This window comes from Camellia sinensis, chromosome 7 (genome assembly GCF_055761805.1).
Source record: "Camellia sinensis isolate YWXY chromosome 7, ASM5576180v1, whole genome shotgun sequence".
Taxonomy (NCBI): Eukaryota; Viridiplantae; Streptophyta; class Magnoliopsida; order Ericales; family Theaceae; genus Camellia; species Camellia sinensis.
In genome coordinates, this window is record NC_138967.1 from 110,022,937 (window position 1) to 110,073,551 (window position 50,615).

The 50,615-nt window shown below is 34.3% G+C and overlaps 2 protein-coding genes and 1 long non-coding RNA gene across 3 annotated transcripts; all 3 read right to left on the reverse strand.

Annotated features, from left to right (window-relative positions):
• Positions 1-26,727: 26,727 nt before the first annotated feature.
• LOC114310110 (uncharacterized) lies at positions 26,728-27,531 on the reverse strand. Its single transcript, XM_028256019.2, has one exon. The coding sequence runs from the start codon at positions 27,529-27,531 to the stop codon at positions 26,728-26,730; it is 804 nt and encodes a 267-aa protein (XP_028111820.2).
• A 3,546-nt stretch (positions 27,532-31,077) lies between these two features.
• LOC145795253 (uncharacterized) lies at positions 31,078-32,926 on the reverse strand. The gene is made up of 3 exons (XR_014335858.1): positions 32,637-32,926; positions 32,193-32,496; positions 31,078-32,051 (listed from the first exon to the last, which is right to left on the reverse strand). It is a non-coding gene; the product is annotated as an uncharacterized LOC145795253 (long non-coding RNA).
• A 4,531-nt stretch (positions 32,927-37,457) lies between these two features.
• Positions 37,458-42,569, reverse strand: LOC114310146 (lipoyl synthase, mitochondrial). The gene is made up of 2 exons (XM_028256045.2): positions 42,218-42,569; positions 37,458-38,281 (listed from the first exon to the last, which is right to left on the reverse strand). The coding sequence occupies exons 1-2, from the start codon at positions 42,403-42,405 to the stop codon at positions 38,011-38,013; spliced, it is 459 nt and encodes a 152-aa protein (XP_028111846.2). The 5' UTR covers positions 42,406-42,569; the 3' UTR covers positions 37,458-38,010.
• Between the last annotated feature and the right edge of the window lie 8,046 nt (positions 42,570-50,615).

The following is a 50,615-nucleotide window of genomic DNA, read 5'->3' on the forward strand; positions in this document are numbered from 1 at the left end:
CGCCATATAACTTCTCAAATTTGTCGATTTTTTTTTTAAATGTGTAACATGTATGGTGTGATACTCCAATGTGACATGTATTAATGTGACACTCCAACGATGGGACACTCCAAAAAAATTAAAAATTCATGTGACACTCCAACGATGGGACACTCCAAAAAAATTAAAAATTCTTTAGTGTATTTTTCCAAATATGACAACGTGGTAAGTATGATGTGACACTCCAAAATTTTTACACATCCTTAATGTATTTTTTTTCCAGTATGATATGACACTTCAAAAAAAAATTCCTTAGTATACTTTTTTCAGATATGACAATGTGGCGGGTATGTTATAATACTCTAAAAAAAATTAAAAACTCCTTAGTGTACTTTTCCTAAACATGACATGTGACACTCCAACGTGGCGGATCCAATTGGAATAAATTACTGCGTATCTTCACGTAACGTGCGAAAAAATAATTAGTAAGAAATTCACATCTCACACTGCGTGTGTTAAAAACAACCAAAATTTAATTAGTTATTAGTGCACTTTTCGAACAACGTGACACACAAACACCCCACCACCCAATATGTTTTTGTGTGAATCGGGTTGGAACGACCTACTTTACAAATGGGTACAACTGCATGTGTTGGGTCTAAAGGGATAAGGGTAAACGGGTTAACGTGGGTCCCATTAAATGACTTCATACTTTACACAACAACCAATCACACACCCACTTCATGACCACACACATACAACTACTTCGCACACACTGCAAATTACTAAAAGACTATTAGTACGCTTTTTCCAAAAACGTGAAACACACACACCGTTATTCCCATAATTAAATTAATAACTACAAATAATGCTTTGCCCAATGGCAAATTGGTAAACAATCAGCCAGAAGGACTATCCGGTTGACAAGAAAACATTTGGGACCATACGGATTAGAAGACCAAAATATGGGATTTATTGGTCAATTCCCCTAAAAACAATATATTGTTTTAGGTCTTTATATAATAAAATTGGACCCATTTCTTTTATATCCATAACAATTTTCCATACACAGGGCAATATAAACAAGTAAGTCCATTTATAAGCCCATTACATAGAGTAATGATTAGCCCAAGTCCAAAAATAAATTTGTGAAAAGATGTCAACGATTCCATTATACACTGTTCGATATACGTTGATAGCATGCCAACAATACTATATAAAACAGTTTATGCATCTACAATGCATTGAGTTATAAGGAACACACATAACGGCATGATCAATTTTTACAATATTGATTAACAGAAACATATTATAAATTTAAATAATCAATGAACCTATGAGAAAAATAAATAAATAAACTCAAAGAAGATATGATTGGCCAAAGCACCAATACAGAAAAATCAAACTTGTCATGCATTATACACCGACAATTCGAAGGTTCTTCCTTAGAAAAGGATGCAGACAAAAACCGACATGACTAAATAATGCTCAAAACGAGTCTTTTAAGCAAGAAAATTTTACAGCCTGGTTAAAATTTTGTTTTCAATTATTCAAAGTGTTTTTGACTTTATACAATAAGACACCATTTTCTCTTTAAACTTTGTGTGATGATCTACCTACGAATTACACAAAAAATACTGAATATTAAACAAACAACCGGAGTTACTTCATGCAAATGATCTAGTTTTTCAAAAGAAAAGTTAATTTTAAGCTTTACCTTTTCGACTTGCAAAGTATGGCCTTGGTCATTATGTTCTACTAATGATCAATGATGCATTATATCAAATGAAATTTTCATTATAAAACAGTGATATTATCAATTAATACGAACACATAGAAGGTGGACATTATTAATTTTGTTTTCTTCACACAACCTAAGCACACGAAAAATCTACATCGGAAGAAAGACCAGAAAGAATCTATAATAATTTTCACAAGGCAAAGAAATTTATAACCACCTCCAAAAGTTTCTTTCATTGAATAAACTGAAGATATCAGTGTCATAACATGAAAAGAAAAAGAGAGCAATTTTCAGTAACAATAAAACTTCTGATTTATTGGAACAAAAGAAATTGAATATTACACCATGCAAATGACTACTACATATGACTAATATCACATACATTTTGATTTGTAATAAAATAAAGAATATAAATAATTCATTTGAAAATGTATACCTTTTTACACGCATATATTTTATGCATGGCAAACTAAATCAAAAATTTTTGACATACCCAAAACAAAGTAAACTTCTATAGCAATCATTTTTTGACATACCCAAAACAAAGTAAACTTCTACAGCAATCATTATATAAGGACTTCCATTGTTCGTTGAATCTTTCAATAAATATTTAATTATTTTCGTCTTCTTCGAGTATCTTAAGATTGTTAGTGCAAATTTGATTAATGAGATGGAAAGAGATAAAACAGAAAATAATTAGTATTGTTTTAAGGCGCATTATAACGTCGCTTTCCTTAAGACGATATTCGTCCCCACCAATCTTGTCGAATATAGTGTGCATCGGGTTACCCACGAATCCACCTCCAGAATACAATGAAGTTCAATCTAAAGACTAATGTTTGATTGCATTATGCACGGACCAAATTAGATCCCGAATACCTTTGGATTTTTCTAATCCACAAAGTAAAAAGGAAAATATCAATATGAATCATTGAGATAAATTCTATGGATTTCATATGGATTTCTTCTTGTCCAATTACCAATCCATTCCGCTTTTATATATGCATGGATCTGTGTCCTTTAGACCAAGAGTCGTGTCCTTTAAATTCAAAAGTAACACCCTTTAAATCCAAGAGTCATGCCTTTTTGTTTAAACACAATTATTACACCATTTGGTTTAAACCTAAAAGTGAATTTTTTTTAATAATTCATATAACTATATTATATATTTAAATATATAAAAATATATTATGAAAATGCTCCAACAAAATCTAGAGTCAACGTTGAAGATTGGTGTTGGAAATGGCTAGATCTAGATCTGAAGCCATTGGAGATGACAACAAAGGAGGAAGACGGTGATGTGAGGTGAGTGGCCGCAATGAGGAGGATGGTGTGAGGTGCGTAGCGTTGAGGCCGGTGATGTGTAGATTAACAACATGGAGTATAAATCTGTGATGGCAGAGATTATTGGTGAATGGTGGCGGTGGTCAAACGACGACGGTGGTGGAGACGAGTGGATGGTGACGACAACGATGACAATAAATGGCAATAATAACGGTGTCAAAGGTAGTGAACGATGGTGATATGAAACTCTTGGAGATATACTTATTACTGCTTTCAAAATGTGTAAGATTTATATGTATTTAAGTTTACTCAATGAGAGTCACTGGTAATTTTTCTAAAAAAGAAAGGGGATTAACCCAATACTCATACTTACAACTTTCACTATAAAAGTCAAAGGCCATTCTATTCCTATGATACAAAGTCATAAATGATAGAATGCCATGATAGAAGCCTATTTTGGGAAGCGGGTTATAATCTACTTCTCATATTACAACTCACTTCATTTCTCACAAAAAAGCTATTTATAAGCTGCTTTTCACCAAAAAACTAATTATAACCATCTTCCCAAAATAGCCCAGAATAAGTTGATGATGTAAACAAAATTAAGAGTACATATATGTAGGTACATTACAGTCCACATTTCCACAGTCCACACCAACCAACCAACAACGATGAGAGGTAAAAGGACTGATCTGTCTCTCAAACACTTCATTCTTCACCACACAAAGGAAACATGACATTTGCATGGACCTTGGCCATACTACACATCCCTATAAAGAAATATACAAAACTATTAGACCTTAAAAAATATATATATAAATAAATAATTATCAATTTAAAAAAAAGGACAATGGAAGTGAAATATGGGTTCTAGGGAGGAAGGAATGCACAGAGAGACACTAGAAGGCTTACAATATAAAATTCTAAAAATAAAGGTTGCGTATGGTAGAATCTTAAAATTATGATTTAATAATAGAGTTGTATTTTGAGTTTGTGAGTTTTGGAATTATGATTTGAGTGTGAAAATTTTGTTTGGTTATATGGGTTTTGAATTGACTTTGAATTGATGGATATGTGATATTTGATTAAAAAATTTACAATTTATAACCAAACACACAATCCAAAATTCTATTCAAATCTCATAAAAAAATTCCCAAAATATTTTTTATTTAAAATATATAAATAACAGGTGCAAAAAAAAAAAAACACAAACACAAACACTTTTTCGGTCAACCGACCGGATGTCCGGGGGGACGTCCAAGAGGATGACTGAGTAGACGTGTTTTGAAAAGTGGGTGTGGAATCAATTTTGAAAATTGTAACCAAACGAAGTACTCAAATCATGTTGTGGAATCATATTTGAAAAGCTCCACCAAACACAATAAAAAATCTTCTTTTAAGCTTTGTAGTTCCCATAAATAAACTTTTTCCTTTTTGATATATGCATTGGGTATGATGTGAAGCAAAATCCTATATCGTCTGGTACTAAAGTAATGTGAAGTATAAGCACGAGGGTACCTTTACCTCAAGAATTAATTTTTGTGATTAAATTTTACTCAAGACCGTATAACATGATATTGGTATGTGGTCCCATTTAACTCGCACTTATATACTTCATATTATTTTAGTACTCAATATGAGACTTAACTTTACATGGTATGCTCCAAAATTGTGAAATTGGTTGAAATTATTTTGTTGATCTATGGTCCAAGCTTCCCTTTTCACTCTAAATAGAAAAGTTTGGGCCTGTTTGTATGGAAAAATTGCAAATAAATGCTAGGAACATAAAGCATTTGCAAATCAGTAGGATGTAACTCAAAATTGTAAAATAATGACACGTTCAAAAGTGGCTGTAGTAAGGTGGAATCTTTTGACACGAAAAAAAGTATCTTGACAAAATTACTCCTCATTACTCTTCATTCCTCACTCTTTTTGCCCTTACACTCCGTCAACCACCACTACCACACCCTTCATTGACATGTACAACCCATTCACCACCCTTCGTTAGAATCCAACAATCTTCTGTGTAATGTGTATATATTTTAAATATATAAATAAAATAAATAAGTAAATAATTTTGAAAATAATTATGAAAATTAAATTTTAAATTTAATGCTTACAGCGTTTTAAAATTGTAGAATTTTAAGTCGAGACTTGTGTTGGACACACAAAAGTAGATTTTGCCCTCATTTCTGTGCTTCAATTTACCGACGTCTACTTTTCAAGATGCAATGACTATATCTTGAATTTGTAGCACTACAAAATCAAGCTTGACAAACCAAACCAATGTTGAACTCTCTCTTTCTCACAAACTCTTCCTAAAATCTAACTTGCAGAATACATGCAGAATGAAAGAGAACGAAAACACAAAAAGATAGAAACGAAAATGAGAGAAAATAGATATGAATTGAAAGAGTTATTGAGGAAATGGTGAAGGCTATTTATAGCCAAACTCGCACCTGTTCAGGAAGCCTTCATGGCTGTTCAGAAATGGCCAGAGAGGTATGACCGGTCGGAAGGAAGGCGACTGGAAAATTCAAATTTGAATTCGAATTTTGGCGCAAAACTGAAAAGAAAACAAATCTGAAATTCGAATTTTGTCCAAAAAAATATAGTATGGATCGACCCACATCCCGGTTAGATGGACAGTGGAGCGCGCGTGTGGTGAATTTGGGTCAAACCCACTTTGTCCATAACTCCCCTCCTTACAAAACTTGGGATGCCCTTTGGGGCTTATCCCAAGTGTGCTAACTAAGAGTTTATATATTCATAAAAAACCTCAAGCCTTTTTTATGTGGGATAAATACATTTCACAAATGTATAGGAAACCCTTTTTCTATTTTCACGAAGCTCAAATGTGCGTTGAATTCTTATTTATCCGAAAATGGTTTTGAGCAACTAAATACACGATGTTATTCACTATGTGACATTAAACATGAACCCACTTGGACTCGTTAAAATTAACGCTTGGGTCCTACCTTAATTAATGCTCAAAATTAGCAAAAAAATAAGGTTTATAAAACAAATTTTCAACAATCCCCCACATGAATGGAATTCACGATAAACGGGCATGCAACAAAATACAGACAAAGAAAGAGTACACTAAAAAAATACACTGCATCGAGATAGGTAACTTTTGGCGTTGAATCTCCTCTAGTGAAAACCTATTGGACTTACTGGATAACTAGTGGACTAAATGCCTTTGTGTAAGCCAAGACAATAGGCTATACACAGTATATTCCCAGACACAGATTAGTTCTCACAGTCGTGTTCATTTTGGCCTTGAACAATTTAGCTTTCTCAATTCTAACAGAACCGGCCCAATTCACACTCATATAGGTGACATCTTATTAAAAGTATTGCCATACTCCACTTGGATGTCCAAGGCATAAGAATCATTAAAAGAAAAACTTATCCTATTAACGCTGCAGGTATTACTCATTTTATCATAGAAATGGGTATGAGTAAATCTTCTTAGTGATACATGAAGTCATCTATAATTTGGTTGTCCTTTTGAACCTAGATCTTGGAATCTTTAGTTAGCTAGGTTGGGTTGTCATTATGACAACTTTTAAGTAATCGACTTTAATCTCATTCCCTTCGATAAATGGTACACTTGCTCTTTGGCTAGCCCTTTGGTCAACGAATCCTCAATGTTCTCTCTTGTCCTTACATACTCTATAAAAAGTATTCCATATGAGAGCACATGTTGAATAGTATTATGTCTTCGACGGATGTGTCAAGATTTACCGTTATACATATGACTCTGTACCCATCTTATTGCTGCTTCACTGTCACAGTGATTACATATAGTTGGCATAGGTTTAGGCCACATTGGAATGTCTTTGTAGGAAATTACAAAGCCATTCTGCTTCTTCTCCTGTTTTATCTAACGCTATAAACTCAGATCTATTATAGACCTTGCTACGCATGTTTGCTTGGAAGATTTCCAAGAGACTACATCACCTCCCAAGGTAAAGACATATCCATCCGTGAATTTTGAGTCTTTATCATCTGATATCCAGTTAGCGTTGTTGTACCTTTCTAGTATTGCTGGATATATGATATAATGTAAGCCATAATTGTGGGTATACCTTAGATACCTAAGTACCCTAATTATTGCTTTCTAGTGATCTATCCCTGGATTACTTGTGTACCTACTCAACTTGCTCACATCATAGGCTATATTTGGCCTAGTGCAATTCATTAAGTACATTAAACTTCCGATTATCCAATAGTACTCTAATTGTGATATGCCTACACCTGTATTCTTTAGCAAATGAACACTGATGTCAAGAGGTGTTTTTGCAGGATGTTCATCATGCTTCCCAAATTTCTCCAGAATCTTCTCAACATAATGAGACTGGGATAAAACATATCCTTCAAATGTTCTTATGATTTTCATCCCTAAAATTATTTATGCTACTCCCAGATTTTTCATGTCAAATCTCTTGTTTAACATTTTCTTTGTGGGTTTAACCATGTCATTATTGCTTCCAATAATAAGCATGTCATCCACATAAAGACAAACTATGACATATCCTCTATCTGTGTTTTTAACATAGACACACTCGTCACATTCGTTTATCTTAAAACCATCCGAAATCATAGATGATCAACTTTTCATGCCATTGTTTCAGAGCTTATTTTAATCCATAAAAGGGATTTGTTTACAAACCTTTTTTCTTTTGGCCTGGAACTTTAAACTTTTTTGGTTATTCTACATAGATTTCCTCATCTAACTCACCATTCAAAAAGATTGTTTTAATATCCATTTGATGTATCTCTAAATTTTACAATGCTACAATCGCTATTAGTATGCGAATGGATGTTATTTTTATCACTGGTGAACAAGTGTCAAAATAATCAAGGCCTTCTTTTTGCTTGTATCTGTTAACAACAACCCTTGCCTTGTATTTGTCTATTGAATCATTTTCTTTCATCTTTCTCTTGAATATCCCCTTATATCCAAGAAGTTTACAACCTGGTGGAAGATTCACCAGTTCCCAAGTATGATTCTGCAGAATTGATTCAATTTCACTATTCACAACATCTTTCCATAATAGAGCTTTAGGACCTAACATTGCTTTCTTGAAGTTTTGAGGCTCATTTTCTAACAGGTATATCAAAAAATCTGGACCAAATAATTTAAATATCCTAGTCCTTTTGCTATGTCTAGGTTCATCTTCTTCAGTATTCTTTTGGTTTTCATTGCTACCCATAACAGTATCAAAATTTCTTTTACTTGAACTTTTTTTTTTAGCTTCAGGAGTTTTAAATTCTTCAGCTTTCTTGCAATGAAAAATGTGTTCGAAGAATGACGCATTCCTTGACTCAATAATAGTATTCATATGCATATTAGGATTTTCAGATCTATGACTTAAGAACCTATATGCACTGCTATTATTCGCATAACCGATGAATACACAATCAACAGTTTGCGGTCCTATCTTAGTCGTTTTGTCACGCCCCAGATTTTTATTACTCAGATACATTATAAAAATCAATTTCCAAATTATAGTTGTAGAAGCAAAACAAGCTAAATAGAATAAATAAGGTTCTCTTTCGCATAATTACAATGATAGAAATGTTTTATACATATATTCACAATACATGCCTCAAGGCTTATATAAAAGATTGCACAATAATACATACAATAGAAGAATAACATCCTTATCACAACACTTTAACCCTTCATCTATAATCTACACGGTAAGCATTTTTAATATAATAGAAACTTCACGATTTTCAAATCATTGAACTTGACTTCATCCCTGTAAAATGGTTAAACAACATGGGATGAACACGAGGTCCGGTAAGAATCTATAGTGATTCTTAACAATAATAATCAATCGATAAATGTGATCATGAATTCTATCAAGTGATACATATATAAATAATATGTCTTTTTATATGCAAAAAAAATTATATAAATAGATACTCTTTTCACAAAATCTCACTTGACATTTCATAGGGACCTCCTTTGTTAACTCTTTATCTTATCTGGACTCAGTCATATGATTTTTTTAAATCTCTTTTGCCTTAAATAAAGGTTTTAGTTCAACTAATAATTTACTTTTTCTAGTTCATATTTCATGCTCATTAATTATGCCACAACTCGTCACCTTACCAATACCCGCAAAACACCAAACACATATACATAACAACACATTTCACACATTAAAGTTACACAATTCAATTCATTTTAATCTTATCCTACTTACACATTTCAATTTCCAATACCATTCATCACCTTCACACATACAAAATTATCATGTAATTACCGACAAATATCCACGTGTCAACAACCAGCTTCATTAACCCAGCCATTCCAGCACAGTTTACCAGGCGCTATTTCAGAAGAAAAGCAGAAACCTATCTCCAGTGCCACGCTTTACCGGTGGCTAACTGAAAGGAAAGTAGAACCTCTAAATAGCTCAACAATCCACACGCTTTACTGGGTGCTACTCCGAAAAGAAGGCAGAACCTCTATCAAGCACCACGCTTTACCGGACACAAGCCGAAAGGAAATGGACCATCTTTCCAAAACTTTAACCTATCAATTACTTATTTTAATTTAGAAAAATTATAACTTCACATTTAATAATAAAGGTAAAATTTCTTCTTTATAAACAAATATGATTTGTTTTTCACACACTTCAATCACAACTTCTTTTATTTAAATTACACAACCCATTTAATATCATACACTTCTCATAGTTCATAACACCAAATTCCATCACCAATTACTATAACATGAACCCATACCACAAGGATTGTTCTCATAACATCTAATAATCAAAATTCATACCCAAATTAACCAAGCATCAACTCAATTTCAAGAATCAAAGACCAATTAAAGAAAAAAACCCATGTTAAAATAAGTTCAAAGCTAGGGTTTGGATAAAATTTAGGGCTTTCTATCTTAATCATCTATCTATACGAAAATATTGATGAGAAGCAAAGAAATCCATACATTTAGCAAGAAGAAGAAGAAACCCGGAAGACCAACTTCAACGAAAACACGATCCACTCAAATTAATAGAAAGCCCTTGTCGTGCTCATCATTTTTGTAGAAGGGACTAGGGTGAGATTCTCACTAAAAGGAGATGAAATTCAAGATTTAAACAGTTTTGTAGCTCAACAATGGTTGGAAAAAGGAAGAAGATAGAGAAAAAAATCTGGAAAGAATGAAGAAAAATGGGCAAAAAATGAGTTTTTAAAGTGTTGATCCTGAACAGATTGCTCGAGCGATGAAACAAGCACTCGAGCGTCAGAGACACAAGACTACTCGAGCAACATAACCTTCGCTTGAGCACAGAACTCAAGCTCCTAGAAGTTCAGACTATAAAGAACAGACTGCTCAGGCGAATATCACCTTCTCTCAGAATCTCTGATTTGTAGACAAAAGTATTAGATGCCCCGAAAGACCGCTCGAGCGAGCAAACTTGATGAAGAAAATTTTCAGAATGCTACACGTTTTAGGATTAGGGACTGCCATCTTGGCCAAACACCCCTACACTTTGAGATAATTATAAGTACGTTGTTGACTTTTCCGTAATTCATAAGGTGTTTAATTGGTTTTCTTATGAAGTATTCTGTTAAGGATAAAGTTAGTAGACAAAATCCCCCCCCCCAACCCACAAGTTCTGAGGTAACTCTGAACTAATCAACATGGCGTTTATCATCTCTTTAAGAATTCAATTCTTTCTCTTAACAACTTCATTTGACTGAGGAGAATAAAGTATAGTGGTTTGGTGAATAACACCATGTTGAGAACAAAATTCCTCAGATGGTGCATCATATTCACCTCCTCTGTCACTCCTTATTACTTTAATAGTCTTGCCAAGTTGATTTTGAACCTCAAGCTTATATTGCTTAAAAGCTTCCAAAGCTTCATTTTTACTTCTTAATAAGTAAATATAGCAATATCGAGTGTGATCACCTATAAAAGTAATAAAATACTTTTTACCTCCTCTAATTTGAACAAATTTCAAATCACAAATATCTGTATGAATTCAACTTAGAGGTGCAGTATTTCTTTCTACTTTATTGAATGATGCCTTAGTGAGTTTTGACACACCACAAATCTCACATTTATGATTAGGATCAAATTCTAAGTTAGGTAAACATTCCATAGAAACAAGTTTACGCAAAGAATTAAAATTAACATGTCTTAATCTATCATGCCATAAATAAGAAGACTCAACAATATAAATAGAATATGTCTTCTTATTATTAAAAGCCAAATTTGGTATAACAGTTGTAGACGTCCCCGAACGCCCCGGGAGGGTGAGTCCCCCGTTCCGTTCGATATTGGGCTCACTACAGTTCAGGACTCTAAAATTGTCACAGTTCTAAATCTGAATCAAAGAGTCCAAATCCGGCAAATCGTTTTGAGAAAACAGATTTTGAAAGAAGTGCCAAACATGGACTGCTTTGCCAGATACAGAGTCGCCACCTAAATATTTTATTTTGGGAAAATTTAGGAAAACCCTGACTCGTTTGCCTAAGGCCACGTGTCCGTCATCACCAAAGTTGCCTCGGCTCGGGAACTTGGGTACGATTGGGGAAGGTCACTTCGTGAGCATCCCCGCTCGCCCGATCAAAGATCGGCCTCTACTAACCATGATATCTATTTTTTAAAACATTATGCGTTCTTATTCCAGTTATTAGCCTAGATTTACTATGTGATGCGCACAGCATACAAGTATAGACTGGATCGTCTGAATTGGAACAAAACATTTCATGTTTATTTTTTAAAGTGGTTTGATGGTGCTACCCGCAAGTAGGCTAAGACGTGGATTTGCCACCCTCGGGTGGGCTTAGAAAAACATGATTTTGCCACTATCTAGTGTGCTTAAAACACACATTTGATGAATTGTTCTAATTCAAATAACCCAACCTTCACCCACAGGCATTCAGGCAGTTTATATCACATAAGCACATAGCCTCATGGTAAGCATGCTATTCATGGCAGTCACTCACACGCATGTAAGGATGCTAAAGCATAAAACTTACCGAGTACTCCAAGCCAAAACAGAAGGTAATTAGAAATCCATGCATGATCCTAACTATACAGAAGTGCCTAATGCAACACATGCAAAAATGCAACTATAGCAAGCTCGGCTATTCTAAACATGGCATATGAAATGCTACAGCTAACATGTATTCAACTTGGAATTGAAAATACAATGCAGTTAGTATGATGCGCCGAGCCCGGTGCATGCAAAACAGATGAATGAATGCAAACATGCTATCATACTGTATGCTAATTGAAACATGCCCTAATTTAACCATCATAAGCTGGTAAATAAAAGGGAGAAAGACGTGGGGTTGGAAGACATACATCACACACACGCACACTTATTACAACATTGCCCTCGCGCAGAGGGTCCGAATAAATAATATACAGTCCCAAATGAATAATACAGTCTGAATAAGTACAAAACCCTAATTAATTTACAAATTTAACTAGGAAAGTAATAAATTGGCATACAAGCCAGGGACTGCCTCAACTCTGATCCGGATGATGAATGATGCATGTTCGGGTTGCCTTGCGCGAAAATCCATTGCGATGCCCCAATTAGCCTCTGTTTGCAATTGTTCTTGGGATGCGTGCCAAGCTCCGGAAGGCTGCTGACTCTTGATTTGCTGTAACAGAGAGCAAGAAAGGGGCATGGCAAAGTATTTTCACATATGTATGCATGACTACCCTTCGGAGAGTGTAGTCCTCGATCCTCGTGCCACCAATCACGCATCTCGATGCATAATGGCCGAGGAATCGATTTGCACGACTTGATATGAAATGAATGCACATATAAACATAACAAGACCGAGGCTCCATTATGGATAATCCGGAGTGTCGGCGACCAGGAATTGAGACACGTTCCGTTACTCGGAGTACGGAACGTACCTCGTTTCCCGTGCTTGGGCTAACCCCTATCCCAAGCACAATGCAATATGCATGACATGCATGAATGCAACTAATATACAACCTAGCATGCACAATGCTATGAGATGGCATACACAATGCACGATGTAACATGGTATACACGATACTCTAACATACAACCTAGCATACGCAATGCTATGAATTGAAATGGCATACGCAATGCATAATGGACTTACACTAACACGAGTGGACCTCGGCCACACTCATATCAGTAGCCATACGATGAAAATGAGACAACTCGAAATGCGTGCCCACGTGCACGTGAACCAAGGATCGACCCTAAGGCACCAAATGCCACTCTAACAAGACATGGCAAGGCATGGAATATGGAATACTAGCCTGAAAATTTCAGAAGCAAAATATGATGCAAAACAGCCCCAGAACATGGAAACATGGCACCCGATACATGGAATGAGACCCGAAACATGAAATTAGGTACATGGAATGACCTATGGCTATGCAAAGCATGCATTATTTGAACACGAAGTGTGAAGACAGAATCAAGACAGTCCCAAAACAAGCATATTTACAATTTTAAGAAAGGCCAAAAAGTGAACACAAATAGGGCTAAGTTAACATGCAAAAATGGCCCCAAAAGAGAGATAATGAAGCAAGTAGCAGCTTCTAGCCCTAAATGTCCAAGAGCCCTTTAACAGAGTTGAAGAGGGGCTCAAAAAATGGTACTTTATAGTTTACAACAAGCCACGAAAACAAACACAAGTATGGCTAAACTATTGTGCAAGAAATGGGCCAAAAGGGAGACAAAGAAGCAAGTGATGGTTACTGGCCTCAAACAGAGGAGGGCCCTTCAACAAAGTTGAAGAGGGGCCCAAAACATGGTGTTTTACAGTTAGTGACCAAACCCAAAACAGTGCACATGCAAGCTTAAAATACTATGCAAAATAAGGCCTAAAAAGAGGTTTAAACACAAAGAGCAAAAAGGGAGCTTCAAAAATCAAAAGTCACTTGATAAAACTTGAAGAGGGGATCAAAATAAGGCTATTTACAGTTCGGACCAGAGCCCAAAAATACAAGAACAAGGGGCTAACAAAACATGCAAAAATAAGGCCAAAAGAGAGATAAAGAGGCAAGTGACAAAAGGAAGCCTCAAACAGTGAAGAGCCCTTCAACAATGTTGAAGAAGGGCTCAAAACAATCCACTTTACAGTTTATAACCAAGCTCAAAACAGTTTACAAATAGGCCTAAAATACTATGCAAGAAAGAGGCATACAAGAGAGGTAAAGAAGCAAGTGTAAAAAGGAAGCCTCAAACAGGGAGAGGCCTTTAAAAAAACATGAAAAGGATCTCAAAATAATGCTATTTTCAGTTAGGGTCAGAGCCCAAATATGCAAGCAAGAGGAGCTAATATATTGAGCAAAAATAAGGCCAAAGAGAGGGATAGAAGACTTACCCTTGAAGACCAATGCTTCAACAACTCCTGGACCAAGTTTGGGAGCCCTTGACCTCTGGAAATGGCCTTGAAGCTGCTGGAATGGAGTGTGGATTGGTTGGCTTGGAGATGGAGTAGAATGGATGTAGGATTTGAGAGGTTTTGAGGGTTGGAGTGTAGAGAGAGAGAGAGATACAATGTAGGAGGCTTAAACCAAACTTTCTAACCCCTCAAATGGGAGCTGGAGGGCCTAGATATATAGGCAAAAGAAGGGGAAAAAAAGGGGGGGAATGGAATTCAAATTTCCCCCCAAAAGTTGGCCTCCCCGGATACAAAATCTGGGGGAAAACAGAGGGCATTTTTGTAAAGTACCTGGAGAGAGGATCATGGCCGGCCGGTTTCCTAGGGTTTAGGTGGCCGGTCGGCCTTCCCCATGGCCGGTCGACCAAGGGTCAAAAGGGTCAATGAAGATTAATGGCCGGCCATGCCAAAAAGAGGGCCTCTCATGTGTGCACAACACAACCATGTGGTCAAAAACTGGAGAGAATGAACCAGGAGAGAGAAAACGTCACTTTTAGAAGGGGTTCAAAAGGGTCACACACAATTACTGGCCGGCCATATGATATTGGTGGCCTCCCAGGTGTGTACAATACAAATATGTGGTTTGGGGCAAGAAAAAACGGCCTTAGAGTGGTCAACATTGGCTTTCAAGTGGGAAAAACGGGCGACGGAGGGCGATGGAGGAATAAAACATGGTCGTCAGAACAATTGCTGGCCTCCCACCCTTCTATGACCTTTCTAACAATGAAACAGAGGTCCCTGCCAAAAATGAACTCAAACCGATGCAAAATGGAGGTTCGGGGGCCGAAACGCGCAGCCCGAGGCCCCGAAAACTGACTGTAGGCATCGGAAGTGGTGTTCGACCACGAAGTTGGTTTTTCAGACCGCAGTGTCCTTCAAAAGGGAGTAAATAAGGTGCATGCCAAAAACCGAAGCAAATAGAGGTGGTTAAGCAGTCCCGAACCGAGGCACACGGCCAACGGCTCCGAAAAATCGGAAACCGGACTCCAAACGGGCAAAATGGCCTACGACCACGAAACATAGCCTACGGCCATTGAGAGATGATCTACGAGACCTCTCTCTCCCTTCTGGAAGAGAAACAGAGAAAATCGAGCCTGGTTCGCGAACCGAGGCAAAGCACGCAAGAGCCCCGAAGTCCAGAGGCAAAGCTCGCAGCCGAAACTTCGAAACCTCAGGACGAGCACAATATGCAACATCACCAAGCGCTCAATCGGTGACGTCTGAGTCTTAAGGTCGGTCAAAAATGGAGTGTCTACAACAGTTAATACATTGAGCTTGAAAAGCCCATCACTCATATACCCTCGCCTCACATACATCCTACTCTTAATGAGTACAACTTTGTCAGATTCAAAAACTAAGTTAAACCCATTTTTGATCAGCAATGACTCGGAAATCAGATTTTTACGAATGTCCGGCACATGAAGTACATTGTTGAGTGTGAGTTCTTTTCCCGAAGTCATCTTGAGCATGACTTTGCCTTGTCTTTCTACTATAGAGGTTGAAGAGTTTCCCATAAAGAGTTGTTCTCCATTCTCTACGACTTTATAGGTTATGAACATTTTTTTGTCGGCTCAGATATGACGAGTAGCCCAATGTCCACCCATCATTCTTTCGTGTTGCTCACTAAGTTCACCTCAAAAACCACAGCAGAAAGACTAATATCTCCCACTGCATTAGAGATATAGTCGACTTCAGTCATGTGTGCTTGTACTGGCCTCTTGCTCGAGCATCCGCTTTTCTTACGAATATGACAATCCTTAGCGCGATGCCTGTCTTTGTTGCACACAAAGCACTTGCCTTTGAACTTCTTTTTGTTCCCCCTTTGGAAGCCTTGTTTAGGACCTTTTCTATCAAGCTCTCTCTTTTTGTTGCTAAAACAAGATCCTTGTCCTTGTTCCACAACATTTAGCCTTTGCTTGCATGATGTGACCATTGGATTTCTTCTCAGATCCACGGTTGTCTTCCTCAATACAGAGCCGCACAATTAGTTCCTCCAAATTCATCTCCTTGCTTTTGTGTTTCAAGTAGTTCTTAAAATCTTTCCATGTTGGCGGTAATTTTTCAATCATCGTTGCAACTTGGAAGGATAACCATTCCTTCTACATGAATGCCATGTAGGATCAGTTGGAGATCTTAAACTTATTACAATCTTGGAGTCCATCATTTTAAAGTCAAGAAAACAACTGTCGACAAATTTTTTTGTACTGGCGTCTTCTGTCTTGTACTTTAATTCCAAATTCCCATAGTTCTTTTGTGGTCTTTTTAACACTACACATATTGTACAGTGTATTGGCCAATCTGTTGAGGATATAGTTTCGACACAGGAAATCCCCATGTTTCAGTGCTTCCACGGTGACAACAACTTGCCAATCAATTTCTCTCTCATTCATTACTAGAGCAATTTCATGGATAAAGCGAACTAAGTTCAATGTGGTTAAGTAAGATATTATCTTTTGTTGCCACCTTTTGAACTTAGTTCCATTGAACTTTTTCAGCTTCTCTTCATGATTTACTGGTACTAATGGAGTTACTGCTAATAATACCAGCAACATGGATGTAGTGACCGGGTTTGAAGCTGCAGTAGGAATAGTCTCAGTACTATCCTTTTCAATTGCCATTATTTCTGATAAAATAAAAATGTAACAATCACAAATTAAAATTTATACAAATAAATTGTACACACAAAAACAAACAGAATAAAATTTTGTAACAAAACCCCAATAATAAACAGTATATTACTATTATTTATCAAATGAAAAATTAAACAATATATTATTACTATTTATTTTTTTTTGAAACAGAATATTACTTCTGTATAAAACACAAAAGAAAATAATGAAATCTACTTTAAGATTGTTAAAACCCAGTTGTCATCTGTGTAATATTGTGTATTTTAAATGTATAAATAAAATAAACAAGAAGTAAATAATTCAGAAAATAATTATGAAAATTAAATCCTGAATTTAATGCTTACAGCGCTTTAAAACTGTAGAATTTTAAGTCAAGACTTGTATTGGACACAATCTCCTTAAAGTAGATTTCGCCCTCACTTCGAGATTTACTGGCGTCAACTTCTTAGGATGCAATGACTATATTTTGAATTTGCAACACTAAAAAATCAAGTCTGGCAAACCAAACCAGTGTTGAACTCTCTCTCTTTCTCACAAACTCTTCCTAAAATCTAACTTGCACAATATATGCAGAATGAAGGAGAGTGAAAACATGAAAAGGAAGAAACGAAAATAAGAGAAAACGGATGTGAATTGAATGAATTATTAAGGAAACGGTGAAGGCTATTGTCACGACCCAAACCCGCCCCTATGGGTTTAGCATCGTAACCGGCCAGTAATCCTTGGATTACCAAAGGCCTCTTGGAAACTAACATAAAATTAGGGGCTGCAGAAGCAAATATACAAAATATATATACAGTTCACTGAACCGTGAAGACATACATGATACACATCATTTAAAACTCTCATAAACTTATGAGTGATGTCGAGAGATATAACCTTTACATATCACTCCTAGTAGTATATTAACAGAAATCTTGTTCAAAAACTTAGCAACAAACAAAGTCTGACATGATTACAAAAACAGCCACAAATCTTGACTTCATTCGGAACCTCCTTAGGAGGCACAAAGGTTAGCTGACAAAACTAAAACATAGGCCGTCAACTCTAGGCCTGGTCACGTGCTTGCTCACCTACATACATAATATAAATAGTGAGCTATAACCCAATGAATAATGACAGAGTAAAGATTTTACTGAATGATGTCCATGCAGAAACAAAGCCTTCTATATAATCGGATGTCATAACAAAGCAGATTCATAGGGATAGTTACATTTGTATTCAAAACTTGTACATGTATCATATCATAGCACGTGACACATCCATTAGTATTAACAAATTTGATGACCCACAAAGGACTATCATAAAGGCTTTCTGATGACTCATGTGCACAGAGACGTTTCCGATGACCCATACAGGGACCTGATAACCCATAAAGGGACCTGATAACCCATAAAGTGACGCATATCATATAATGTTAAGGATGTCACAAATAACTTCCAGAATCTTGGACAATCATTCATTCATTTCAAACATAGCGTAGCATTTCAGAAACTAATCACTTCGTATCATAATTTCAGAAAATATTTAATATTGAACATAACTTTACAAAGTCATTACTCACAAATAATTGATAGCTCCAATTAGATGGCAAATTGGGCACTTCACTTATCCTGAGGCGCGTGACCTACATAACATGGCAGATTCATACATTGAAACACAAGCTCGATTGCACATAACTTATTTCGTTTGTTCTTAGTGTGTTTCTAGCCTTTAACCTCATTATGGAGTCTTAATCATGGCCTTGGAATGCCTAGGGCGGAATGAGGATGCAAAAATGTATTTGAAACACTTAGCCAAATTTTGCTGAAACAGGGGTCTTGCTCGAGCGTGGCTTTCTCGCTCGAGCAAACATGCCAAGAGTGAGTGGTCGCTCGAGCATAGACTCCTTCGCTCGAGCGGTCTGCAAAATGTGAAAAAGTTCTGATTGCATAAAATCTCTGCTCGACGCTCAATCGAGCATGAGACACCAGTCCTCGCTCGAGTGCAAGTCTTGTCGCTCGAGCATGCGTCTAAACACGCAAATTTCTGAGAGCAAGCAATTTACGCTCGAGCCAGCCTTTTGTCGCTTGAGCGGAAGTATGAAAATAAATGAGGTCGCTCGAGCGTGGAATTCTTCGCTCGAGCATGGAAGCAGAATTCTGGGTTTTCCAGATTTGTTCCCAAGCTTCAAAACATGAATTCAACACTTCAAAACTCATCCTTTTGGGCCAAAATTCTGGAAAACATTTAGAAACTCACAAAACATCATGATTTACAAATCATTCATGAAATCAAGGCCCAAAAGTACGCCAATTGTTCACAATTTCAATCCAAACTTTATAAATGTTTCGAAAACATAACATGCATGAATTCTCTTGAACTCAACCTCTTCAAAACATGATCAAACTTGGTAGCTTGATAGAAAACATGATGAATTTCCAAAATATGAGTGAGATAAACACATGCATGAAAGAATTCTTTGAAATCATGCTCAATTTGTGAAGAAATGAACATGCATGCATAGTATGACCCAATTATTCTCAATTCTAGTGCAATTCCCACATGAATTCACTTAATTCACTAGTAATCTTGTAGAATCTAATTCAATTACTCAATTAAGGGTTCAATTCCTTACCTAGAGGCTTGAAGCTGCAAGAGTTGAAGTTGAGACCCTCAAATCTTCTTCAATTGTTAACAATTCCTAGCACGTCTTTTGGTTTAAGCTCAATTTCTCAAGTCTTGGACCAATTCTCCCTTCTCTCTCTCTCTCTCGCGTTTTCACCAACAAAAGAGTGAATTGGGAGTGTATGAGTGTTCAATGAAGCCCACTAACGCCTTAATCAGGCTTGAAAAAAGTGTGTTTAATTAAGGTTAATTAGTGGATATTAATTTAATCTAATTTAATCGTTCTAAATCGAATTTTAATTAAACCTACTATAAAATTCTATAAATCCTAATTAACATATAAATCAAGTCAATTTTTTAATCGGATGCTGATAAGGCCTTCAATTCGCAAATCGAAACTAAAATATGAATAGATTTTTCTACGTCAAACAGATATAAACACAAAATGATGCATTGCATATATAATTGACTCAGGATTTCTTCTTAATTACTTATTTGGCATACTTAAACATGAATTAGCGTTAATCATAGGTCGGGGTTGTTACAGCTATTTATAGCCAAACTCTCACTTATTCGAGAAGCCTTCATGGCTGTTCAAAAATGGCCGAAAATGTATGATCGGAAAAGGCAGCCGGTAGAAAAGGAGGCGACTGGAGCAAAACCAGAAAGAAAATGAATTTGAATTTTGAATTTTGTCCAAAAATTATACTTTGGACCGACCCATATCTCATACCCGAGCTCGACCTGTTGGCGGTAGTGCGCATGGTGAATTTGGGTTAAACCCACTTTGTCAATAACTCTCCTCCCAAGTGTGCCAACTTAGAGTTTATATACTCATAAATGCCTCAAGTCTTTCTTATGTGGGACAAGCAAATTTCACACATGTCTAGGAAACCCAATTCCATTTTTACGAAGCTTAAATGCGCATTGAATTCTCATTCATTCGGATATGGTTTTGAGTAACCAAATACACAATGTTCTTCACTACGTGGCATTACACATAAACCTACTTGGACTTGTAAAAATTAACTCTTTAGTCCCACCTTAATTAATGCTCAAAGTTAGTAAAAAATAAGGTTTATAAAACTATTTTCCAACACCCTCATCTATCGTCTCCACCATTATTGTCACCCTTCCTCATCTGCCCTTCTACTGCCATGGCCACTATCATCGTCCCTCTCTTTCCACTTTCAACACTTCCTTATCCATCCAAAAACCCTCTTGACCAAAAAACTAGCCATTGCTACGTTGTAGCCAACAGAGACCTCCCAAACCACTTTCTATTTTAATTCAAAACCCCAACCCACATTGCTACAAATACATTTGTGGGAAAGAGTAACATGGTGTATTGGTACAACTACAATCTACATAGTTTGCACTTGCACCAAAATTTGTTTTGCATCAACATGAGTTGGAGGTTTCGAATCATGACAAAGGAGGGCTGAGAGATTTGATGGACATGGTTGTTAAAAGGGGTTGGAGTGACAGGGATGATGGAAAGAGTAGCGATAATAGTAGCCATGACCGAGGAAGGGTGATTGGGTGGGTGGGTGGGGGGTTGGAGAGGGTGAGAGAGGATTTGGTAGAGAATGCTGTTAGAAGGGCTAAAAGTGATGGGGGTGACGGAAAGAGTAATGGTGGTAATAGATATGGAAGAGGAAGAGTGGATAGGTAGGTGGGTTAGAGAAGGTGAGAGAGGGCTTAGGGATAATAAGACAGGGTTTGGAGATACCAAAGGAGTATATAGTAGTGATTGCAGACGGCTTATCGTTGGCCACCAAAGTTCAAGAGGAAGATGGAGCATGAAATGGCATGTTGGTAAATTCAAGAGAATAAAAGGACATTTTGGTCCATTTATCATAAAGATGATTCCATGTCTTAACAAATAATTAAAGTTTCAGCAATGCTACAGACCCCACTGGGGATGACCCCCAGTGACCCCCAGTGCCACGTGTTGGCCTGGGGTTGGCTGAAAACTCAAAAAAAAAAAAAAAAAAAAAAAACTGTTTTTTTTTTGGACCAATGGGAGGTGACCCCCAGTACCCCCACTGGGGGTCCAAAGCTTTATTCTTAAAGTTTCCATATCAATTGCAAATATTTTTTTGTACCTCCACTTATTTACAATTTTTTTTAGGATCTCTTTATTTTTTTTTTATTAGCTAAAACATTTTTCTTAAAAAAGCCAAAACAAAAACCTAAATTTGTTTAAAATACGGATTACCCTTTATAGTTTAAAAAATTATAATTACTTCTTATTAGAATTTTTTATTTAACAAAATTAACTAAAAAAATGAAATTCCTAATTGGTCTAATATACAATAATGAAATTATTTGAATTATTAATTGAACTATATTTTTGTCATTATTAAAAACTGTTAATTGACTTGATAATTTATTAATAAATGGGGTCATTTGTTACAAAATTAAGAAATTCAAGAGGCAAAATGTAATTTTCAAAATCACATAAAACTATTTATATTTTAAACCAATCTTAAGAAATATATTTGTAATTTATCCTTATTTTTTTGACTTTTTACATCCCTACAAGATGCTTAAGAGTGCAATTGCCCCCTGACAAATCAAATGGAGTAAATTGGCACCTTAATTTTTTTTCAAAAGTGCAAATGACCTTCTTAAAAAGATCAATTGGATCAAATTACCCAATTGTGTTTAATTCAATTGTATTGATCTTCCAAGGGGCATATTGTACTTTTAAATATGGGGCATTGTTTTTATAAATCTCTTTTCACCTACTTATATTCCATTTAATCCACATCATTTGCTTATGTTCTAATAAGTTCTATCAATGACATAGTTATCAAAATACCCTAATAATATTCACATTTACAATGTGAATGTTTCGTGATGTGAATGTTCACACCATCGATGTGAATGTTAATGTGAGTATTCACATTGTAAATTATGAATATTCATATCACCAAATTGCTAACCGTTCAAAAAATATTTGTAAGGGTAGAAATGTCCATAAAATATCTTAAATATGATAATTAGGATTTGATAGATCAAATGTTCAAATAATAAGACTTATTAAAATATAAGAATATCTTATAAACTAATTAAAATATAAACATTTGAAAAAAAAAAATTCTAATAAATTTCTCTTTAAATATCTTTTAAGAGGTCGATTACGTTTTAAAACATTTTTCAAAAGACAATTTAAATTATTCCCAAAAAATATATATTAAAGAGTGAATTGCACTTTGATGGGAGGTCAATTGTACTTTTAACCATTATTCAAGGGATAAATTGCCAAAAACGTATTTTTCATGTACTTTTGCCAAGTTTTCAAACTTAGCATCCAAACAATCATTCTTTATTACATTGCATGGTGTAACAGAGTATCCTTTTATTAAAGCAGCAGAACTTTATGTACATTTTCAGTCTCCAGATTACCAGTTTTCCACCCCACCCCACACCACGCCAACAAAGAGAGATGAAGGGTAAAAAGGACAGTCACTCACTCTCTTCATCCCAGTGGAAACATTATATTGTGTTTTGAAAAGATAATTAGAAGTTAATTTCTTTTGACTGTTTTAATTTTTTTATGTGAGAGATAATATAAGACAAAATGAATTAAAAATTAACTCTTAACTTATTTTTACTTCTTTTTTTATTTCTTTAATTTTTTTTTTTTTTATAGAATGTTTCCAAATGATCCCTACATTGCACTTGGATTCAAACACCCACTCACCCCCACCAAAAAACTTTTGGGTGCGGATAGGATACTATGTGGCATGTCACATGGTGCCTTCAACCGATCACAAACATTATGGTCTCCCATGTTGTGTCTCCATCACCTAACACATAAATGTAGCTCCTACTCTCTCCACCAATGAGAAAAGATAAAGGTATCACATGATACCTACCCTATCTGCATACATTAACACCTAGTAAAAAAGAATTTTCTACCTATATATTTGTTTTAGTGAACACATTGACAACTAAATTGGCATAATATAGAATTTCAAATTATTACTTTTACCTTCAATCAATCATACTTATACCATATTGATTTGGGCATTTATCAATTTTATTTTTTAAATTTAATAATGTGACAATTAATTAGAACATCTAAATTATCTCTTTCTCATATTTTTTATAAATATTAGTTAATCATCTCTCTTATATATCATTAAATTTAAAAAGCTAACGTATATATTATTTTTCTATTCATTTTTGTGTTTGATTAAGTCATCCTAGACCTAGCAACTGTTAGCAAAATTGTTTTCAAAAGAGATTGACCAAAAAAATATGAAGCAAGCCCTTACAATTTACCCGTATCAAAGATTTAAGTAAAAAAATCCATATCAAATTTTCATTCATTAACTCAGAGGCAGAAGGGGTGGCAGGGGCTTAGACCTTGCAAGGTTGTTGAAAATTCTACTAATGTGTTGTTTTTTTGGCTTCTTGATATGTAAGGGAGCGTTTGGCAATGATTTTTTTAATTGAGTTTTTGATTTTTTGACTATTTTAATCTAAGACTTTTTTGGTTATTTGATTTTCTTGTTTGGATTTTTTGACTTTGGAATGATAATTATTTTTTTGTCTTTTTGTGATTTTTGTTCTTTTGTGATTTTTTTACTTTTTTTTTTTTTTTTTTTGTCCTTTTGTGATTTTTTAACCCAAGAGACCCCTCAAAATAGTCTCCAATTTTACTATAATGTTTGGCTATGATTTAGAAATAGTTATTTTCTTGAATATAAATTTTGAAATATTTAGTTATGATATGTGGTGATGTTAGTCTTTGATTATAATTTATTGTAGTATTGTGTGGTGTTTTTATGAACTAAATGAATAACTTAAAATCATTATAAAAAAAAAAATTAAAAAAAAATCAATAGTTAAATGTTGAGGTGCCTATGGTATCCACATTTAAGAGTATATGCATGGTAGTCTTTTCCCAATAATTTTATCTTTCTAGCCTTTAACTAACATTATGTTCGGTATAATATGAAAAAAAAAAATTATTTGTATAATCTTTTTTGTTTTGCATGTCTATTAATTGAAAACGTAATGATATTTTTATAATTTTTGTACCTATAAAAGTATATATGTTAGTATTAATTCACATATAATACTTTCACTATGGATGAAATAATTAGAATTTTTTTTTTTTGTCAATTGTAAAAACATACACCTTGGCCCTTCTCACCGTAATTTCTGCGTCCATCACTGCATTAACTCACACTCATATCAAAATCAATTTGACTTGGTGGATATTTGGAATCTCTTAAACAAGTTAAAAATTAAAAGATCGTTGAAAAAGTAAAAAAGTAAATACTATTCTCATGTTTAGACAAGAAAAAAATATTGAATAAATAGAGGACAAAATTACGAATTTGCCCTTTTAAATTCAACAAGAAAAAATGCATGTCAGTGTACTTATCTTTACACATTATACCATATGCAATGACCTGGCTAATTGTAAGCTACGAATTTCCAAAGTCAATAAAATTAAACAATGCACTGAATGCACACAGTATGTGTTAGGAAGGGTACAAGAGTGATTTTGATATTTGATACAACAATTTATTATACATTTTTTCATAAAAAGTTAAAAAATTATCCCAAACATTCATTTTTTTTCTCTCTACTTTTTTAGCTAAAAAGTCAAAAAGTACACTATATAGATCATCCCAAACAACCCCTTAATAAGATATTTACTCAAATTTAAGCTTAAATCTATAAATTTGTTCAAATAAAATTCTTACTCAAATTTAAGTGAAAGCTTGAGATGGCATAATAGGTTTCATAAGAGCATTTCTAATGATCCAAATCAAAATTATTTTTGGCTTAGGCTCTATTTATTGTTTGATTGAACAAAAAGTAAGTAAAATATTTTTTAAAGAAAATATTTTTGCATCATTTTCCTTGTAAGTCAATTTTTACAAAATTTAATCTCATTCACTATCTTTTCAACACATTTAATATTTTTAAATAAATATCTTAACTCACAAAAAAATATTTTATTGAATCAAAATTTATCTTTTAAATAATAAAATATTTTTGTTTCAAGTATTAATCAAAAGCCAAAAAATAAAAACAAAAACATTTTTTCTACGTAAAATTAATTTATAAGAAAAATATTTTTTTTTTTGTGTAAAATTTTTACATCAAAACAAATTGAATCTTAATACAGTGCAAAAAAAATTTCATTTTTTTTTACTACCTTGCAATCATGGCACAACCAAGTGACAAATCTAACTAACTTTTAAAATTTTCAACCATTGAAGCGTTAGACGCAATGAATTAAAATTAATAGAGTTTAAAAGATGCATTGAATGCTGTTGCTACAGAGTTGTATATCTTGAGATAATAAATTATGAGTAATTAACTTATGTAATTATAATTATAATTTATAAATTTTCTATAATTTTAGAATTTTTTATAAGAGTCTTGATTTGTATAAGTTGCGAAAAAATAACTAAATTCTAATAAGAAATATGATATGTCAACAAAATAACTTTACCGAAGGTTGAATCAAATTTAACTCAAAGTTTTGCTTCGCCATTTCTTGGTGATAATTTTGACTAGAAGTGTACATGGTGTAACTTGAAAATAAAATTATAACCAAATTATGAATAGCATATTGGCATTACTATCAGTAACCAAAATTTTAGCGATTTCAACCTGTTAATCATTGAAAAATATCTTTAAACAATTATCAAACATTTACATAATATTTTTCATATATACATATGTATATAACTAACTAATTTTATATATATATATATATATATATAACACACTAATTTACAATTAATTTCACACCAAAAATCATTCTCAAACTGATTTTTATTTTAATATTTTATTAGAGAAGTGTATTTGTGATGTGAGATCTAACCATATATATATATATATATAACTTTTTTTGAGTTTTGACAAGCCATTTGGCTAAATTGTTGGAGATAGACTCGTTTTTACAAACCATTTGGCTCCACTACCGCTAATATTTACAAGTTAATTAGACTCGTTTTGGAAATAGCTCAAACTAAAAGACAAATATAACCTCGCCGTCAATAAATATTTTCTCAAAAGTCACAGAAAAATAAAACACTCCAAAGACACCAGAGGGTTTTCAAGCGACTCCTTCGTCTCCGGCGACGCGTCGCCGCCGCGCTTCTTCCTCCCGCCACCGCTCTCCGCCGTCTCCTCCGGCATCCTTCCGTTCAAATTCGGGCTTCTGTATCTCACCGGCCGATGAATCCCCGCCTCACCGCTCGTCACCGGCGACCTCGACCTTCTGCCGGGATCTCGCCGGATCCCGTTCGGAGCTCCCACATTCCGCCCCGCTGACGTCATTTTCCGGCCTTGAACTGACGTGGACGCAGTTGATGCAATGTGAGTCCTCTTCACCGGCGAAGGTTCCGATCGTCTCGCCGGAGATCTGAACCCTTTCTCGATCTTCGGCCTCTTTTGGGGGAGTTTGGCCGGAGACCTCTGAACTCTCTGAGTCACTTCTCCGTCGTCGTCCCTCTTCTCTGTCAGCGTCGTGGACAAGCTCTCGCTGAAACTACACATCTCTGAAAAATCAGAGACCTCAGAGACGATCTCTTCTGATGGTTTAATCAGAGCCGTTGGCTGGATCTCGACTTCCTCAACTACAGGGTGATGAAGGTGATTGTTGTTGTTGTTGAGTATGGGAGTGGGGGGTTTGGGGATGGCAGTTTCGGAGAGCACTTCTTTCACGGTTTCTTCTTCAACAGGGGACGGAGTGGGTGGTTGTGGAGGAGCTCCGCCGTGGGGGTCAGATTCGTGGAAATGGCGGTGGTTTGGATTAACAACAACATCTGGGTTTGGTTTGGAGGTTTCGTTGGTGGTGGTACTAAGGCAACAACCCATTTGGGGCTTAAATCTACAAAATTCAGAGAATTGAGTTTAATCACTGAAGTTGCATTGGCTGAGAGATCTTCTCCTGATGTCTTTTTTAACTGGAAAAAAGCAAGGACCAGAGGTTTGGAAACTTGAAAGGAAAGAGTGGGATGTTTGATATGATCAGACTCTAGACTAAAACCACAAGGATATGTAAGGAAAGAGTGGGATGTTTGATATGATCAGACTCTAGACTAAAACCACAAGGATATGTATATATGTGTTGAAATTTGAATGTATATATGTGTTGAAATTTGAGTGACAACAATATTAGGTGGTTCGAAATTTCATAATCTAAATGACTTGAATATCTTAAAATGATACTAAAATAACATTATTTTAACACATTTGAGTCATTCAGATCACATAAATTTGAACCACTAACCATTTTTCTTTGACAGATTGTATTGTATTGTATTGTACCAAGTACTACTACTTCTAACTGATAGGAACTTATGAAAGGATATTGTTGAAGATTATTTATATTTTTATAACGATACAATTCTATTAAGTGTATAATACAAACTCTTCATATATATATATATATATAGAGTGTGTAAATTTTTACTGTATATAAAAATTATACTACAAAAAATTTCATCCTTAATACAATAATTTTTCCATTATCTTAATAATTTGATATTTTCCTAAAAACTGAGGCCACCCACAATCACAATGTGTCGGCCCATTGTTTGTTTCATCCCCCATGCTCTAACAATTTGAACATTTAAAAAAATTGGGTACATCCCCCTACGTACCTTTAAAATTACATTCACCCATTTATTTTTACTTTTCTCTCATCAACAAATAGCAAGGTGTTCTATGTACACCACATAAGCACTTCGTTACATCTAATTTTTAATCAATTACATCGGTTCATTTGGCAATTTAGTTGGGATTAAAAAAAATATAAAAAATAAAATAAATGAAGTACATTAATAAGATAAAATGACATATTTAAATCATAATTATTTTTTTTCTCACAAAAATTAAAAAATTTATCAAACAAACCTTTTAGTCCTAAGTTAAAAAAGTCTGAACTCCAATAGGTTAACTAAATTTTTTTTACCAAACGACAAGATTATTTTAAAATTCTAATTTTACCTACGTATAGTCATTGTAATGTTAAACTTGCCTCATTTTTATACCATTCGCCTTTTGAACTTTTAATTCTATTTGTTCATTTTTCTTCAGCCCCTTTTTCTCATTGTGACCCCTACCTAACCGCTTTTCCCCACTACGACCCCAAATCATCATGACCAGGATTTAAGGAACATAAAGATAGAGGAAGAGAAAAAGAAGAAGAAATGGTAGTGAAAGAGGGGTTGAAAGGTGGCATTAGTTGCCAACAAAATAGAAAGGAGTGGTGGTGAATAGTGGCAATGATATTGGACCACTGGAAATGGTAGAAAACTGGTGGGTATTTTAAGAAATTAGTTTTTGAATTCTCTGAGTTTAGTACCTTTTAGTAATATTTGATTCACTCAAATTTTATGTATATAATCCAAAGAAAAACAAATGACAATTCTATTGTCTTCTGTTTCTCAACCAACCATTGGATAACCTAACTCCCTCTCTTCCATAACCCCCAAATTCACCACCGGTGTTATTTGGTGCAACTTATTATAAGTTAAAAGTTGATAATCAGAAAGTAGAAACCAAAAACACTCATTCCCCAACTTCTAAATAATCAGTTTTTCTCAACTTATTTAAGCTATTTCTGTCTAAAAAACGATAAGCAGAAGCTGCACCAAACAGTCTGGTACAAATTTTCATATTAAAATAAGCTATAATCACTCCCTATGATACACACCAAACACCTCCTATCCACCATTGCTACCACAGATAAGCCATTAACAAATTGTTCATCGTATCCCTATTTGCCACCACTCCTCTTCACACACCATAGTCTAAACACCACCACCACCACTACCATTACACCAACCACCATGACCAATCTTCATCAAGCCTTATCCATATTTTCCAACTCTCTCGCTTTGGCATAATCATATTGAAAACGGCAACCCTATCACCACTAAAACCCCAGGATAATCACCACATATCTCTGCTTTTGAAAGGATCACCCAAAATGATATCTTAGAGGCTTCATTCCAATTCAAATGTCCAATACTTTGCTTCAAATTGATTTGATTCGAATAGATTTTGATTGATTCAAATTAAAAGCTTTCTTGCGCTAGTTATTGTTGCCATAGTCATCTCCATATTGGTCTTCCATTGGAGTCTCTACCTCTCTGTTGACTTTTAGCACCCAGACAACACCAACTAGCGCAGATCTCTTCATCATGTTAAGGGAGCTAGGTCTACAACAATGGCCGAGAAATGAGGATTAGGTTTTCTCCTGAATGAGTCTAAGTTGTTGTTGCATTCACATTTACACTAGATCATTAAGATCGTTGATGTACGATTGTGGTTGAAACAGTCAATAGGGGTTTGGTAGAGGTGGTTTCTAGGTGCATGCATTTGTGGTAGAGTGGGCAATGGAGGAAGATGAATGATACTATTATTATTGGTTTGTAGACTATGGAAAATTTTTCTACATTACGAGAATGTTTGGTTGTGAGATAGTATACTCTTGTTGGGAAGGAGAATAACAAGTGTAAAATGGGTATTTAAGGGCTTTTTTTTTTTTTCCCCCAAAAAAATATAGAGAATTGAGGGGGTGAGTGTTACCTAAGAGAAGTTGATCAAAAAAAATTATGAATTGACAGTTCAACAACAATAGAAATCTTGATTTATAATCAATTTTATTATAAAGTAGGATATGTTTTGATTTTGAAGAATTTTTAAACTAATATTGACTGAAATATTATACTAAAATATAAGTGATTACCTTGCAATAAAGACTGAAAAAGATTTATAGAGCAGCTCCTACCCTCTATTTATTCATGATGTGCAATTTTATAAATTTTCATAAAATCTTCTGTAAATCACTCAATTACAATAAACTAAAAAATTGATAAAACCAAATCTTGTTGTATGGTCAACCTCAATTCCTCAACCAACAAAATAGATAAAACCAAATATTGTTGTATGGTCAACCTCAATTCCTCAATCAACAAAATAGAAGATTCAATTCAGTGTTAAATTTTCTCAACCATGTTCGATTAGAGCCAAATCGATTACATACCTAACAATTATGAATCAACCAAATCTATATTTTAAAGAAATAATAAAAAGATCCATACCCATTTGGAGACTTGGGTTTGTATTTAAAAAGTCAAAAAATCACTATAAACTATCACATTTCTCTCTACTTTTTGTATATTTTTTTAGTAAAAAGTTAAAAAACTAACTAAAATAACCAATTTCTAAACGGGAAGGTTAAAAAAAAAACCTCTTTAATTTTTTGCTGCAGTTAGCGCAATATATAAAACCGAGGAGTTACCGACATTATCTTAACAGTACCACACAAATTAATGAGTGTTCAAATTTTAAAAAGATGGAAAGTAATGTGGGAATGAGTTGAGAAAAGAGCAGCAAAAACAGTACCACACCTGTCAAGAATCATAAAGCATTTAATAGAACTCCAGATGTCTGCTGTGTGTATAAAATGTGCACAATAAATTCATATGGCCCAATACAAATTATGTTGCACACGACCCATCAACTGTCCAAAGTTTAAAAACTCTTAGATGGCAGGTAGGAAGTACAGGTCCTAATCCTCTCTACCCCATTCCTCCTACACACACACACACACCCATCACTGGTCCCACAATATTTTGGAGGCCTCTCTCATCAAACAAATCATGAAAATTACTATACAGATTGTCCATGCTTTGAGGTCCCCTACATTGATGGTTTGGCCCAATACCATGAATGGTCATTATTTCCAAGATGAAAACAATATAATAGGACCAGCAACTCTACCAGAGATCAGGCTGCCTTTACTTTATGGGGTTCACAGGAACCAGTGTCCCCAATTAACACCTTAAAAGTTGAGGCGTCAGATTATAAACCCACCATGAAATGGCCCCCCAATTGTGTGCAAAATCTTTGAACATTTAAATTTTATGACTACTAAACCAGGAAAGAATCAGAAATTCAAATTTTGAGTAGCTCAAGAGGTTAATTTTAAGAAAAATGCTAGAGATCCCAAAAGTTTTACCAAATTTTCTACCAAATGTCTCACATAGGTGTAGTGGATTACCCTAATTTTAAAGGAACAAAGGCTTTTTGTTTTTGTCATTGACATGATATGTCCAAACTAGTAGGCTCTCTTAACAAATTGTCGGTGAGACTGAAGATGCATAAATTGGAGGAGGAAAACAATTTCTGTACCTCAGAGCAGAGTTGAATATTCTGTTAATGAAGTAAAAAGATCAGAGTCACATCCAGGTACCAGACATGTAGATGCGCTGTTTTGTTGCGCTTTTGCTTCTTGCACACACCACCGACAGCGTCACACGTTAATTGGCCATCACTCAGAAAAGTGAAGTTCCAAGACACAGTGACAAATGCAATGCACCATCCTTGAGAATAGAAAGGAAGGATTGTTATCGCCTATTGCCATTATTAACCAAATAAAGACCAGCGATTTGAACAAAGGAAACGTGATAGAATTTGATAACTACAATTAATTTGAATATACAAGTGAATGAATTATGACTAACCAACAATATTGGTAATCTCCGGGAGCGCAAGCTCATCCAACACCAAGGAGACACAAGACTAAATTGACTCTAGAATGCTACCTTCCAAAAGCTCACTGATTGAGCTTGTCTACTCATTCCCAAAAATAACAACGGAATATCGTTGAATTTTGTGAGATCGAGAAAAACAAATGGTGGTCAGTCAAGAGACATGACTCGATCAAGAGGATATGGCACGATCTGATTCTATCATGGATTTGATGTAGAATTCACCTGCCTTGTATGAGGACCTGACCATTGGACCAGATGCCACATACCGGAATCCCTGCCAAATTCCAAGCATGCATATTAGTATATCATTTAATGTATAAACCACAAATGGAAGCATCCAAAGCAAGGAAATGAAATCAATGCTCCTACACTCTTCTGCATTACAAAATTTTAAATGAATAATGCTATACTAACAGAGGAGTAAGCCAAATCTGATAATATTCAAGTGAAGTTTGATACAGTGGCTTAGCATGTGGACAAACATAATGCTTGCCAAAAAAACCATTGCGGATAAACATAATGTTCCAAGATACAACATAAGTCCAGATTCTCATTCTTGCATCTTTCTTTCTCCCTCTACTATTGTAAGGTAGAGGCCACAAAGGAAACTTCAAAGGAAATGAATTGTGGGAGTATGTGGACAAGAGTTCAAACCTCATGTGTCACAGAAAAATAATGCCAAAGTTCCTATTATTGATGCCAACCAAGACTGTAGAAATTTAATGCATAAAGAGAAATGATTGTATTATTGATTGTTGTATGTTGTGATGTATTGTGTGTACATTATATAGGAGATGGAGATGTGAAGTGGAGGTGGAGTGGTGGAGTAGGTGAAGTGGAGTGTGTAGTGGAGTAGGTGAAGTGGAGGTGGAGTGGTGTAGTGGGTTAGGTTTAGTGGAGTAGGTTTAGGTGTACATTAACAGCCCCCCTCAAACTCAAGGAGGTTAGACACAAACCAACTTGAGTTTGAAGAGAGTAACAAAAATAAAATAAAACAGGATAGGAGACACGGTATGGTCGTGTCAAACCGATATAGCAGACAGTTTATGGGGTCATGTCGGACCGTTGTAGCAGACAGTTTACGGGGTCATGTCGGACCGTTGTAGCAGACAATGTTGTGACAGTTGTTGTGACAGTTTACGGAGTCTTGCTGGACCCTTGTAGAAACTAACCGGAATCAATGTCGGGACAGTTTACAGAGTCTTGTCGGACCCATAAAGGAGCTAACCGGAATCAATGTCGGGACAGTTTACAGAGTCTTGTCGGACCCATAAAGGAGCTAACCGGAATCAATGTCGGGACAGTTTACAGAGTCTTGTCGGACTCATGAAGGAGCTAACCGGTATTAATGTCGGGACAGTTTACAGAGTCTTGTCGGACCCATGAAGGAGCTAACCGGAATCAATGTCGGGACAGTTTACAGAGTCTTGTCGGACCCATGAAGGAGCTAACCGGAATCAAATGTCGGGACAGTTTATGGGGTCATGTCGGACCGTTGTAAAAGTCGCACCCTCAAAAGGTGTGCCCAATCTTTCAAAAGGCGTGCCATCAAAAGGCGTGCCCAATCCATAAAAAGGCGTGCCATCAAAAGGCGTGCCTATCAAAAGGAGCGCCCATGTTGTCGGCGAGCGCCGAGAGGCGCATGATGCGCGTGTCTGCCTCGGCTATTTAACCAAGGTTGAGGCGGAGGCTGTGCAAACCAGTCTGAAACCGCCGAAAATCCTTTGAAAAAACTCTTCCGTTTCTGAGAAAGAGATTCTGGAACACTCTGTTGCCATTCTGTAACCAACCCTTCTCTGAAACACTCAGCAACCCATAACATGGCCTCGTCTTCCCGTTCAGCTACCCAGAATATGGCCTCTTCGTCCCGTGGTCTGCTCACTCTCTTTCCCGACCTCAACGAGTCAACAAGAGAGATAACTGGTGCGGTGGCCAGTGAACCTCAACCAAGCGCCTCTGGTTTTGCTCCGTTGAACTTTCCGATGCGGTCGGTGGAGCAAAAAATGGCGGTGCAAACTGATATTGAGGCCAATCAGTATACTTTGAAGTCATGTGTGGAGACCATGACGGCGGTCACAAACCTGTCGCACCGGCTGCAGAGTAGGACAAATGAGGTGCAGCAGTTAAACGCCCAGCTGGCTCTGCTCCAACGCATGTATAAGGATGCGCGAGCAGAGATAAGTGTGCTAAAGGCGGAAAATAAGGAGCTGAAGCGGAAGGCCACCGTTATGTTCCGATTTGGAGGTCCGCCATATGCTGTAGTGGAGGAGCAGGGAGGAGTGATTGTGCCCAGTGGAGTGGGAAACACGGAGGCAACCCTGTCAAGGGCCGCCCAGGACGGAGGCAAGAAGAAGAGACCGGCGGCAGAGTAGAGGAAGTGAGGTCGGTGGGTGGCCGTCTGCAGAAAAGAAAACAAATCGTTTTGTTTTTGTTTTTGTTTTTGTTTTTGTTTTTTTTTTTTTTTTTTTTTTTTTTTTTGTGTTGTAAAATTGTGATCGGGGTTGATCCCTGATATGAATAAAGCAAGTGTGTTTTGCAAACTCGAATGGTAGGTGTGGTAATGCAGAAAAATCAACTGGAATGAAATTTGGTATTTTTTGTTTTTGTTTTGTTTTTTTTTTTGTTTTGTTTTTTTTTTTTTTTTTTTTTTTTAATGTGAAAAATGAAGATAAAATAAAATAAAGAAAGTGGGGATAGTGGGATCAGACTGATTAATTAAACAATTTGGGAAAGATGGGTTGTATGAAAAGATGAGAACAAGCCCATGTGGGTTAGGGAATGGCGGTGGAGATTTTCACACAGCCAAGTCTCAGCTCAGTGGTGGTGATAAGATTTTTCAAAAAGGCGTGTGAGTGTGAGAGAGAGAGAGAGAAATTTGTGCAGACATATTCTTCTAAGGATCTTGAAGGAATACTTGTCAAAAAAGTCGAGGAATGCCAACAGACAAACTATAATCAGGACAGTGTATTGGAGTTGGTGGAAGAATCTGCAAATCACGTTTTTGATGTTGAAGGAAATGAAAGTAAAGATGTTTCACCAAACTGGTGGGGCTATAAATCTGGGTTTGTGTCAGGAGGTTATCTTGGAGCCGAATCCAGGAGAAAGAAATCCCTCCCAACTGAAAATGGTCAAAATTCTTGGAACAGGGTTGCTTTTCACGAAGAAGATCAAGAAAATCTTTACAAACTCGTCCAAGATAAAGATGGAAAAGTATTACATTGGTGAAATAGATACATCAACCATCTTGGGCTTGGCATTGGCTGTTCGGAGTTGTTGTGAAGCCTTGAAAGCTGGCATACAGTTGCAGGGATGAGGCCAGTACATCCAGCTGCTTCAAGCTCCTCATGCGTCCGACGGTAGAAGGCAGTGAACCCTGGAGGTGGTTGAAGCTAACATCAAATTGGTGTGAGAGAGGTCTTGCGAGTTGATGGAGGTCTCAAATGGTTGAGATCCGGCGGGCGGTCAAGGCAACAAGACAAATCAGGAATTTAACACAGCCTACTCAGTTGCTGTGTAATCAAGGTTAGGGTTGATTTCAATCTTTATTTATATTTTGTATTAGTCAATATTCTGCTGGACAAATTTATCTATTTTTATTGAGTTTAATCAAGGGTATTTAGTAGTTTTCAGATTTGTTAAACATGGAGTCATGGACTATATAGTACGGATGGATGTACTGGGTCGTATTATGTATTGATTTGTGGTCTTTTTGTTGATTTCAGTCTTTATTTATGTTTTGTATTAGTTAATATTCTGCTGGACAGCTTTATCTATTTTTATTGAGTTTAATCAAGGGTATTTAGTAGTTTTCAGATTTGTTAAACATGGTGTCATGGACTATAATAAGGATGGATGTACTGGGTCATATTATGTATTGAGCTGTGGTCTTTATTAGGTCTAAAATCTTCTAATTAGTCAAAGTTTCTTAATTCCCTATTCTTGAGCCTTAAAATCCGACTAAAATTTTTGTGAATTCAAATTCTCACTAGTTACTCATACCGAAAAAACTCATATTTAAGTACCCCATAACCTATCCAATTGAGCGCAGATCAATCCCAATCCTTTCCCCTACTCTTTGGCTTCTAGTTCCACCCTTGAAAACCTTAATGCTCTATTTGGTTCATGGATTTCAGAAAGAAAAGGAAAAAAGAAAACATGGAAAATGGGAAAAACAAATATGGTGAAAATCTGTGATAAATTTTAGGAATAGATATATTCTCCTCTTTTTCATGATTTCTTATCGTTTCTAAAAAAAAAATGTTAATATAAAATTTTCTTAAGGAGAGAGAATACAACTGAAAACAGTTTTCCTTCTCAATTTCCTTTCCCTTTCTTTCTTTTTCATTTTCCTTCCAAAGACCAAGGCAGCAGAACAAAACAGTTACCATCCTGAGAAATCTAGACATTATTTTCTGCAAATCTACCGACTGAACACTTTCAAAATCAACCAATTCATCCACTTTTCTCCTGCAAACTGCAAACCCTCGACAAAAATAATTGTGGGCAACTTTAATCCAAGTTTGTCCCTAGGAAATCAACCAAGGCTTGTCCCTGGGCCTCCCCCCTAGTCTTCATGGTACAATGATAAGTAGCTGGTGGCACTCAACAAGTGCTGGAAAAAAATCAGTTGGCTGCAAAGGAGATTTTCCAAAGAAACTAGTCTTGGGTTTTAAGCATAGAAGAAAGTAGGAGATAATCCACTCAAACGGAAGTAGTGGCACATAGAATGTGGAAGAGAGCATCCAATGTAGCAAAAGAGGTCAACAGACACGATTATACCCTCCTCAATCCTATAGTCGGTAGTCTACACACTAGTAATCAAACTATGTCAAATTTATTGTCCAGCATAAATAGAATGACACAGTCACAAGACTCAACCAAGAAATGTTACTATTAAGAAAATTTCAGTTAACAAGAAATTCTCCAAATTAAAATGTTCTTTAATATTTAAAGACAAAATGGGCCAGAGAAAGAGAGAAATGAACAAGCGAGTGGGGCCATTCACCTAGCCAGTCCATATTCTAGCACTCACTACCTTAGGCTATGAAGCACAGACACAAACACAGACATGGACACGGACACGGGACACGGCAATTTCCAAAAAATGAGGACACAAACACGGCGGGGGACATGGCAATTTTTATTTTTTTTGAAAACATATTTTTATGTGCTATGTACATTCATATTACATTCATCCTAAATCAAAATTAACAAACATTAACATAGCAACATTAATTCAATAAATATAACCACTACATTTAAACAAATTAATAGATCATCCATTCACAAAAAAGTTACAATGAACGAAAGAACTAATACGAGAAAGGGAAAACATTCAACATCCAAAAATATTCTTCACAAAAGTACTAAATAAGAGGGCAAAAGAAGGAAGAAAAAAAAAAAGTTGGCCTTCCAAAGCTTCAAGTAGATCTAATTTCTTGCACGCCTTCATCATCATTAGCATCACCATCTTTTTCTTCGTTTGCACCTCCATCATCTGTAAACAACACAACCTCCATCTCAGGTTCATCAAGTTAGAGATTTGCAACCTCAAGCATCCCAACATCATCAAATGAATCAAATGTGTTGCCCGCAATATCCCATAACTTGGTCTCTCCTTCAAGGTATTGTGGGATTCTCCTTGATAAAAGACGGAGGTTGCTATGAACAAAAACCAAGTCTTCTACACGTTGGGGTGTCATTTTGTTTCTTCTCAATGAATGGATAAAAGAGTATATACTCCAATTCCTCTCAGCACATGACGAAAAAAAAGGTTGCACAAGTAACCTTAAGCCAAAGATTGAAGAGTGGGTGCAGATGCACCATGAACAACCCACCAACTATGAGGATCCATATCACATCTATCTCCAATAGAATCAATGTCAGCAAATGGCCCCTCTTTGGTAGAGAACTTGGCATACTTCAAATTTGCTCTAGTGTGCTCCATTGGATCATCAAAGAACCTTTTCAAGTACTTTTTTCTCTCAAGGCAGACCTCCTCATCCCTGTATGGGGGAACTGGGCTTGGATCCTCATAAAGCCACACATCACTACAATAACTAAAATGAAAAAAATGTACTACTCATTATAAATGTGAAAGAATAATATTAAGCTTAAATTAATGAAAATAGTAAATTGTGTTGTAATCACCTTTGATTCAATGAGTGTGCCAAGCAATGAAGTGGTGTGTTGTTCTTGTTCCGCCGGTCTATAAGAATATGATGTACTACATTATAGAATGTAGACTCTTTTTTTAGTCTCTTTCCTTCATGCTTATATATCACCATCTTCACTTTTTCTATTATTGTATCCCACATATCATATACTAAGTGAAGGGAAGGTCTATCGGTATCACAAACTCTAATCATGTCATAAATAGGAGCAACAAAGGAAAGTATGGAGTCGACTTGAACCCACCAAAAGTCATCCACCAACTTATCCTTCACAAACTTGGCCTTACCAATATCATCATTCCTATAACAACTCCATTTGTCACTGATTACCATTGTTTGGAGACCTTGCTTTATCAACTTGACCCTCTTAAGCATGACAATGGAAGAAGCAAAGCGTGTCTCGGCAATTGAAAGACGCTTCAAACTCACAAACTCATTGTTCATTGCCAACCTCATGGAATGATTACAAACAAAATTCTTGATCATCATCACATCACCCACAATCTCACTAATCCAATTACACTCTTCAAATGCAACTAAATTATTTTACACATTCTTGGTAGCACAAATATTATTCAAGGCAAGATTGAGGGTGTGCACAACACAAGGAGTCTAAAAGATGTAAGAAAATTGTGCTTCAATTAGGTGCCCCACCACCTTGCAATTTGGGGCATTATCTGTAATGACTTGAACCACTTTTTTAGGCCCAACCTCTATGATTACTTCCTTCATCAAGTTGGAAATAAAATACTTGTCCTTTGTTTCCCCTGAACAATCAACCGCTTTAAGAAACATAAGCCCACCTCCGGTAACAGCCATAAAATTTATTAATGGCCTTCACTGGGAATCACTCATCCATCACTAACTATACTCATAACCTTCTCTACCCAAGTGCCTCGAATAGGGTCTAACAATCTATCAATGTTTATCCTTTCTTTTTGAAGCAATGTAGTTCTCAACATGTTATACCTAGGCAGTACATATCCTTGTATGTTGTTATTTGCAGCAAAAGTAAATGCACTAACATAGTAAAGATTTTTTGTCAAATGAAATGGCAAGCCTGCTAAATAAAGCATTCTAGCTATCTCACCATTTAATCGTTCTCGAGCCCCACTGTTAAATGCTTTCATAATACGGTTACTACTTCCACTTCCTATAACAGTTGACCTCTTCCTTTTTGATCCATAGATCTCCTCTGGTTCATTGAAATATAAACCTAATGATGCACTTGAAGTAGGAGGACGCAATGGAACTTTCTTTAACCTAGAGTTTTTCAATTTCAACTCTGCTTCTGCAATTACTCTCTCAAATTCAGCTTTATTCTTACTTGTTACTTTTGGACACACTTCTATCCCTTGATTTTTAACTTGCATCAAATGGGCTTTTACCCTAGTGTATGAACCTTTACGTGTAGCCCGACAAAAGTTGCATTGAAAAGTATAGTTCCCCCCTCATGCACCAGATTTTTCAAATCTAGTCACATATTTCCACAGTGGCTTATCATCTTCAGCATCAAAGGGAGAAAAATAAGCTGGTGAGACAGGAGGGAGGGAGGGATGAATCAGAGTGAGGGTAAGGGAAATGAAAGGTTTGACAAAAAAAGAGAGACAAAAGAGGGTGAGAGAGACAGAGATATAAAGAAATAGAGAGTGTGGGTGAGAGAAAGACAAGAGGTTTGAGGGGGGGAGCGAGAGAGAGAGAGAGAAATGAAAGGATTGAAGAGAGAAAGGAGGTGGTGAGTAGTCAAATCTCTTCCTTGGGAAGGGTTTTTTTCTTTTAATTTATTGATGGGAAAGGTGTGAGAGAGATATAAAGAGGGAGAAATGGAGATAAGAGTGTGTGAGAGAAAGATGAGAAGTTGGAGAGACAGAGAGAGTGTGAGAGATATAAAGAGAGACAAATGGAGACAAGAGTGTGCTTGTGCGTGCGTGTGTGTGTGAGTGTGTGTGTGTGTGTGTGTGTGAGAGAGAGAGAGAGAGAGAGAGACATGAGGAGTGGGGAGGCAAAAGAGTCGTTGTGTAGTCAAATCTCTTGGGAACGGTCATTTGTTTTTATTTATTTATTAATGTAAAGGGTCAGTTTGTGCATTGGGAAGATATATTGGCTTCCGAAAGAAAAGAATTAAAATTAATATAATGAGTGAGTCTTGCACATTTAAAATATCTAGGTAAACAAACCTGACACAATCATTGAAGTGTATAAATGTATGTATATACATAATTCGGTCGTGTCCAGTTAGGTGGATTCTGTTCTATTCAGCCCGACATCCGACCGAAATTTGAAAAAAATTATGAAATGAAACAGCAGCCGACCATGTGACTAGCGAAACCGCCCGTGTCATGGTCGAGTCGGGCAGGTTCGAATCCAGTCTTCAGGTGGTTCAGATTTTTGAACACCCCTAGCGAGGGTAGAAGTAAAGTGTGAATATTGTTGCTCTAAAATGTGAGAGGCTAAGTTGTGTGTGGCCTGTGTTACATGGACTCGGCACTTTGGGGCAAAGTACCCGTGTCGACACGACACGACACGGGTGCGGGTGTGGGATCTGTGTCGGATTCGCCTCTCCTCTCTCGGACACGGCTAATCAAAAAGGAAGAAGAAGGTTGAGATATTTACATTGATGTATGGGTTCAAGATCTTGATCGTGTCTTTCGATCTTCTTCTCTATCTCAATCTCCTTCTATGCCTCGATATCTCTCTCGATTGTGCTGTGCGTGTGTGAGAGAAGAAAAGAGAAGAGACCGACCCATCGTGTTGCTATGCGTGTGAGAGAGAAGCGAAGAGGAGACAGACCCTTCGTGTTGCTGCTGTGCGTGTGAGACTGAGACAGACCCATTGTGTCAAAGCTGCTGCTGCTACTTTTGTTTGTATGAAACCCTAATGGCTGGACCTTATGGGCTGGACCTAATAAATAAATAAAAGGCTTGGGCTATTGCTAGTTAATATTATAAATCTTAATGGGTTGGACCCAAATAAATAAATAGAAAGTTTGGACATTGATTTGTATCATAATAATTAATATTATAAATTATAATGGGCTGGACCCACAAAAATAAAGAAAAAGTTTACACCTGTTGGCTGGTTTGTATCACAATAAACCTTAATGGGTTGGATCCAAATAAATAAATAAAATATTTGGGCCTATTTATAAACTCTATTCAACAATAACATAGGTTATTATATGACTTATCCATATGTTTGATTCTATTTATAAAAAAAATTATTGGGTCAACTTTTTTTTAACTCATCTTCATATAATAAATATATTTTAAAAATAACTATTTAACGTGTCCCCGTACCCGTATCCACATTTTTTTTTTTTTTGAACGGACCCGTATCCACATTTGGATCCATATCCACGTATCCTCAATTTTTAATTTTACTCAATCTTACCAATATGTTTTACTATGATGTAATTATCAACTGGCAGCACCAATTGAGAAATAACAATAACTATAACTATTCTTGTAATGCCCATCACTTTATTATACCATGTAAAAACATGACACAAGAATCTACAGTGACTATGGACGTGAAAAAGGGCATTTCACAGATAGTTGAGGGGTCTTAGTGTAATTAACCCAATTTTGATTGACGAAAGAAGTTTATTTTAAATTGTAATGCACCAAACTTGATTCCTTCTAATTATATACGAAATCCAAAATGAAAAACCTAAATCCTACCTTAAGTTGATAAATTTTGTTATTTACTGGCCTTTTTTTCTCACAAAATTGCTCATTCATGCTAAGCATTAATCAATTTGAAAACATTGGAATTGAAATCAACATCAATGAATAAGAAAATCAAGTCAGATAGATGAATCACCTGCAACCTCTGGTACAAGTATCTCCAAGAATCATAATCGTGGCAGTGGCCGTCCCGGTTTCCCCACCAGACCAACATTCGCCCAAATTAGGGCACCGAGCCTCTTCCCAGACGGTGTGAAGCTTCAATTCCCTCAACTTCTTCTTGATCTGAGTGTACTTGTCTCCGCCGGGGATCGATTCTCTCATCCATTTGGGCTTGGGGAGGGGTTTCTTCTTGGTGCCGACCTCGACGGAGTAATCGTCGATGGTTTGGAGGCGGACGAAGGCGGCGAGGCGGTGGCGGAGGTCATCGAGGCTTTGGGGGTACTGAGTCTTGGGAAGTTCGATGGAGCGGGAGAGAACAGAGGGGTGGGAGGCTTTTCTCAATATAAGCCTTTTTATATTGTATTTTCAAAACTATGCCAACTTCTGACGGAATTTCAAAACTAAGTTAAAACGCTATTAATATTCGCGCTTTTACTGTTAGGAGGCCAAAAGTTGATGAATAGTGAAATCGCTATTTGAAATCGCGATTTTAATTAAGAAAACGCTGTTCCAAATCGCACTTTTAACATAAAAAAAAATTCTGAAGAAAACGCTATTTAAAATAGCGCTTTTACTGTGCATATAATAATTTTTTTTTTTTTTTTTTTTTAAAAACGCCATTTGAAATGGCGTTTCTACTCACCAACCAAAACCAACCCACACATTGACACACACACCAATGGGCACACCCACAACACTCAACCATTGAAATAATATAATTTTTATATATAATAATAATTTATAATAATTAATTATATAATTTTTATAATTTTTGTAAATATAAATCATTTTTAGGTTATGAATGGTTTGATTTATAATACGTATGTATGTAAGGATAAAAATTTTTATAATCAAAAATAATTTTTATAATCAAAAACAATTTATAATACGTATGTATTATAAAAAATTTTATAATAATTTATAATACGTATGTATTATTTGAATCTTTACATTTTTTATTTAAAATTTTTCACAGTAAACCCATCTTCACATTTTATAATACGTATGTATTATTCAAAAATAATTTATAAAAATTTATAATTAATACGTATGTAAATAATTTAATACGTATCTTCACATTTACATTTACAGTAAACCCATCTTTACATTTACATATGTATGGTTTAAGGGTAAATTTTTTGATAAATGAAACCATCCATAACCTAAATTTTTTTACCCTTACATACGTATGGTTTAAATAATTTATAAAAATTATTGTCATACGTATGTAAAAATCGATTATAAAAATTGTAAAAATTATTCAAAAATTATTACAGAAAATCCATCTTCACATTTAGATTATTTATAATTTTAAAAATTGCAAAATATAATTTTCGTAAATATAAATCATTTTTTTACCCTTTATTTATAAAATAAAGGGTAAAAAAATTGTAAAAATTGTAAAAATTAAATTTTTTTTAAAAATTATAAAAATTATATAATTGATTATTATAAATTATTATTATATATAAAAAAATTTATAATCAATTTTTGCAATTTTTATAATCGATTTTTACATACGTATGGCAATAATTTTTATAAATTATTTAAACCATACGTATGTAAGGGTAAAAAATTTTAGGTTATGAATGGTTTGATTTATCATTTAAGTCATTTATAAAAAAATTTACCCTTAAACCATACGTATGTAAATGTGAAGATGAGTTTACTGTAAATGTAAATGTGAAGATACGTATTAAATTATTTACATACGTATTAATTATAAATTTTTATAAATTATTTTTAAATAATACATACGTATTATAAAATGTGAAGATGGGTTTACTGTGAAAAATTTTAAATAAAAAATGTAAAGATTCAAATAATACATACGTATTATAAATTATTATAAAATTTTTTATAATACATACGTATTATAAATTGTTTTTTATTATAAAAATTATAAAAATTATTTTTGATTATAAAAATTTTTATCCTTACATACATACGTATTATAAATCAAACCATTCATAACCTAAAAATGATTTATATTTACGAAAATTATAAAAATTATATAATTAATTATTATAAATTTATAAATTATTATTATATATAAAAATTATATTATTTCAATGGTTGAGTGTTGTGGGTGTGCCCATTGGTGTGTGTGTGTCAGTGTGTGGGTTGGCTTTGGTTGGTGAGTAGAAACGCCATTTCAAATGGCGTTTTTAAAAATAAAATAAAAAAAAAATTATTATATGCACAGTAAAAGCGTTATTTTAAATAGCGTTTTCTTCAGAAATTTTTTTTATGTTAAAAGCGCGATTTGGAACAGCGTTTTCTTAATTAAAATCGCGATTTCAAATAGCAATTTCACTATTCATCAACTTTTGGCCTCCTAACAGTAAAAGCGCGAATAGTAATGGCGTTTTAACTTAGTTTTGGAATTCCGTCAGAAGTTGGCCTAGTTTTAGAAATACAATGGAAAAAAGGCTTATATTGGGAAAAGCCTCGAGGGGTGGTGGGAGTGAAGAGGTTTTTCCCAATATAAGCCTTTTTTACATTGTATTTCCAAAACTAGGCCAACTTCTGACGGAATTCCAAAACTAAGCTAAAGCGCCATTACTATTCGCGCTTTTACTGTTAAGAGGCCAAAAGTTGATGAATAGTGAAATCGCTATTTTAAATCGCGCTTTTAACATAAAAAAAATTTCTGAAGAAAACGCTATTTAAAATAGCGCTTTTACTGTGCATATAATATTTTTTTTTTTTTTTTTTAAAAAAAACGCCATTTGAAATGGCGTTTCTACTGTTCATTCACCAACCAAAGCCAACACACACTGACACACACACACCAATGAAATAATATAATTTTTATATATAATAATAATTTATAATAATTAATTATATAATTTTTATAATTTTTGTAAATATAAATCATTTTTAGGTTATGAATGGTTTGATTTATAATACGTATGTAAGGATAAAAATTTTTATAATCAAAAACAATTTATAATACGTATGTATTATAAAAAAATTTATAATAATTTATAATACGTATGTATTATTTGAATCTTTACATTTTTTATTTAAAATTTTTCACAGTAAACCCATCTTCACATTTTATAATACGTATGTATTATTCAAAAATAATTTATAAAAATTTATAATTAATACGTATGTAAATAATTTAATACGTATCTTCACATTTATATTTACAGTAAACCCATCTTCACATTTACATATGTATGGTTTAAGAGTAAATTTTTTGATAAATGACTTAAATGATAAATCAAACCATCCATAACGTAAAAATCGATTATAAAAATTGCAAAAATTATTCAAAAATTATTACAGTAAATCCATCTTCACATTTAGATTATTTGTAATTTTTAAAATTGCAAAATATAATTTTCGTAAATATAAATCATTTTTTTACCCTTTATTTATAAAATAAAGGGTAAAAAATTGTAAAAATTGTAAAAATTAAAAAAATTTTAAAAATTATAAAAATTATATAATTGATTATTATAAATTATTATTATATATAAAAAAATTTATAATCAATTTTTGCAATTTTTATAATCGATTTTTACATACGTATGGCAATAATTTTTATAAATTATTTAAACCATACGTATGTAAGGTAAAAAATTTTAGGTTATGAATGGTTTGATTTATCATTTAAGTCATTTATAAAAAAATTTACCCTTAAACCATACGTATGTAAATGTGAAGATGGGTTTACTGTAAATGTAAATGTGAAGATACGTATTAAATTATTTACATACGTATTAATTATAAATTTTTATAAATTATTTTTGAATAATACATACGTATTATAAAATGTGAAGATCAGTTTACTGTAAAAAATTTTAAATAAAAAATGTAAAGATTTAAATAATACATACGTATTATAAATTATTTTTGATAATTTATAAATTATTTTTGATTATAAAAATTTTTATCCTTACATACGTATTATAAATCAAACCATTCATAACCTAAAAATGATTTATATTTACGAAAATTATAAAAATTATATAATTAATTATTATAAATTATTATTATATATAAAAATTATATTATTTCATTGGTGTGTGTGTCAGTGTGTGTTGGCTTTGGTTGGTGAATCAATAGTAGAAACGCCATTTCAAATGGCGTTTTTAAAATAAAAAAAAAAAAATTATTATATGCACAGTAAAAGCGCTATTTTAAATAGCATTTTCTTCAGAAATTTTTTTTATATTAAAAGTGCGATTTGGAACAGCGTTTTCTTAATTAAAATCGCGATTTAAAATAGCGATTTCACTATTCATCAACTTTTGGCCTCCTAACAGTAAAAGCGCGAATAGTAATAGCGCTTTAGCTTAGTTTTGGAATTCCGTCAGAAGTTGGCCTAGTTTTGGAAATATAATGTAAAAAAGGCTTATATTGGGAAAAGCCTCGGGAGTGAAGGCCGTTGGTTTTGAGAGATGCATTCTGTCTCTCTATCGGTAAATTATGCTTGGTTTGGCATAAATTAAAAAAAAATATATTAAAAATATTAAAAAGTTATTATAAAAATTAAAAAATTTATATTATTTAAGAAAAATTTATAAGGAAGGCCTAAAAATTTTAAATTATTATTTTGAAAGTTTGTGGGGGCAGTTATAGGAAAAAATTATTATTTTATACTTTGGCCAAGTTTGGCGTACCTCAAATAATTCATCTTTTAATTTTTTTTATCACATCACCTCTCTATTTTTCTACACATCTTTTCGTAAAAAGATAAAAAGTGAACTTATTTAGTTCATCCCAATTTAACAACCCAAAAGTCAATAAGGGTAGAATGGTCATTTCGATTTTACTACAATATTTTATTATACATCTTTTCGTAAAAGGTTAAAAAATTATCTCAAACATATATCTTTTTTTTTTCTCTACTTTTTTAACCAAAAAGTCAAAAAGTACATTTATTTAGAACATTTCAAACACCTACTAAGAATCAGTCCTAATAATTCTATTGCTATTGAAAAGTATAGTGTAAAATTGGGTTGTGGCTCGGGGTGGGTCTGAGTCCAATTTGAACCTTTGGATTTGGATTTGAATCATCATTTTGAAACCCGGCTCGATCCGCCCCCAACCCGTGACCCAACCCATCGGCCTGTTCTCAACCCGAGGCCCAGTGTCTTTTTTAGTAGAAAATAATAAAATTTTGGTAGAAACAATTTTAAAAAATAAAAAATAAAAAAATGATCAGACTCGTCCAAGCTCAAGGACCGACTCACTAGCCCGCCCAAGGCTCGAATACCCCTGGGCATGGGCCTAATTTTTTGACCCTTGGGTCGGCTCGAATTTTGACAGGAGCCTGCGATGCCTGACATGGGCCGGGTCGAGCCAAATTTACAACCCCTAAAATGAAGTGTCAATAAAATTATCGTTAAAAATATTTTTTTGTAATAATTAGTAATTTTTTTAGAAATATTTATACACAAGTTTTAATTTATGAATTTATATTCAATTAAGTCCTAACTAAGATTTTTTGGACTTTCAAGTCTCATTAAATTTTTAATAATCGGAATTGTCCTTCAAATATAATTGTTTATCATTTATGATTATCTATAAAGGAACATGATGATTTGACATTTATTTTGATTTTTTAAATTTTAAAACATTAACTTTCAAATTGAAAAAAAATTAAAATTAAAATTATCTGCAAAGTTTTTTTTTTTTTTAAATTGAAAATTTTGATTTTTTTTTTTATGCAAAACTAAATTTTTTGTATCTATAAAGGAGCATGATGATGGAATATTGTTTTGCCAAACTTAAAAAAAAATTTAAAATGAAAAAACTGATAATATTCTCAATTTTAAAACTGGAAAAAAAAACTATTAATGTTCTCAGTTTTATTGGATAGTTGAATCAAACCAATAAGTAGAAGGGCAAAAACGTTTAATCTCATGCTCTATTTTTTTTATCAGTTAGTAAAACAATTATATGGAACATTACTATGCAAAATTAATAATGTTCTTAGTTTAAAAATTGAGAAAAACTAATAATATTCTTAGTTTTACTAAATAAGACTTATTGGTTCAAAAAATCTTAAATATAACTTAAGCTACCATAACATTTGCAAATAGAACTTTTAAGTAATTAACTCTTTTTTTTAATCACGATTTTTATAAGTTGTTGCTAAAATTTACAATTATAAACTTTTTTTGTGATAAATTTTTTAAAATGTCGCTGAAAGATAAAAATTAATGACTTTTTTTTGTAACGATTTTTTAAACTGTCGCTAAAAGTTATAATTAGTGACATTTTTTGTGATAAAATTTCGAAGTGTCGTTGAAAATTAACAATTAGTGATCTTTTTTTAATAATATTTTATAAAAAATGCCATTAATTTTTATAGGACCTATTAAATAATAAGTTCACCTATTATGATCTACATAAGTCCGCCATCTATCTCCTCCCTTCTCTTTTCTCTTCTCTTTCTACAATAGCACAAGTACAGAAGCTAAAACTGGTTGTTGGTGCGTATTGTGGTTGAAGAAAACAGTTAGGGGTTGTTTGGGGTGTCCTAAATAAGTGCACTTTTTGTCTTTTTGACTAAAAAGTTGAGGGAAAAAATATGAATGTTTGGGTTAACTTTTTGACTTTTATGGAAAAATGTGTATTAAAAATTTGTATAAATTAGTGTATAGGGGAAAATTAGGATTGAGAATTGTGCAATCATATTTTTTGACTTTTGGTGAATAGTGATAACTTTTTAACTTTTTAGGTAATTTTTTGGCTTTTTACCTTTTTTCAACTTGCCAAACTTGGCCTTACTACCATTTTCACTACAAGCATGGATCCTCTACAGGATTTGTCTCATTTTGGGGCACTGCCGGACCCTGCAAATAAATCCGCGGAGGATTTGGACTCTTTCACTATGTGCTTCGTTTGTGAATTGTCTATTTTAATTGATTTTTTTGGTAAATTATAAATATATTTTTTAAAATTTACTTAAAATATAAATTGTGTTTTATAATTTTAGAAATTACATCTCGTCTCAAAAGTTTTTTTAATTTTATAACAAATGACCCCTTTTATTAATAAATCATCAAATTAATTAATAATTTTCAATGAAATCAAAATTTTATTTTTATTAATAATTCAAGTAATTTTTAATATTATATAGAAAAGTAGTTATAAATTTTATTTTTTTTAGTTAATTTTGTTAAATAAAAAATTCTGACAATAGGGTATTTGTAATTTTTCAAACGACAAGGGGCAATTTATATTTTAAACAAATATCAAGGAATGTATTTGTAATTTACCTTTGATTTTTAAAAAAAAAAAAAAATTGTTTTATAAAAAAATATACAAAAAAATAGAGGGCACACTATGTGATAACTTCAGATTTTCAATTTTTCATAAAATTCAAATTTTCACTTTAAAATCATTTTTCTTAAATAATTACAAAATTCACATTTTGAACAAGGCATCCTATTGGACATTGGAGTATAGTTCAAATGGTCTAGTAGGCACATCTTAGGATGCAGTGAGTGGGATGTTCAGGATTCAAGTTGACAAAGCAACGGCGAACTCTTCAGTCGTAATTCGAGTCGATGGAGCAGCGGCGAACCCTTCAGTCATAATTTAACTATATTAACATACTAACGCTATCTTTGACCAAAAAAAAAAAAAAGAACAAGGCATCCTATTGGATTGATATATTCCGTTATTTAGGTTATTTCGATATTGTTGTATAAACTGTCATCATACATAATGCTTAAAAATTTTAAAGCTAAGAATTAAGGAGATTATGAGTAGCAGCCGACCTTGTGTCTGGTGATATAGATGTGTAAAACATTCCCATCTGATACCTAAGCCCCCGGCCCAGTTCTTTGGTCATGACAAACTAGTTTCTTAAGGGTTGGAGTCAATATAGGTTCTTGGACCCTAAAACCAATTAGCGGCTCTAGTTTTGTAACATTTATTTTTTTATCAGTTAGCCTATGTGGGAAATGATAAAAGATCTATGAATGTTGTACGAGCACGAAATAATCTTCACTCGTATAATCCTATTAATCAAGCTTGCGTTCCTTCAAATGTTGTCATAACACTTGAAATCACAAACGTGAGCTAGCCGACGGGTGTGTGTCGGAAACCCCTCCAATGTTTAAGTCAGCATATAAACTAAAGAAGCAAAAGCTTTATGAATTTGGGAGTATGAATTGCAATACCGGAGTTGGTATGAGCTTTTGTAGATTCTGGATAGCACAGTCCTGGTAGGACTCTAACTCTCTTTTGTAGAGTTCTCCTGGAAATCACATTCCTAAAGGATAATACTTATCCTTTGACACCCTCCTAACTACAAGCCAATTGAGATGGCACAACTCTTTGCATGACTTCTAGCTGAGCAACTGAACTACTTGACTCTATCTGCCACTGACTTAGCCGTG

Excerpts from the sequence above, each read along its gene's own strand:
- LOC114310146 (XM_028256045.2), bottom strand. The coding sequence starts at position 42,405 with ATGAGAGAATCGATCCCCGGCGGAGACAAGTACACTCAGATCAAGAAG. Across the intron at positions 38,282-42,217 it reads ACTTGTACCAGAGGTTGCAG|TTATTGTAGTGATGTGTGGC; the intron begins GTGATTCATCTA and ends TTTTCATTTTAG.
- LOC114310110 (XM_028256019.2), bottom strand. The coding sequence starts at position 27,531 with ATGGGTTGTTGCCTTAGTACCACCACCAACGAAACCTCCAAACCAAAC.